The sequence below is a fragment of the Nicotiana attenuata genome, unplaced genomic scaffold, assembly GCF_001879085.1.
Source record: "Nicotiana attenuata strain UT unplaced genomic scaffold, NIATTr2, whole genome shotgun sequence".
Taxonomy (NCBI): domain Eukaryota; kingdom Viridiplantae; phylum Streptophyta; class Magnoliopsida; order Solanales; family Solanaceae; genus Nicotiana; species Nicotiana attenuata.
The window spans coordinates 36,368-108,456 of NW_017673744.1; the positions used below are offsets into that span (position 1 = coordinate 36,368).

At 40.5% G+C, this 72,089-nt stretch overlaps 1 pseudogene; it reads right to left on the reverse strand.

The window, feature by feature from the left end:
* Positions 1 to 166, reverse strand: part of LOC109217152 — a 643-nt pseudogene extending 477 nt beyond the window's left edge.
* Positions 167 to 72,089: the final 71,923 nt, after the last annotated feature.

The following is a 72,089-nucleotide window of genomic DNA, read 5'->3' on the forward strand; positions in this document are numbered from 1 at the left end:
AAGACTTTTGTCTACTTTGAGCTGCAAGTAATCTCTATCTGATCAATTGGACCTTGTCCATAGCTTTTCGTACTAAGTCGCGTCCAAGTAAGTTAGTCTCACTAGCTTCAAAACTTCCGATAGGAGAACGACATCTTCTTCCATGTAATGCTTCGTACGACGCCATCCGAATACTGGACTGGAAGCTATTGTTGTTAGCAAATTCGGCTAAAGGTAGATAAGCGTCCCAACTACCTCCAAACTCAATAATACAATCTCTCAATATATCGTCCAAGATCTGTATAGCATATTCGGACTTTGCGTTTGCGTGCGATAAAACTAGTACTAAGATCTACTCGTGTACCCAACTTTTCATGAAAAGGTTTTCAAATCGTGAGGTGAATGTGATCCTCTATTAGAGCTAATGGAAAATAGAGCTCTATTGAGTCAGATAATTTTCTATTCATGTATCTATGCATATTTTACCTCACTATAAGAGATTTTGACGAGCAAGAAACGTTCCTACTTGGTAAGCCAATTTATAACTTTCCCACATATAATCATACCTCTAATGGTTCGAGTAATTTAGTCATATAATGTATTGTTCTATTGTATTTCCACTTCAGAATCTTGGGTTATTTTAATGGGCCTGTGAGTCGCCGGTTCTTGCCTTAACATACTGACATGTCAAATAATTTTTTTTTATTTTTTTATTTTTATTTTTATTTTTTTCACATTGAATCAAATACGTGTACCCTCTAGTCTATGCATATCTTCGTCCAGCAGTATCTCTACAGGAGCTAAATGCGCCAAACCACCCATATTTTTTTTTGGCATAAGCTATAATATTTATCTTTCCCGAACAATACAAAATAGTATAATTATATCTTCAGTAGTTCCCTCCATCGGCATTGCTAAATATTTATATCTCTGTTGGTTTTAAATGTACTTCAGGCTCTTGTGCTAGGTATAAATCTCATAGGTTTCTTCGTACAAATAGTGTCTCTAAATCTTACCATGGAATACCACTATGACCATCTCCAAATCATGAAATGCATAATATGACTTGAGCTTCTTCAATTTCCTTAGAGCATAGGCTATCACGCGACTATTTGCGTGAGAAAATATCCTAATCCTACCTTAGATGTATCACAGAACATCATGAATCCTCTAGAGCCTATTGGAATAAGGCTAACATTGGTATGATTTTCAAACATGCCTTGGGCTTCTGGAATCTCGTTGTACATTCCTCAATCCATTGAAATTTAGCAATTTTTTTTTTAACTTGGTGAGTGGTAGTGTTCTAGAGAAATCCTACACAATTGCCTATATATAGTAGCATGTCAAGCCAAAAAAAAGTCAATCTCTGTAGGAGAAATGGGTCACGGCCATTTATGAATTGTTTCTATCTTCTCAGAATCTACCGTCTTTTCATTCTTAGATAATATGTGTCCTATGAACACCACCGAATCTAGCTAAAATTCACAATTGAAGAACTTGGTAAAAAGTTATTTTTCCGCGGTGTCTTTAACATATTTTTCAAGTGATTCTCGTGCTCTTCCCGGATATGAGAATATACCAAAATATAGTTAGTAAAAACTGTTTTTTTTGGGAAACAACTTTAAACACCATATCCATTATACATATCAATGTGGATTGAGCATTGGCCAATCTAAAGGACTTTAGAAGTAACTCATAATGTTTGTACCGAGTACTAAAGGAAAACGTCGAAATATCTTCATTTCGTATTCTAAGTTGAAGATAACCAGAGTAAAGATCGATGGCCCCTTGTAACTAATTAAATACGTTATCTGTACAAGACAATGGGTATTTATTGTGTATTGTTATCTTAAATAGTTATCTGTAGTTGATCCACATTCTTAAGGACTTATCCCTTTTTTTTCACAAACAATATTGGTGTACCCTATGGTGCAACACTCGGTATGATAAAACATGTATCCAGTAGGTCTCTCAACTATTCAATTAGCTCTCTCAACTCTGTTGGTGCCATATGATACAGTTTACGTGTCAGGTGTCAGTTCAATCTATTTCTCATATTGGAGGTAGTCCTAGTAAATCGTTAGGAATACATTAGAGAATCTCTCATTATGATACTCCTTTTTTTTTTCTCAAACTAAGTGTTTCTTCTCTTGTGCCCCTTACCGTATCTATGAGACCTAAACAACCTTTCTTCTATAACCGTTAAGTCTTCAAAATATATGATTTGCTCATCTCTAAAACCTATAATCCCCTTTTTGGACAAAACTAGATTTTTGAAGTCCACCAACCTAATAGTCTTTCCGTAATAATCGAGGGTAGCGTGGTAAGAGGATAGTTAATCCACATCCATCTGTACGTTAGAGTCAACCATATCAAGTACAACTTGATTAGCTAGGGTTTCCTTCTCTTAACTTGAATCTTAAAAGTTTTAAAGACATGTCTAACTACTATAGATTTTTCACAGAAGTGGCAACCCGAAAGGATCGCTTAATATCTCAAAATATTTTTGATTTTTAAATCTTCGACTCATAGTAAAATTCATACGAAAAGATATTCTAATCTCGATCTTCTTATGTGAGTTCTTGCACGCCTATCATGTCCATATTTTCAATCTTTCTGGTAAATGCAACTGCTAAAGAAGAGGTTCAGGTCTTCACATATGCAGTTACTATCTTATTTAAACAATTAACCAACCTTTCAACAAGCCTTTAAACATAAGAGGTTGCTTGCATATCTAGCTGAGAAACTTTGGTGTTATATGTAAGTATACCCAACGTCTAAATCAATTTCTTAAATGATCTAGCAGGCAAGTTCACGTCACAAACTGTCAAGAAGGAAGTCATTCATAAAAACTTTAGTGAAATTATTCCCAAATTAGTTGTGTTGCTCTTGTTGGCATTTCTAAGAGTACAGTAGCATTTCATGTATTCGCCATGTTCTCTAGGCTAAAAGTTGCCTGTTCCATAGACCTCTTCATGAAATATCCTATAGCTCATAACGTGGTAAGTATTTTACTAAAACCTTTAAGGATCCTTTGAACTATCAGAAATAGTAAACTTAGTAGTTTCAACTTTAGTAACTTTATTAAGAATATTTTGTTGTTCCTCATAATCTTCTAGGTGCATGAGGACTTTAGAGACCCTATTCTGTTATATCTTTTGTATCCATAAATATCCTTTTTTTTCTTTTTCATGGAGGTATGTACCTTTTTGTGATAGCACTCCTCTATCACTGTAGTGGTGGACTAGTATAAATTTTCTAAATGGACTCTATTACGCATCTTACCGAAAAGCGCCTCATATGGCGCAATGAACCTTTCACTGGTCTTGTATAGTACCTATGTAGCATTTTTATATGGTAATTGGTCCGAGCCATACACGAATAGGATGAGTAATGATATATTCAGTTATTTGACCCTAATCGCCACACACGTACGAAGGAATAAGAAAGAAAGACAAGACACATCCTATCACGCCCTCGCAGAATCACGATTATGAGAATGGACGGCTACATAACATAATTGAGATTCTACTGCCGACATGTGCTCTATTAGTCAGAAGAATAACCTGGCTCTGATACCAACTTTGTCACGACCCAATTTAGGATCATGACCGGCACCTAGGAGCAAGTGCCCCCAAGTAAGCGTCATCGGTATTTTACAGAAAATTGGACAGAGTTTCCTCTATTTTTGGACTATCCCAAAAAATTTTCCTGTCTCAAATCAGTAACCAAACATCCTAATAGCAATTCAAATGACAATGACCTTATGAATTAACCAAAACAAATATCTACCTTTAATAGTCCACCCACCAATAACTAGAAATACTACTTTATCTCCAAATTTGATAAGAATGAGCGATACTCAACATAAATCTATAATAACGAAGAATACTCAAGACACTAAGATTTTTGACTTTGGAGCGACTCTAAGAGTTCAAGGAAAAGACTATAAAAATAAATAAAATCTCCGCCCACGCGAACAAATGCGAGGCTCACCAGAAACTACCAACTTGTGCGTCTGACTAACGAAATCCTCGCCCTTCAACTGTTGTCTCTGTAAAAAAAAATAGCGGGGAATGAGTCGCTAGCTCAATGAGTAATAACTCTTAACCACAATCTTTTTTTTGAAATTGGGGACAAGTCAGAAAACATGCCTGTATAATAATAATTAGGAACTATCATAAAATTAAAATGCCCTTTAAAAAAACAGTAATAATAGTCAGTTTGATCATGTGTTTCCTGTAATAGAAATCAATTTAACAATTCAGTAATAGAGTAGGTATGCACTGTGTCATATCAAATCTTTATGTTTGGGAGGTTTCTAAGGAAGGATCATGTAATCTATATAACTGTATGGACCCCTTCGTAAAAGGAGTCAAATATAACTGTAGGTCCCTACTCGAGGGAAAACTATAACTGTATGCTAGTTCTACCTTCCCACTAGCGAGGGCTATAACTGTAATCGATAATCTGTAAATACAAGGTGCACCAGGTCTACCGAACCCGCCGTTAGCAACGGGATCCTTCAAAGACTCCTCCCATTTATACTCTTTCTTGTAAATAGTAAATACTCGTACAAAAGCATTTTCAAAATAATAAAGGGCATATCATTCCTTATCAAATCTTGTAATTTTATTTCGGTAACAATAATCATGTCTCAAGTAAAAGTAAAACATATCTAGTAACAGTGAGAATACTTCAAATAACTGTAACATCTCAAGTAACGGTAAAACATATCTAGTAACGGTGAAAATATTTAGATTAATCGGTAAACATCTCAAGTAAACTGTTGAGTATCATATCAAGTAAAGAACTTGTCCCACATGCAATTTCAAAGCATCGGTAATACATTTATTTTCAAAATCATATATAAATCATGCATGTTATAAAAAAATATATTGTGGTAAGATTACTACTCACAGTACTCGTGCCGAAATACCAAATGCTTCACCTCGAGCAATTCGTACAAATTTCTCTAATCAATCTATAATTACGTAATATCGATCTCATGTTAATATCCATGTTTAGGCTAATTCATAGCTAAATTAGAATGTCCAACCCTCGAGGTTTGATATTTGACTCCTAATTCACCGAATTATAATAACCCAACTAATCCCTCTTATTCCACTCGAATATCAAGACCCATTTCAGTATCCCAAGTCACTGCTACAGTTAACTTAAACAAATCCAAAATCTATTAAATACGACCAATTCATATAATATACGCAGTTAATTCATGAAAAAGTCTCATGACTTTTTCCCAAATTTTCTAAACTTTATCTTTTAAACTCTTAATCCAATTTCAAAATCATATCTACTTAGTCCTATAAGAATCATGTATACAAATTTCTACTCTTTCGAAAGGAGGAAAATATATGTAATTACCTGGAGCTTATCGCTGTGACTCAAGAATGTAAATTTACTTTCCCAGTAGGGTAGGAGTTCTGCGGAACAAGGACTAAACCAGCGCTCCTTTCTAATTCTTATGCCCTGCTGAATCTGAGATAAAAAAATCTCTTCTTTGATTTCTTTGCCTCTTACCTGGATGAGCCTTCTTTAATTTTTTTTTTGTTCTTAAATCTCAATTCTACTCTAATTGAAGCTTCTGTTTCAGTGCGTCCCTTTTTTTTTCCAAAATCCCTTTAGCCCTTTTATTTCTTTTTCTTTTAATGTTTCTCCTATGCCCTCACGTTGCTGACGGGTAAGGCCCATTTACATACTTCTTTTTGTTTTGTTTGTTTTATTAGTTCTTTTTGTTAGATTTGGTTGAATTTTTTTTCTTTTTGTGCATCTCTTTTTTTTGATTAATTACTAAATAACTAATATATCCTTGGTTAAAAATCATGGGATATTACACGAGGCAAGTCTCTTTTCTGACCTTGTAAGAGGGAACTTGATAAGTTCATATTTTGACTGCTTATTAGCGCCTTTTTACTCCCGTTTTAGTCCATAGTGCTTAATTGTATTCCCGAAAAATGATGAAATGTGCTTAAATGCCGGAGTATTGGAAAATTAGCCACAAAGATGAAATCCAACTCAAAAAGGAGTAAAGTAAACTCAAGAACAAAACGCAGGCAAAAAGCAAAATATGCGGACCGCAGATCCAGCTCCTGCCAAGTCTGAAGAAGAAATGCAAGCCGCACATGGAATTGTGCGGTCGCAAAACCTCCAAAAGGGCAATTTTGTCCGAAATTTTCAGTTGTGTATATATAGACTTCTTTCACGAAATTAGGTCATGTTTCTGAATATCTGAACATCTGCAGCCATTTTCCTCTACTGCTTTAGGCAACTTTAGCTTACTTTAGTGATTAAATATTAGATTTTTATCTTTTAATCTTTGATTATTAGTTTAATTATCTTTTCTTCTCTAGTTTCTCATTACCCATTATGAGTAGCTAGATTCTTAGCTAGGGTTGTGACCCAGCCCTAGTGTGTAAACCTTATGGGTGATTAATTTTATGCTTGTTTATGAATGGTGTTTGTTATTTAGCTAGGTTTATGCTTTATTTGAGAGTAAATGGTTGAAAATATTGATTTATGCCTTTTTGACTTAGTCTCTTCTTGAGAAAGCGAGACCTAGTCTAGGTCAACCTAGCTAACAAGGAATTGGGTCAATTGAGAAATTTATCAACCCAATTAATGGGTTCAACCTAGAGATAGTAAAAACCTGACTTGAGCTCTTATCAACCGTTTCGATACATACCCATTTGGTCATGAGAAAGTCAAATTGGGCAAATCATTCTCTAACCGAGAGGTATTGAGTGGGAAACGCAGTGTTATGAGCTATAATACACCCCGTTCAGCGAAACAACATAAAAGTCTTTATCCCATTGGGCGAACACCTAGGTCATGGTCACAGCTCTAGTCCTCTTACAACATTTGAAAAACAACAACAAATATCATTTCTTAGTTTCAAGTACTTAGTTGCAATCTTAGTTTAATTAGCTAAAAACCAACAAAGTTTGTGGAAGTGCAATTTAGGATAGTTCGAGCTCATATATCGTAATATATACTCCTAAATCACAATCTCATAGCTCCCTGTAGAATTCGACCCCGACTCAATGTTGGGTATTACTATTGCATCGACCGTTTCACTACCTCAAATAGAGGGTGTGACGTGGACGACATCAATTTTTGGCGCCGTTGTCGGGGAGCTAAAATCGAATTTAGCTATATATTTGGTTTTGTGTGTGAATTGTCTTCTTTTCCTTTTGATTTACTAATCCTTTTGTGAAACAATTGTGGGTGAACAATGGCTCTCAACAACAATGATCCTCTTGGAAACATTTCTATGGGAGATGTGGACGTCAAACATGATCAAGTTGAAGAGGTTCCTCTTGAACCTCAAGCAAATAGACGAGGCCGACCGACTCAAGATAATATTCCCATCCCACCCCCTCCTTCACAAAGAGCGGCTCCACACCGGGTGTTGCCGACTGAAGGATACGCAAGTCCCATAGTCCCGCCCCACATTAGGGCGTGCAACTTTCAAATCACAAATAATATGCTCACATTGTTAGAGCAACGGGGATTCTTCACCTGGTCTCCGAATCAAAATGCGTACAAGCACTTGAAAGGGTTTGTTGACACTTGCTGGGGGAGTAAACAGAAAAACATCTCCAAGGATGCTTTACGGTTGAGGCTATTTCCTTTCTCTCTACGGGGGAAGGCCTTGGATTGGTTAGAGAGGTTACCAAATCATTCTATCCAGATATGGGATGATTTGGCCGAGAAATTCATTTCCAAGTTCTTTTCTCCCGGGCATATGGCAACTCTTAGGGATGAGATTCTAGTTTTCAAACAAGAATCCAATGAGCCTTTGCATGAGATATGGGAGAGGTACCGTACTATGGTGAAAGAGTGCCCGAACAATGACATGACGGAGGCTATGATTCAACAAACTTTCTATAGGGGGATCAATACTTCCAATCAATGCGTGGTCAACCAACTTGCAAGGTGGAAATTTCATGACAACACCGTATGCGGAAGCTTGTGAGATTCTTGATGAAATGGTAGATACTTCATCGGCATGGCAAAGTAGAGCAAACGTTCCTCAAGGTGATCCAAATGTGATTCACTTGCATAAAGAATTACATGATCACGGGCAAGCAATTGCCGAGTTGACCAAATGAATCAACTAGCCAAAGTTCAACTTCAACAAGTGCAAGGTCCCAAGCAAGTCAATTCAATGGAGGGAGTTAGTATGATGGTAAACAAGAGAAGGCAAAAGGGTCCTCAAGTGCAAAACCATGTTGAAAATTATGTGCAAGATGATAATGGATTTGATCACGATGAGTTGTACAATGAACAAGAAGAGGAGGTACAATATGTGAACAACTTCCAAGGGCAAAGAAACAACAATCAAGGCCTGAATCAACAACGATGGCGACCACAAAGAAATCAAGGGAATGGGAATTCAAATAACCAAAGTAATTGGAATGGTGGGAACAACCAAGTGAATTGGAACAATCAAAACAATAAAGAAAATTGGGATGGTTAAAATAACCAAGGAAATTAGAGTAGCAATAATCAAGGCTATTGGGAAGGCAACAACCAAGGAGGGTGGAACAACAACAACAATCGGGGTTTGGGGTTTTCAAAGGCCCCTGATGTATCACCAACCAAGCAACCCGCTTCCTTATCCTTCTCAAGGTCCTAGCTCTTCCAACAATGAGATGGGTCGAATTGAGAACATGTTCAAGCAAATGAAGGAGAAGAATGCCGACTCCGATGCTCAACTAGCCTCTCAGAACACTTCAATTCGCAATTTGGAAGTTCAATTGGGGAAAATCTCGCAAGCTTTGAAAACTCGTCCTAAGGGGGCACTACCAAGTGATACGGTGGTGAACCCAAAGGGTGGGAACAACACGGGACATGCCATGGCCGTTACTACATGGAGTGGAAAAGGTGGGGATGCAACCACCTCAAGTCAAAAGAAACTAGTGGATGATGAGCAAATGGTACAACGAGATGAGATCCCAAAAAATGAAGTGCAAGCAAATGATAAGGTGAGAATTGATATTGATGACAACGTGGAGGAGACTTATGAGGAAGTGAACCCGTCTAGGGAACAAATTGTTGACATACCGGAACCGGTAGTCCCAAAGGCTAAGGCACCAATGCCAAGGCATCCTCCTCCATACCCTCAAAGGCTTGCTAAGAAAAATGGCGAGAACCAATTTAAAAAGTTCATTGACATGATGAAGACTCTATCTATTAACGTGCCATTGGTTGAGGCTTTGAAGAAAATGCCGGGTTATGCAAAGTTCATGAAGGACTTGGTGACAAAGAAGAGGTCGATGAATTGTGAAACTATAAACATGACTCATCAAATGAGTGCAATTGTGCACTCAATGGATCCTAAATTGGAAGATCCCAGCGCTTTCACTATCCCTTGTACCATTGGGAGTGACGACTTTGCTAAAGCTTTATGTGATCTTGGGGAAAGTATCAACTTGATGCCCTACTCGGTTTTTAAAACTTTGGGGATTGGGCAACCAAGACCCACATCTATGAGGTTGCAAATGGCGGATCGTACCATGAAGAAACCGTTGGATGTTATTGATGATGTGTTGGTTCGTGTTGATAAATTCATCCTCCCGGCAGATTTTGTGATTCTTGATTGTGAGGTCGATTATGAGGTGCCGATCATTCTTGGGAGACCTTTCCTTGCTACGAGGAAGGCTCTAGTTGATGTTGAAGCCGAATAACTCACTTTCCGGGTTGGTGATGAGAAGGTGGTTTTCCATGTGTGCAAGTCTATGAGGCAACCCAATAGCAATGAGGTGTGCTGGTTCGTGGACTTAGTGACTGATGTGATTATTGATGAAACGAGTGTCGTGATGAGTGTGGAACATACTTTGGAGGCCATCATGCTCAATTGCGATGATGAAGAAATGGAGAGTTATGGGAATGTGTGAATGCTTTGCAAGGAATGGGGTCGTACTCTTATGAGCCCCGCAAATTGTCCTTGGATCTTGAGAATAGAACCACTCCTCCAACATAGCCTTCAATTGAGGAGCCTTCCTTCTTGGAGTTGAAGCCATTGCCTCCACATCTTCGGTATGAATTTCTTGGCCTTTCTTCTACTTTACCAGTTATTCTTTCCTCTTGTTTTACTAACGTGTAGGTAGATTCCACTTTGGCGGTGCTACAAAAGAGAAAGAATGGTATTGGATGGACTTTGGCAGATAATCGGGGGATAAGCCATGCATTTTGCATGAACAAGATTAACTTGGAGGAAGGTGCCAAACAATCTATTGAACATCAAAAGAGACTCAATGAAGCCATGCAAAAGGTCGTCAAGAAGGACGTTATCAAGTGGTTGGATGCCGGGGTTGTGTACTTCCCCGGTTCAATGTGTCCCAAAGAAATGGGGCATGACAGTGGTCACCAATGACAAGAATGAGCTGATTCCTACAAGAACGGTGACCGGGTGGAGAGTGTGTATGGACAATCGCAAGCTCAACACAGTCACTAGGAAGGATCATTTCCCACTTCTCTTCCTTGATCAAATGCTTGATAGATTGGCCAGTCGTGCTTTCTATTGTTTTATTGATGGGTATTCTGGCTATAGTCAAATTCTTATTGCTGCGGAGGATCAACAGAAGACTACTTTCACTTGTCCTTATGGTAGAGAAGACTACATTCACTTGTCCTTATGGTGCTTTCGCATTCTCACGGATGCCATCTGGGTTGTGCAATGCGCCAGCGACTTTTCAATGGTGTATGATGGCTATCTTCACATACATGGTGGAGGATTTTCTTGAAGTCTTCATGGATGATTTTTCTGTGGTCAGGGATTCTTTTGATGATTGTCTAGAAAATTTAGACAAATTGTTGGCAAGATGTGAAGAACAAATTTGGTGCTCAATTGGGAGAAGTGTCGTTTCATGGTTGAGTAGGGAATTGTCCTTGTCCGTAAGATCTCAAAGAATGGCAGTGAATTCAACAAGGCAAAGATCAAGGTGATTTCTAAACTTGCACCTCCAACTTCGGTCAAAGGTGTGCGGAGTTTCTTAGGCCACGCGGGATTTTACCGGCGGTTCATTAAGGACTTCTCTAAAGTGGTAAATCTATTGTGCAAGATTTTGGAGGAAGATTCCAAATTCCATTTCAATGATGATTAAATGAGAGCCTTCGAGTTGCTAAAGCTCAAGTTGACTACTATTCCCATCATTACCGCTCCAAATTGTAGTATTCCTTTTGAGCTTTTGTGCGATGCAAGTGATGTAGCGGTTGGGGCCATTTTGGGGAACACATCAACAGGATCTTTCATCCTATCTATTATGCAAGCAAGACCATGAATAGTGCCCAAGTCAACTACACCGTTACGGAGAAAGAGCTTCTTGCCATTGTGTTTGCTATGGAAAAGTTTCGCCCGTACTTGATGGGTGCATAATTGTTCATACGGATCATGCGGTGCTTCGTTATCTCATGAGTAAGAAAGATTCTAAAGCCCGTTTGATGAGATGGGTACTTCTATTGCAAGAACGACGGCCAAAGTCTTAAGTCGCAGTTTCCTTTTCCCACTCTCTACAAGGACGCTAGTGAGCCTGTCAAGCGTTGTGCTGAATGTCAAAAGGCCGGAGGAATCTCAAGAAAAATGAAATGCCCCTCACCACCATCTTGGAGATTGATATTTTCGATGTATGGGGTATTGACTTCATGGGTCCGTTAGTGAGTTCTTGTGGAAACACCTACATCCTAGTTGTGGTTGCTTATGTGTCTAAATGGGTTGAGGCCGTTGCTTTGCCCAACAATGAAGCGAGGAGTATGGTGGATTTTTTGAACAAGAATATCTTTACAAGATTTTGTACTCCAAGGGCTATCATAAGTGATGGGAGTTCGTATTTTTGCAACAAGGCTTTCGACACTTTACTCACCAAGTATGGTATCACTCACAAAGATACGACCCCCTATCATCCTCAAGAAAGTGGTCAAGTGGAGGTCTCCAACCGGGAAATAAAGAGTATTTTGTCAAATACAGTGAATGCGAACTGGACGGATTGGTCAAAGAAACTTGATGATGCTTTATGGGCTTATAGGATGGCTTACAAAACAACAAATGGGATGTCTCCATGCCGGTTGGTGTTCGGGAAAGCTTGTCATCTTCGGTGGAACTTGAGCATAAGGCCATGTGGGATTTGAAGAAGTTGAACCTTGAATTGGATGTCGCCGCCAACTTAAGGGTGGCACAATTGAATGAGCTAGATGAGTTCCGGTATCATGCATATACAAGTTCATCCTTATACAAGGAGAAAATGAAGTACTTCCATGACAAGTACATTCAGAACAAGGAGTTTAAAGAAGGTGATCTTGTGTTGTTATTCAATTCTCGGTTCCGGATGTTTCCGGGAAAGTTAAAGTCAAAATAGAGTGGCCCATTTGAGAGTGTTGGTGTTACACCCTTTGGTGCATTGGACTTGAAAAATACGAATGATGAAGTGTTTAGAGTCTATGGGCACTGAGTGCAGCATTATTTGGGAAAAGTTGATGATGGCCACGTCGTGGCGGTTCTTCATTTCAAGTGATTGGTAATCTGAGTCATGCCGCGACGTTAAATCAGGCACTTCTTGGGAGGCAACCCATGTGTCCTTTTCTTTTGCTTTTCCTTCTTCTTTAGATATGTCTTGTTTTGTGCTAACTGGTTTTGAAGTGTACACAGGAATGAGTGTGCTTTGCAGGGACTGTGCAATTTTTTGCTAAGGATGGAAAATGTGCGGACCACACAAATTTGAGTGCTACAACAGAGTGGACTCTGCGGCCGCATCTTGTGCGGACTGCACAACTGGAAAGTCAAAAGTGCACACTCTCTAAAGTTTGTTGGTCAGATAAAATGCCAATCGGCGGCCGCACAAGGACCGCCCCAATATTCTACGGCCGCACTCAATAATGTGCGGACCGTAGAATCATCGCAGGGTAAATTAGTTTTAGGTATAGGAGTGCAGCCGCACATGAAATTATGTGGACAATACTCATCTCTGTAACCCTTGACAACTTGTTTTAAGTATAAATAGAAGACTTCATGCTCCTGTTAAAAATTTAAACACTCTGAACATTCAAAAAGGCAAAAAGCATTGTGCACTCATTTGATTAAAGCATCCCTCACTCATTTCATCTTTTTGATTCTTCCTTGCATCACTACATTACTGGTATGTTCTATCCATCCTTAGAGTCTTTCAATTTTCTTAATTTTTGTTCATAGTAGTTCGGTTATTTTGATCCCTAATTGTAAAATTCATCATCATGTTGAGCATTAATGCATTGGGTAACTTCCTACTTGCTAATTTCGGGATGGGTAAACTAGTTACCATGTCTAGTTAGTGTTACCTCATCAAAATCTTGCTTTGAAGTTAGAACCCTAAAGTTACTGCAATTTGTTTTGAATTGTGCGGCTGCACAAGAAATTGTACGGTCCGCAGATCCCACGTTTAAGGAATTTGACGTGAATTGAATGTTGGGACCGCACTATAAATTTTGTGGTCCGCAAAAATTGGACTACGGTTATAGAAAACTGTGTACGGCCGCAGATCGACCAATTCTCTTATATTAAAGAGTTGCATGTTTTATGATGGAATTGTGCGGCCACACTCAAAATTGTGTGGTCGGCACTTCAATTGTGCGGTCGCACAAGAAATTATGCGGAATGCAGAATCAGGGCTGCGGTCGCACTTCAAAATTATGGGGTATGCACTTTCCCATGTGCGATTGCACTCATAATTGTGCGGACCTCACTTCTTCACCCTGCTTCTGTTTTTACTGCAACTGTCTGCAACTGTTTTATACTGTTAAGTTGAACTTAACTGAATCGTGTTTCTATGAACTGCAGACAATGGTGAGATCTCGTGGTAGAGGTAATACATACAAAGGGAGGGGTGAACCCTCCCGAGGCCGAGGTAGGGGTAATATACCACTAGTCGTACAAAGAGAAATAACAAAGAAAGCTACAACTAACAGAGCCCCAGAGCGTGCTGAGTCAAGCTCATATGTCCTGTCTAGGGACGCATAAGAAGACAATTCAGAGCAAGAGTAGCCTGATGCACAGTCGGAGCCTAGGCAGTTTTCGGGTAGACTCCAATTCAGAGATGAGCCTTCCTCCCCAGCTAGCTCTTTTGAGGGTTCGGAAGAAGATAGTCAGGGTTGATAGCCCTCTTCCTCACATTCCCCGCCGCACCGATTCTAGTTGACGATGATGATGCTATACCTGATGCATTACATGATGACGGTCGAGGGGGTCATAGTCGAGTTGCCGGCCTAGAGTGGTCGAAAAAGAAAGATGTCTGGGAAGATAGATTTTTGAGCCTGAATGCTTTCAACAGGTTTCAAGAATGATGGACTCAAAGATCGCTCACTCTTGAGCGTAAATTTGATTTGAAGGATTTGGATAGATACAACCTGAATGTGGCAAGACAATTTCGGGAGAGAAAAGGGTGGACATGGTTCTCTCAAAGCGTGGTGACACCAAGGAGCACTTAGTCCGAGAATTCTACGCCAATGTGGCGCATGTCAAAAAGGGGACTAAGGTGACGAAGGTGAGAAATTTGAAAGTTAGATTTGGTCAAACATCACTGAACACTTACTTGGGGCTCGAGGATGTGGAGCCGGTACAATATCTAGAAAAGTTTCAAATGGGTGATGTGGTTCGCCCTTGGCTAGCCGAGATGTTAGCAGCTCTAGGACCACTACAGCCATGGATCATAGCAAGGGTACCCATTCAGCGGAACACCCTCAACTTTGAAGCCAAGGGTTGGCAAACATTTGTATACAGCCGGATAGACCCGAGCAAAAATGAAAACATTCTTCCAATCCCTCGGGCAGTCTTAGTTGCATCCATCATGGTCGGGTACCCAATCAATATGGGTGCCATCATGTCGGTCAACATGTCTCTGATCGGTATGAAGGGTGAGAGCTCCTACCCGTATCCAAACACCATCACACAATACCTTACGAATACGGGAATTGAGTCAAGGAGTTTTGATACAAAGTTTCGGGCGAAGCAGCCCTTCACATGGTACTCCTTGAAGGACTCGAGGAACCCAAAGATCAAGAACAAGGGTAAGCCAACTACTTCCGTGGGCCAGTGTGATGAGCCTTTGGTGGTAGTTACAGATTCAACTGACGTGTCTACCACTACAGTCGAGCCTTCCACCGATACAATTGCCATACCTCCTCCTCTATTTTCCGGGCCATCATCAGTTCCATCGACTTTCACTCCAAGGACGGGGCCTATACCAGCTCATCCACTCTCTACGCTGCAAGTTTCCCAGACCCTGGCGAGTCTCAACAACTGGATGTCGACAGCTACTACAAAGATGTCTGACCTATCCAGTGCTGTTGTAGCACATTCTTCTACCCCAGCACCCCAGATTTCTCCCACAGTGGAGGATACTTTGAGAAGATTCTGGAAAAGCAAAAGACTATTATCGACACTCTGGTGGCACATGGGGAGCAATTGAGGAGCTAGGGAAACAGGTGAAGAAGATGAGGAAATCCTAGGCCTCGAAGAAAGCACTTGACAGGTTGGCACAAGAGGTGACCAGGATAGCAGCAGCTGGGGGTCTTCCAGTTGATCTGCTGATGGAGTTAGCTCCAGTAGCAACAGCAACACCAGCACCACCATCAGCACTAGAGGCATCAGAGGCACCAGCCGGCCAGTCTGAGGAGTCAGACCTTGCTGCCCACACTGCTGAGGCGGTGTTACAGATGTTCACCGACCCGGCTACTACTCGAGCAGAGGACGATAAGATACGGTAGGAGGAGCTTGAGGGTGGTGATGCTTCTATGGACACTGAGACCACAAAGGGAGTCCTCTTTACTCTTTCCCTTGATTTTATTTTGTTAAGCATTGGGGACAATGCTTACTTTTATTAAGGGGTGGAGTTTATTTTGATTTGATGACATTTGGCCTGTAATAACTTGATAACATTTTCTTTTCCTTTTTATTTATGTACATATTCTTCTCTCTCTCTCTATTGATGTATATATTCGCTTTTCCTTTCTTAGTTTCTATATTCATTTATGCTTTCAGTAGTTTATTCTATAACTTCTTTATTTTGTGTTCTTAGTAGTCAATATTTAGTTAAAGAGCTTCTTATTTTACTCTAATAGATTCTTTTTAATCTAGTAGCATCTTTTCATGTTTTAAGTGATCAATAAGACTTTGGTTTTCTTAATGCCACGGTTCTTTCCAAATGTGGTTTTTTTGTGAACCGGGTGGCTCTTCCCAACGATAGATGGCGTGACAACCTTCTTAAGGGATTGAGTCCGTTTTTGATGTTTTAATAAAAGTAGTAGTAATAATGAATAAGAGGACCTAATTGAGTTGAACTAGAAGAGTCGAGCATGCTTCACTTAGTACCAACATACTTAACTGTGACGACCCGACCCGTCGTCTCAGGAGTTACTGCCCCATTTCCCCCGTTTTATGCTTCTTCATATTTCATTGCAGTATTTGGTGTGTTAGAGTTGATTTGGATTGGTTTTGGTAGGAAATGAGACACTTAGTCTCTTTAAGGAAGGCTTGTTTTGGAAAAGTCAACCGGATGTTGACTATTGAGTTAGAGGGTTCGGATGTGATTTCCGATGATTCGGTTAGCTTCGGGGGATGATTTGAGACTTAGGAGTGTGATCGGAATTTGTTTTGGAGGTCCGGTGTAGAATTAGGCATGGATTGGCGAAGTTAGTATTTTGGCGATTTCTGGTTGATTGGTGAGATTTTGATCCGGGAGTCGGAATGGAATTCCGAGAGTTGCTGTAGCTTCGTTATGTGATTCGTGATGTGTGTGCAAAATTTCAGTTCATTCGGACGTCGTTTGGTCGGGTTTTTGATCGAATGTGTATTTCGAAAGTTTTTAAAGAACTTCGGCTTGAATTCGATGAGAAATGATGGTTTTAGTGTTGTTTGATGTGTTTTAATGATTGGAACAAGTTTGAATGATGTTATAGGGGGTGTTGGTATTCTTGGTTGAGGTCCCGGGGGCCTCGGGGTGATTTCGGATGGCTAACAGGAAGTTTCGGGCTATGAAAGTTGCAGAAAAAGGGCATCAGCTGTTGCAGAGCATTTTGCTTTATGCGATCTTTGAGGGAGTATTGCGATCGCATAGAAGGATTCTTGGGAGCTTGGATTTTGTTCATTGCGATCGCGTGGCCTTGTATGCGATCGTGTAGTGTAAAGTTTTTGGTCATGCGATCGCAGTGGGGTTTGTGCGATCGCATAGTGTTAAAATGGGAGGTGAAAGATTGTTCTATGCGATCGCAGAGGTGTATTGCGATCGCATAGAAGGAAAATATATCACTGGGCAGAATGTTTTAAAAGCTCATTTCCGTGATTTTGGGTCATTTTTCCTCCATGGTTGGTCTTTTTGAGAGCTTTTTGAAGGAAATTGATGAGGGATTCAAGGAGAATCGATTGGAGGTAGGATATTGAACTTAAAACTCGTTCTTATTATGTAATCCATCTAGAAATTCATGGAAATTAAGCCTAAAATTGATGAACTAGGGCTTGGGATTTTGAGATTTTTCAACTGGGATTTGATGGGTCATTTGAGCTCGGATTTGAGAGTTATTGGTATGTATGAACTCGTGAGAAGATGAGGAATCCATTGATATTATATTTTTTGATTTCCGAGAAGTGGGCCCGAGGCTCGGGTTTTGCTAATTTCGAGATTTTTGCTATTTTTCGATTTGTTTTCGATTGGGTATTGTCCCATAGGCATATTGTGATGTATTCGCTCTGATGTTGGATAGGTTCGACACGCGTGGAGGTCGGTTTGAGGGGCAAGGGCGTCGCGAGCTAGAGATTTCACCAAGGTGAGTAATGATTGTAAATGATATCCTGAGGGTTTGAAGCCTCGGATTTGCACACCATAGTGCTATATTGAGGTGACTTACACACCGGATAGCGAGCGTGGGGTAGAGCACCATTGGGGATTGTGACTTGGTCCGTCCCGATTGATGATTTTATCGCGTATTTGACTGAAACATATTTGTTATTATCATGATTTGGGCTGATTGCCATATTTGGGCTTCGTGCCAATTATTTGAACCCTTCGGGGATTTTATCACTGCTTCCTCACTATTTGACATGCTACTTGAACTCAGTCCGGTTGATTATACTGATTTACGAAATCAGCCGTTTTAATTGATCTTTGAGACTTAAATGATACTTTCCACTGTTAATTGGGCTGAGCACTACTATTTTTATTGATGCCCGAGGGGCTTATGATATTTTCTGGACCGAGTGAGGCTTTCAGGCCTCGAGTGTTATGTGAGGAGGCTTTCAGGCCTCGAGTGTATTGTGAGGAGGCTTTCAGGCCTCGAGTGTTATGTGAGGAGGCTTTCAGGCCTCGAGTGTGATGTGAGAAGGCTTTCAGGCCTTGTTTTACATGCCATGAGGTTGCTTGATATTGCGCTTGAGCCGTAAGGGGCCTCTCCGGAGTCTGCACACCCACAGTGAGCGCGGGTACCCATGTGATTTGAGAGTGAGCCCGAGGGGCTGATGCTGTTCTGAGTGATGTGATACTGTGCCCGAGGGGCTGATACTGTTCTGAGCGATTGATATTGAGCCCGAGGGGCTGGTACTGTTTTGAGATATTGCCCGAAGGGCGAACTTTGATGTGCTCATCTTGCATATTTAATTGTCTTTTTTTACCTGTTATACTGTGGTATTTGTGCCCGAGGGGCGGATTTTTCCGTGCTTATCAGCACTAACTGTTTTGAAATTGTTTTCGTAATTATTGAAAAGATCATTTTCGAAAGAGATTTGAATTGAGCCAAGGTATTTCTAAAGATATCACAAATTTCACTGTTTTCTTAGAAACTTGTACCCGGCCTCTATACAGCATGTTGGTTGCTTACGTGATTTCTTCTCAGTTATTATTTACTTTTATTACTCACTGAGTTGGAGTACTCACTTTACTCCCTGCACCTCACGTGCAGATACAGGTAATTGTTCACCCGGTAGCGGGTTTTGAGCTGGTTGAAGATTTTGCTATCGTAGCTGAGCAAGTTGACCGCCAGCGTTCGCGGCACCGGATTTCTTCCTTTGATTCTAAATTCTATTCTGTATATTACTGGCCTTGTAGTTGCATTTAGACTCCTCTAGATTCTCGTGACTTGTGACACCCCGGTTTGGGCTGTGTTTGGTTGTGCTTCCGTCAAGTAATATTATTGAATCAACTTTAAAATTGTTTATTCATGTTATCTATATTTTTTTGAAAAAGGCAAATAGGGTTGGTTGGCTGGCCTTGTCTTCACGAGAGTCGCCATCACGACCAGAGCGGGGTTTGGGTCGTGACAAGTTGGTATCAGAGCCTAGGTTACTAGGTCTCACGAGTCATGAGCAGGTTTAGTAGAGTCTCGTGGATCGGTACGGAGACGTCTGTATTTATCCTCGAGAGGCTGCAGAACCTTTAGGAAAATTTCACATTCTTGAATTCTTATCGTGCGTCCTTGATTCAGCTTGAAAAGAAACTCTTGAAACTCCTTCCACGTGCTTGTATGCGCATACGAGCGCTCAGTATCAGATGTGCCTTGATGGCTTGTGATTCCCCGATCAAGGGGCGAGATGTAATCTCCGTGAGTTTATGTTGGGCCAGTTTGGAGGACTTGGGGCTGGATCCTTGCCTATGGCTTGTGCACCGAGTGCTGATTGTGTGAGCAAGTATTTTGAGCTTATATGTTTAGTATTGTCCCTATTAGCCGGAATGGCGGTTGGATATCAACGTGATGAGTATGTTAGTACTGCGAGATGTATCTATATGACTTGGTAGTGATGAAGAAGTCTGCTGGATAATAGATGAACTGTTAAGTGTTCGATTCCTATGGTGATTTGATGTGTAGCCCCAAGTTATGGGCGCATGGAGAATATTTTTGTGTCTCCAAGTTGGGGAGGGAAGTGCATTACATGTGGCGGTAAGAGTTCAGACCCAGAAAGACTAAATGACTGTGTAATGTGTATGACGGTGGAAGGTGTGCTGAAATACTAAAATTGAGGCAAAGCAGGTGGGTCATCTCCTGCGGAGTGTTATTAGGCGGTAGGATCCTTATGTGTATGTTAGAAGATCTCATGTGTAATTGAAGGGAACATGTTGAAATTTGAAAATTCGGGTCACTTAAGAGAGTGGACTCAACTGATGTGGGGATAAATGCGAGACTTGCAGAAGATTACAGTACTAGATGATCTGTGTTTTCACAAACTTGTAAATGATTTGAGTTTAATCTCACTATGGTATTGTGGCATCATTAGAGTAAAAGTGTTATGGGTTATTGAGTGTGTCCTGATATATGGATTCGGGCCAAGTTGGGGAGGTTGTTGTTAATCAGCCGAGTGCACGGTTATGTGCTATGTTGGTTCCGATTTAAGGCGTGCTGGCGAATCAGTTCTGGTCGCAAAAAAAAAAAAAAATGAGCCGAGGATAGCACGGGTGAAGCAAAATCGTGACAGAGGTCATAATATGCTTTATAGAGTATGAGGATCACGGAATGTCTAGAGTGTTATTGGCAAAGGATGCTTGTTGTATAGAGCGGGAAGTTGCTTGGTTGTATTGGGATGAAGATATCATTTTGCGGTATCGGAGTGCCAATGAGGCACGGGTGGTTCTGTCCGTCAGATCAGGTGATTTGCAGTTTGAATAAGAGAGAATGATTTTCGAAAATGGTTCTAATGTGTTCAAGAGTCTACAGGGAACAATCGGGTATCTTAAAGTTGCATGTGTGGTTAGAAAGTGTGTTTTCATTGGAAGAGGTTCAGATTTGTGGTATTTCTATGTTAATTATGGGATTCTATGCGTCGGTATCAGGAGAGTAAAGGTAACAGATTTAGATTCATAGGAAGTTCTTTAGAGTTAAGTGTTGTGGAATGTGGTGCTTTTGGGAATATTCGAGAGAGAGTGTTCAGCGGCTTACGGGTTTCAGACAGTATGGTTCATGCTTGGTTCTTGTGTGGTAAGCCTAGGTAGAGGCATTGTGGTGCTACAGCAAGGGGAAATATCAAGTTGAGGATGGGACAGAAGGAAATTTAGATGGGTGGAGTATATTGATAGAAGACCGAATCGGTATGGTAAGGATGTGATTAATTCTTTGCGTGTATTCAAGGCAATAAGTTCATACAGGTATTTTGCACCAAAGCTCTTGAGTTCTGACAACTTGTTTAGCTTGGTCTAGTTAGAAGGATTCAGTCCTGACAATTTAGCTTGTGCAAATGGAATTGGGAGAGAATTCTTGTTGGGTTTCATCGTGGTTTGGGGATGTATATTTTCTATGGACATGCGGAGCATGGAGTGTGTAATGATTTTTCTTCTAGATGGGATCAATGAAAGTTCTTGACTAGTTGAGTGAGTAGATGACTGTGGCTCAGAATGGAGATAAAGGTTTTTCTTGCTATCCTGGGATGGTATGGTATACGCAGTATGGTGTGGAGGATTGAGATTTGCGTGTTCGAGGTTTCAGTTCAGTTCTGAAAGGAAGTTCATAAAACTCTTAGGCAACGGGTAGCCTCAGATAATCAAGGAAATGATACTGCTAATGGGAAGTGAGTTGACGAGAGTATAGGTCTCAGGAAAAAGGGTAATGTGATTAAACTGATGATACTTCGGTAGTATTGCGGCATTTTCTTATTGGATCAACTGGTGGTATTCGGGTTTGCTTGGTGGCACAGGAAATTTTAGAATATCTTTGGTGGAATGATTGGGTACTTGAGGTGTGATATGTATTCATACGGCAGAATTCGGGATCAGGTATGGTGATTCGTGTGCTATATGGAGTTGGAGACTGGGAGTTCTCATGTACAGGCCATGTCATGGTTGTGGATCGTGTGTATCGGCACCGTTTAGCGGCTATTGGGATTTGGAGGCCCGAGTGGATCTTTCTTTGCTTGGTATGTTAGATTTTGGATATGATGTTGGGGGTGTAGACTGGCTGTCTCAGTGTTGGGTTATTCTAGACTATTGCGCTATGGGCTATGCCGGAAAATGCCACGGTTTGAGTGGCGAGGTGAATCGGATTATGTTCTAACAGAGTGGTTTATATTTCAAAGACTAAGCGGACGGCTGGGAAGAATTGCTTTTCTTAATTGGGCCTTCGTGATGGATGTCAGTGTAGAGGTTTCTACCATTGATTCAGTTCCGGTGTTGAGGCACTTTTCGAATGAGTTTCTTGTGGCCGGGCATGTCGCCGGGCGAGGTAGTGGATTTCGATATTGATTTGGTGCCGGGCACCGCATCGTACAGCTCCGGCAGGAGTTGTAGTAGTGGAAGGAGCAGCTTCAGGCTCCTTGGTAATGAGTTCGTTGGCAGGCTGATGTGGCTACGTATTCAGCTTGAGTTGCTTTTCGGCGTTGTGAGGCGTTATGATTCGTTGGTTATGGGCACATGTGGTGTGGTTCTATTGGGGATTCATAGTGAATGTCGAGCGGGAAGGGTAATTAGGTGTTGCTCGGTAAATGGAGTGTTGGTTATGACCTATCGGGTTGCGTGTCGTATGTTATCTGTTTCACCGTGGGTGTAATGAATTGCTTGGGTTCCAGACATCAAACTGTGCGTGGTTGTCGATTTTGAGCATAGTGACTTGAGGTGTTTCATGTGTAACAGTGTTTGGATAGGATCGTGCATTGTGGTTGTGAGCACGTGATTTTTGCCCTATATGAATTATTCCCAGAAATTCAAACAAAATTATTTCTTTCATTATTTTACAATTTTGTGGATTTTTGTGACATTTTATGTTAATTGTTTGCATTTATGATTGTGCATTTCTATTAATGAAAAACAAAAAATATGCTTGGCATGTGCATTTAGGGCTTAATTTTACATTATAGGATTAATCAGAAAATTAATTATTTCATAAAATGGAAAAATCACAAAAAAGTAGTTTAAACTACACTTTTAATTCTAACCTTGATTTTCAATAGATTTTGTGTTAATTAAGGTCTAGAAATTAATTTTGGTTTTTATCTGATTTAAAAAATAAAAATAAAAAAAGAGAAAAAGAAGAAAAGAAAAGAAGAAAAGGATTTTGTGTCTTAAATTGGAAAGAAGAGGAATTTTTGGACCGAAGTAGCAGCCCAAACGTTTTCCATTCAGCCAACCCAGCCCAAATACCCAATACCCGGTCCAGCCCCACCCCTTTAAACGACGCCGTTTGGTATGGCCTTGATCTCAGCCGTCTATGTTTCTAGATCCAACGGCTCGCAACTATTGATCACTGGGTATAAAAGTGTCGGATTCCCTACCCCCTACCCCCTCTCCGTCTCTCAGAACCCCACTCACACACAAACCCTACACCTCACCGTGTTCCGCCACAAACCGCCGGCCGGAAATCGTTTCCGCCGGCGGCGATCACCCAAACGACTCCAAAATTACACCACAGTATCTCCTCACCATCCTCTCTTTAAATCCCTAAACATTTTCCCTCGAATCCCCGTCGAAGTCTTCGAATCTTGAATAGAAGATTTTGCTCAAAACCCTAGATCATCGAAACCCGCCCAAATTAACACCATAGTATCCTCTCCATCTCCCCTTTCCAAATCTGACTCTAGTTTCCCTCAAAACACACCCGAACTCGTCGAATCTTAATTTGAAGTTATGAACCCTAGCCGCCGCCTTTGTATTCCGGTGGCGGCGCCACAGTCAATCCTCCCCAAAACCCCACCCTAAGGGCTCTTTACCCTCTTCTTCCTAAAAAAAAACCTAGGCTAGTTCCGTCCAAGTCCAGCCTTAACTGCTCAAATCCCGGACTTAGGGTTTCCGAATTCAGAGTCTGTCAAGTTTCAGTCGCCTGGGACGTTGATAATGAAACACATCAGTTGAAGGACAGATTGGAGTTCATAATTGAAGACAAAATCAGTTAAGCCCGTTTTCGTTTCATTTAGCTCTGTTTGTTTTTTCTTTTTTTTTTTTTGTATATAGTTTCGATTAGGATATCTTCCCTGTAATTAATTGTTCTTCATGATGCATGGCTTAGGGTTCTAGGATTTCAATTCGATTTTGTTCTATTTTACTGAGTTATTTGTTTTTTGTGTTTTTATTTTAATTCTGTTTGATTTGATCGGGTTTGAGCCCAACATTTTATTAAGTTGATGATTGGTATTACAATATTGCGTTGGTTTCAATTCAGCCTTAGGGTTTTTAGTGTTAATTACAGTAATTTTAATTTGGTCATAACTGAAGGCTTATTTCATTTTGTTTAATTAGTGCTAATTATTAGGTGTTCTTTATGATTAGTGATGTTTGGTTAAAGCTGAAAGCTCACAACCCATTTGTTGGTTAACCATGGTCCTTGACCAAGTTTAAGAGGGGTTTGGTTTAGTTTAGTATAGGATAGTAAATTTAGTTTGCATAGAAGGATAATATAGGTATCATACTTAGGAAATCTATTAGAGATCGAAATTAGAAACCCCTAGAGTCTTCTAGATGGGGTTCAAAGTAGAATTTCAAAAAAACCTAGTGCAGTAACTTGAGAAAGAAGTCAGAAAATAAGGGACTATTTGGGTAAAACTGAAAAATAAAAGAGGGACTAGGGGGTAAAGTTGAAAATCGGAAAAGCCTTAGGCTTTGCCTATAAAAAGGCATGCCTAGTGCCTTGATTCACAAGCTTTGAGCATCTGAAAAATTCCCCCTAAAAGCTTTCTGCAAGTTTCCACAATCTGAAATTTGAATTTCAATAACCAATCTGAAAGTTTTAGAGTTAGGGAAATTCATCTTAGATCTTAGCTTCTTCAGAAAAATAAAAAAAAAAGGCAAAAGCAACAGAAAACTTCGAAAAATACTGCTACATTGATGTTTCCTTAGATCAGTTTCAAGTTGAGCTGTTAAATCGAGTTCCTAAATGCTCCTGGTTTGGGTTTCAAATTCCTGTGGGTTTATTCAAGCTGTTCTGATTGTTTCACTGGTTGATTTGGTATCAAAACACTTCCTGGGCTTTGTTTGACACTGTTGCTGGGCTGTACACTCGAATTTGAGCTGCTGCTTTGCTATTTGCTATTGATTCTCCTTCTTCTTATTGTACTTTGACTCCAGGTACACATCCTAAGCTCGATTTGATGTATATCACAAGCTGAAAGTGAAATGAAGTTGTTACTTGAGTTTTGTTGTAGAGTTTGATTGTTCTACTGCGTATCGTAGGTTCTTTCGACTAATCAGGACTGTAATGGGACTATATAGACTGTATTTGACATTTGGATTGTTTATCAGTTGTTTGTGAATGCATTTGTTAGTAGTTGTTGATTTGTGCTAGTGAATATAGCATTAGTTAGTTTCAAGGGTTAAAGTTAGAAGGTGATAAGAACTGAAAGTTGGTTTTAGACTCAAATACGGAAATGCACAGGAAACGTTAAACGCATAGTTAACACATAGAGTTTCAGTTTAATTTTCAGTGTTTCCGGTTCTAAGATAAAAAAATAGCGTTTAATTTGTTAAGTTTGTTTGTTTGAATCTGATATTTCAATTTAGTTAGTAATTACTTTGGTTTAATCATTGCCTTCTGCATATTGTAGTAATACGTGTAGTTAGACATAATCTGGGCATGAAACTGGAATCAAAACAATCAGTATCCCGTTGATTTGAGTAGGTGTACATCACTTTCCCTCATTACAATAGTATTGAACACACTTAGAACAGCTTGAAGTAACTTCAGTGGATTTTTGTTTTAATCAAATTGAGATTCTGTTTGGTTTATAGATCAGGGCTCAACAGCCTATTTTCGAGTAGGTTGGGCCTCAGTTCCTCTGACGCGCGGCCCAGGTCCAGTTCTGATCTCCTTTTCGTTTGGGCCTGGGCCAAGGCCTATGACTGGCTGGTTTGTTTTGTGTAGACCTGGGTTGCAATTCCTCTTCTTTGGGCTTCTCAAATATGCTGATTACTTAGGCCCTTTTAGAGACAAACTCAATGGAATATAATAGTTTGCTTTAGGATATCCTTAAAATAAACGAGGCGTGCCGCGCCAAATAAATTACAAATTGCGTGGTCTTCTTAACTGTTTCATAAAAATATTTTAGACCTCGGGACGTGCCATTTAGCGAATTTCATGGCCTCCCCCAAAGTTAATAATACGTTAGTTGCTTTAGGCCCGGCATTTAATAATATTACTTTCTTAAATTCGGGTGCACATTTATGTGACCCAAATCCAAATCCCAACGAAGTTAAAATGTGTGAAAAACCATGGGTGCATTTATGTGACGTGGTTCGAGACGTGTTTCCACGACGTTGCAATTCTCTTTAAAAAATAATAATAAAGCGGTTTAAAGTTAAAAAGCACATAAGTCAAAACATGTTTTAAAATCAGATATCTAGCTAAATATGACAGTTGAGCGACCGTGCTAGAACCACGGAACCCGGGAATGCCTAACACCTTCTCCCGGGTTAACAGAATTCCTTACTCGGATTTCTGGTTCGCGGACTGTTATACAGAGTCATTCTTTTCCTCGATTCGGGATTCAACCGGTGACTTGGGACACCATAAATTTCCCAAGTGGTGACTCCGAATCTTTAATAAATAAATCCCGTCTCGGTTGTCCTTTAATTGGAAAAACTCCTTTATACCCTTGCGGGGTGTAGGTAAAAAGGAGGTGTGACAGCTCTGGCGACTCTGCTAGGGATACAAACCCAGAACTTCGGTTCAGGGTTCAGAATTCGAGCATAGATATATTCTGGTTTTCATTCATACCCCTCTTTCGGAATCAGTAGCAAAGATCAGAGACACAAGCGTAAACGATAAGTAAAGGAAAAAGAGAAAAGGAAAGTGATAAAAGAGAGAGAAGGAAAAAAGGAAGTAGAAAAAAAAGAGAAGAATAAAAAAAGAGAGAAGAAAAAGAAAAAGAAAAAAAAGAGAAAAAGAAAGAAAAGAAAAGAAGAAAAAAAGAATAGAAAAAGAAAAGAGAAAAGACAACAACAAGTAATTTCTATGACCTGAACTATGTTTGACTTGATCCCGAAAGGGTACGTAGGCAGCCTCTCTCTGAGGTTCAGTCACACCGAAATAAAAGTCCAAAAGTCCCCAAGGAAGAAATTGGGGCAGAAGTTGGGGTTGTGCAAGAGGTTTGATCCCGAAAGGGTACGTAGGAGCCTCCCTCTGAGGTTCAGTCACACCGAAATAAAAGTCCAAAAGTCCCCAAGGAAGAAACTAGGGCAGAAGTTGTGGTTGTGCAAGAGGTTTGATCCCGAAAGGGTACGTAGGCAGCCTCTCTCTGAGGTTCAGTCACACTGAAATAAAAGCCCAAAAGTCCCAAAGGAAGAAACTGGGGCGGAAGTTGTGGTTGTGCAAGAGGTTTGATCCTGAAAGTTGTAGTTTTAAACCCACGTCGAATTGTTTTGAGCCTTTGATACCCTTTCTTTCTAACCCCGTCCAAAAGCCTGCACTACGATCCAAAGAAAGACCTTCTGATCAGTCTTCAGGGAATGCCAAGTCGAGCAAGAAGAGGTGATTTATACTAGAGACAACACTCCGGTCCAAGCAGAAAAAGGGAAAAATGAGAGAGTCTCATCAATGAAAACCCTCACGGCTACCGCAAGGCGATGAAAGCTGAGAGAAATAAAAAATGAGAGAGTCTTATTGGTGAAAACCCTCACGGGCACCATAAGGCGACGGTGAGTTGAGAGATCAAAATGAGAGAGCTTGATGGTGAAAACCTTCAGATTTGTTTAACAGGATAGGCCGCAGGTGCATGTCATGGTCATTAGAGTTGGTATCCACACCCGATAGGTTTCTACTTTGTAGTTTTCTTGTCAGGAATCATCTCTGTCCATTGTCCTCTACTCTGTTCCTTTTGTCTTGTTTACTTCCTCTTCCTGAGTCTGTTTGGTCAGCACAAGTGAGAAATGACTTCAAAATCTGCCACTAAGCTTTCCAATTGAACAAGACAGGATCTGGTGAACACACCAAAGAGTGATTTAAATCAGGAAAGAACAACATGCGCGATGAGTTGGTAACAATCAATATGCTTTAGTGGTTCATAAGAGACACAAAGGTTGGTAAATGTCAGGTCAGGAGCAATGCACCAGATAGAAGGTGTTGGGTTTGATCGAGAAGAGGTATTTTCTGTGTTAAGGTTTACAAAGGAAGTAGCTAGTCAAGGAACAAGCGGGGTCTTCAAATGGAAATCAGTTGTCATGGCAAGTGAAGGAGCAACAGACCTCAAGGCCAAGGCCAGTGGTTTAAGTCAAGAAAGAACAGCATACATACGGAGTGAGGGCAATGGACGTGCTTTAGGATTCATGTGAGACACAAAGGTTGGGTCGATGCCAGTTCATGAGAAATGCAACAAATAGAGGATATTGGGTCTGAACGGATAAAAGGTATTACAGATGACAGAGAAAGTGGTTAGTCAATAAGCAGGCAGGGTCTTCAAGTGGAAATCAGTTATCATGGGAAATGAAGGAGAAATCGCCCTCAAAGTTCAAGGCCACAAACCAACCACCATGTTTTTAAATTGACAAGATTTTTCTTTGATTGAAACTGGGGCAGGAAATTGCGTAGGAACTCTCCGTAGGGGAAGAGCAAGCACCAAACAGCTTTGACCGTAAACTCTCAGGACCCTCCTGGAAAATGGGACCTAGTTTACATTTCAAAACAATCATGAGTAGCATAATTTAGCATAAATGTACCCCGAGGAATATAAGTTGGTTTCAAAGTTTGCATGTTTAAGATAGGATTCAATTAGGAATTGTCAGGACCTTCCTAGATAATTGGATGTAGTGTAAGACCTTCTTAGATAACAGGACATAGCGAAAGTAATACCTTTAGAACATACAGCTTAGATCCATAATTGACGTTTAATTAGAGTTGTCAGGACCTCCCTGGATAATAGGACTTGGCTTTCCAAATTTTTAATAATAGTTGGTAGAATGATTCAGTTTAACACTCACATATGTGCCCAGCCACCAAACTGGGGCAGAAAAATTTCTTTGTTTTGTCTATTTTTGTTGAAGTCAGGAGCCCGCCTGGAGAACAAAGGCACACATTTCATGTTTCAGCAGTCAGGAGCCCGCCTGGAGAACAGAGGCATACATTTAAAGTTTCAGCAGTCAGGAGCCCGCCTGGAGAACGGAGGTATTATAATTCAAGTTTTAGTTTTCAAATTCTTATTAATATTTGGTAATATGATGCCCAGTCACAAAACTGGGGCAAGATATTTTCTTTGTTTTTGTCTATTTTGTTGAAGTCAGGAGCCCGCCTGGAGAACAGAGGCATACATTTCAAGTTTCAGCAGTCAGGAGCCCGCCTGGAGAACAGAGGCATATATTTCAAGTTTCAGCAGTCAGGAGCCCGCCTGGAGAACAGAGGTATTACAATTCAAGTTTTAGTTTTCAAATTCTTATTAAATATGATGCCCAGTCACCAAACTGGGGCAAGAGATTTTCTTTGTTTTTGTCTATTTGGTTGAAGTCAAGAGCCCGTTTGGAGAACAGAGGCATACATTTCAAGTTTCAGCAGTCAGGAGCCCGCCTGGAGAACAGAGGCATACATTTCAAGTTTCAGAAGTCAGGAGCCCGCCTGGAGAACAGAGGTATTACAATTCAGGTTTTAGTTTTCGAATTCTTATTAATATCTGGTAATAAGATGCCCTGTCACCAAACTGGGGCAAGAGATTTTCTTTGTTGAAGTCAGGAGCCCCTTGGAGAACAGAGGCATACATTTCAAGTTTGAGCAGTCAGGAGCCCGCCTGGAGAACAGAGGAGCTCGCCCGTATAACAAAGGCATGTATTTTCAAGTTTTGAAGTCGGAAGCCTGCCCGTATAACAGAGGCATGCAGTTTCATGTTTTGAAGTCGAGATCCCGCCCGTATAACAGAGGAATACATTCAAGTTCAGCAGTCTGAAGGAAAGGAAAAACATATCAGTTTACAATTCAAAACGGCAACAATGGATTTCACCGAGAGAACACAAGACAACAAGGCAACAAGAAATGCAAGGGCGAGTTTGAAGATATAGATAGGATCTTTTGTAATTCATAGATCATAGATTAGTCTAGCTCCTTTTTATTTTGACTCAGTGTAATAAGGGGGTTCAGCAAGCAGCAGCAGCAGCAGCAACAGCAGTGAAATCACAGCACTTGGTAGTCCCAGCTACCAAACCTTCCCGAACTACACTGACCTGATTCCTTTTTAGCCAAGGATATGTAGGTAACCTCAGAAGCAGGGTGCAGTCAAATCTTTCAAAAATGCTTCACATAGAGTATTCAAACGGGCAAAGATCACTCGTATCCGCTCACTTATCTTTGCACGAAAACTCTTCGTGTTTCCGAGCAAAGAGGGGCAGCTGTGAGCACGTGATTTTTGCCCTATATGAATTATTCCCAGAAATTCAAACAAAATGGTTTCTTTCATTATTTTGCAATTTTGTGGATTTTTGTGACATTTTATGTTAATTGTTTGCATTTTTGTTTGTGCATTTCTATTAATGAAAAACAAAAAATATGCTTGGCATGTGCATTTAGGGCTTAATTTTACATTTTAGGATTAATCAGAAAATTAATTGTTTCATAAAATGGAAAAATCACAAAAAAGTACTTTAAACTACACTTTTAATTCTAGCCTTGATTTTGAGTAGATTTTGTGTTAATTAAGGTCTAGAAATTAATTTTGGTTTTTATCTGATTTAAGAAATAAAAAAAAAAGAAGAAAAGAAAAGAAAAGGAGAGAAGGATTTTGTGTCTTAAATTGGAAAGAAGAGGAATTTTTGGACCGTAGCCGCCGCCTTTGTATTCCGGAGGCGGCGCCACAGTCAATCCTCCCCAAAACCCTACCCTAAGGGCTCTTCACCCTCTTCTTCCTAAAAAAAAAAAACTAGGCTAGTTCCGTCCAAGTCCAGCCTTAACCGCTCAAATCCCGGACTTAGGGTTTCCGAATTCAGAGTCTGTCAAGTTTCAGTCGCCTGGGACGTTGATAATGAACCACATCAGTTGAAGGACAGATTGGAGTTCATCTAATTGAAGACAAAATCAGTTAAGCCCGTTTTCTTTTCATTTAGCTCTGTTTTTTTTTGTATATAGTTTCGATTAGGATAGCTTCCCTGTAATTAATTGTTCTTCATTATGCATGGCTTAGGGTTCTAGGATTTCAATTTGATTTTGTTCTATTTTACTGAGTTATTGGTTTTTTGTGTTTGTATTTTGATTCTGTTTGATTTGATCTGGTTTGAGCCCAACATTTTATTAAGTTGATGATTGGTATTACAATATTGCGTTGGTTTCAATTCAGCCTTAGGGTTTTTAGTGTTAATTAGAGTAATTTAAATTTTGTCATAACTGAAGGCTTATTTCATTTTGTTAATTAGTGCTAATTATTAGGTGTTCTTTAAGATTAGTGATGTTTGGTTATAGCTTAAAGCTCCCAACCCATTTGTTGGTTAACCATGGTCCTTGACCAAGTTTAAGAGGGGTTTGGTTTAGTTTAGTATAGGATAGTAAATTTAGTTTGCATAGAAGGATAATATAGGTATCTTACTTAGGAAATCTGTTAGAGATCGAAATTAGAAAACCCTAGAGTCTTCTAGATGGGGTTCAAAGTAGAATTTCAAAAAAACCTAGTGCAGTAACTTGAGAAAGAAGTTAGAAAATAAGGGACTATTTGGGTAAAACTGAAAAATAAAAGAGGGACTAGGGGGTAAAGTTGAAAATCGGAAAAAGCCTTAGGCTTTGCCTATAAAAAGGCATGCCTAGTGCCTTGATTCACAAGTTTTGAGCATCTGAAAAATTCCCCCTAAAAGCTTTCTGCAAGTTTCCACAATCTGAAATTCGAATTTCAAAAACCAATTTGAAAGTATTAGAGTTAGGGAAATTCATCTTAGATCTTAGCTTCTTCAGAAAAATAAAAAAAAAAAAGGCCAAAAGCAATAGAAAACTTCGCAAAATACTACTACATTGAAGTTTCCTTAGATCAGTTTCAAGTTCAGCTGTTAAATCGAGTTCCTAAATGCTCCTGGTTTGGGTTTCAAATTCCTGTGGGTTTATTCAAGCTGTTCTGATTGTTTTACTAGTTGATTTGGTATCAAAACACTTCCTGGGCTTTGTTTGACACTGTTGCTGGTCTGTACACTCGAATTTGAGCTGCTGCTTTGCTATTTGCTACTGATTCTCCTTCTTCTTATTGTACTTTGAATCCAGGTACACATCCTGAGCTCGATTTGATGTATATCACAAGCTGAAAGTGAAATGAAGTTCTTACTTGAGTTTTGTTGTAGAGTTTGATTATTTTACTGCTTATCGTAGGTTCTTTTGACTAATCAGGACTGTAATGGGACTATATAGACTGTATTTGACATTTGGACTGTTTATCAGTGGTTTGTGAATGCATTTGTTAGTAGTTGTTGATTTGTGCTAGTGAATATAGCATTAGCTAGTTTCAAGGGTTAAAGTTAGAAGGTGATAAGAATTGAAAGTTGGTTTTTAGACTCAAATACTGAAATGCACATGAAACGTTAAACGCATAGTTAACACATAGAGTTTCAGTTTAAATTTCAGTGTTTCTGGTTCTGAGATAAAAAAATAGCGTTTAATTTGTTAAGTTTGTTTGTTTGAATCTGATATTTCAATTTAGTTAGTAATTACTTTGGTTTAATCATTGCCTTCTGCATATTGTAGTAATACGTGTAGTTAGACATAACCTGGGCATGAAACTGGAATCAAAATAATCAGTATCCCGTTGATTTGAGTAGGTGTACATCACTTTCCCTCATTACAAAATTATTGAACACACTTAGAACAGCTTGAAGTAACTTCAGTGGATTTTTGTTTTAATCAAATTGAGATTTTGTTTGGTTTAAAGATCAGGGCTCAACAGCCTATTTTCGAGTAGGTTGGGCCTCAGTTCCTCTGACGCGCGGCCCAGGTCCAGTTCTGATCTCCTTTTCGTTTGGGCCTGGGCCAAGGCCTATGACGGGCTGGTTTGTTTTGTGTAGACCTGGGTTGCAATTCCTCTTCTTTGGGCTTCTCAAATATGCTGATTACTTAGGCCCTTTTAGAGACAAACTCAATAGAAAATAATAGTTTGCTTTAGGATATCCTTAAAATAAACGTGGTGCGCCGCGCCAAATAAATTACAAATTGCGTGATCTTCTTAACTGTTTCATAAAAATATTTTAGACCTCGGGACGTGCCATTTAGCGAATTTCATGGCCTCCCGCAAAGTTAATGATACGTTAGTTGCTTTAGGCCCGACATTTAATAATATTACTTTCTTAAATTCGGGTGCACATTTATGTGACCCAAATCCAAATCCCAACGAAGTTGAAATGTGTCAAAAACCATGGGTGTATTTATGTGACGTGGTTCGAGACGTGTTTCCACGACGTTGCAATTCTCTTTAAAAAATAATAATAAAGCGGTTTAAAGTTAAAAAGCACATAAGTCAAAACATGTTTTAAAATCAGATATCTAGAAAAATATGATAGTTGAGCGACCGTGCTAGAACCACGGAACCCAGGAATGGCTAACACCTTCTCCCGGGTTAACAGAATTCCTTACTCGGATTTCTGGTTCGCGCACTATTATACAGAGTCATTCTTTTCCTCGATTCGGGATTCAACCGGTGACTTGGGACACCATAACTCTCCCAAGTGGCGACTCTGAATCTTTAATAAATAAATCCCGTCTCGATTGTCCTTTAATTGGAAAAACTCCTTTATACCCTTGCGGGGTGTAGGTAAAAAGGAGGTGTGACAGTGGCGAGGCCACGTGGAGATATGACCTTTCGGGGTAGATTCAGGTGTTCTATTTCAATGATGTGAGATGGGGTCTCAGCCTTGTGTTGTGATGGTTCTGATGAGCTTGAGGTACAGCTCTTTTGTTTGAGTCATTTTTCATGATTTGAGTATGTTCAGACCGTTTCTTATTGGTGCGCGTATTATGCAAGTTGTTGCTTAGGCCTGTATTGAGGTGTCATATCACCAGAGTTGTGTGTTGGATTCGAGGTGATCATTGGGGTCATTAATGAATACGAACAGATTTGATTTCAGCTTGTTGGAAGAATAATATCGAGGTCCGGCTCGGAAATCTATTATGGTATTAGTCAAAAGGGAAGTGGCTTCATGAATGGTTGATCTGAGAAATGGTTACGGTTTATTGCGTGTTTCATTTATCGTTGGCAGTATATGAAAGTGTTGGAATAAGACCTCAGTTGTTAAGAGGTTTTCCACCGGTATTCGGGTGTTGTGGGCAACTGCTGTGAATAGAAGTTATCGTTTCGAGTGTTTGGGTTATGTAGGATATCATGTGATTGCACCTGAGGTTGCAGGTATGGGTTATTACAGCTGGTTCGGGACTATTCAAAGTATAGGTGTGGGGTTTTGATCGTATTGATGGTTTCAGAAGTGAAAAGGTAGTTCTATGATTTATGGGCTAGACTGGATTGTGTAATTTCGGTTAAAATGTGTTATCAGACCTATATGAGATAGGGTGACGTGGGATCACCCCCGGGTATATGCTTGGTAAGGTCATTCAGCTATTGGTTGGCTTCTAGGACAACTGTGGGTACGCTCGAGGACGAGCGTTTGTTTAAGTTGGGGAGGATGTGATGACCCGACCCGTCGTCTCAGGAGTTACTGTCCCGTTTCCCCCGTTTTATGATTCTTCATGTTTCATTGTCAGTATTTGGTGTGTTAGAGTTGATTTGGATTGGTTTTGGTAGGAAATGAGACACTTAGTCTCTTTAAGGAAGGCTTGTTTTGGAAAAGTCAACCGGATGTTGACAATTGAGTTAGAGGGTTCGGATATGATTTCCGATGATTCGGTTAGCTTTGGGGGATGATTTGTGACTTAGGAGTGTGGTCGGAATTTGTTTTGGAGGTCCGGTGTAGAATTAGGCTTGGATTGGCGAAGTTAGTATTTTGGCGATTTCCGGTTGATAGGTGAGATTTTGATCCGGGAGTCGGAATGGAATTCCGAGAGTTGCTGTAGCTTCGTTATGTTATTCGTGATGTGTGTGCAAAATTTCAGGTCATTCGGACGTCGTTTGGTTGGGTTTTTGATCGAATGCGTATTTCGGCAATTTTTAAAGAACTTCGGCTTGAATTCGATGAGAAATGATGGTTTTAGTGTTGTTTTAGGTGCTTTAAGGATTGGAACAAGTTTGAATGATGTTATAGGGGGCGTTGGTATTTTTGGTTGAGGTCCCGGGGGCCTCGGGGTGATTTCGGATGGCTAACGGGAAGTTTTGGGCTATGAAAGTTGCAGAAAAGGGCATCAGCTGTTGCAGAGCATTTTGCTCTATGCGATCGCAGAGGGAGTATTGCGATCGCATAGAAGGATTCTTGGGAGCTTGGATTTTGTTCATTGCGATCGCGTGGCCTTGTATGCGATCGCGTAGTGTAAAGTTTTTGGTCAATGCGATCGCAGTGGTGTTTGTGCGATCGCATAGTGTTTAAAATGGGAGGTGAAAGATTGTTCTATGCGATCACAGAGGTGTATTGCGATCGCATAGAACGAAAATATATTGCTGGGCAGAATGTTTTAAAAGCTCATTTCCTCGATTTTGGGTCATTTTTCCTCCATGGTTGGTCTTTTTGAGAGCTTTTTGAAGGAAATTGAAGAGGGATTCAAGGAGAATCGATTGGAGGTAAGATTTTGAACTTAAAACTCGTTCTTATTGTGTAATCCATCTAGAAATTCATTGAAATTAAGCCTAAAATTGATGAACTAGGGCTTGGGATTTTGAGATTTTTAAATTGGGATTTGATGGGTCATTTGAGCTCGGATTTGAGAGTTCTTGGTATGTATGAACTCGTGAGAAGATGAGGAATCCATTGATGTTAAATTTTCTGATTTCCGAGAAGTGGGCCCGGGGCTCGGGTTTTGCTAATTTCGAAATTTTTGCTATTTTTCGATTTGTTTTCAGTTGGCTATTGTCCCATAGGCATATTGAGATGTATTCGCTCTGATGTTGGATAGATTCGACGAGCGTGGAGGCCGGTTTGAGGGGAAAGGGCGTCGCGAGCTCGAGATTTCACCGGTTCGAGGTGAGTAATGATTGTAAATGATATCCTGAGGGTTTGAAACCCCGGATTTGCACACCATAGTGCTATATTGAGGTGACTTACACGCCGGATAGCGAGCGTGGGGTAGAGCACCGTTGGGGATTGTGACTTGGTCCGTCCCGATTGATGATTTTATCGCGTATTTGACTGAAACATATTTGTTATTATCATGATTTGGGCTGATTGCCATATTTGGGCTTCGTGCCAATTATTTGAACCCTTCGGGGATTTTATCACTGTTTCCTCACTATTTGATATGCTACTTGAACTCAGTCCTGTTGATTATACTGATTTACGAACTCAACTGTTTTAATTGAACTTTGAGACTTAAATGATACTTTCCACTGTTAATTGGGATGAGCACTACTATTTTTATTGATGCCCGAGGGGCTGATGATATTTTCTGGACCGAGTGAGGCTTTCAGGCCTCGAGTGTTATGTGAGCAGGCTTTCAGGCCTCGAGTGTTATGTGAGGAGGCTTTCAGGCATCGAGTGTGATGTGAGAAGGCTTTCAGGCCTTGTTTTATATGCCACAAGATGGCTTGATATTGCGCTTGGGCCGTAAGGGGCCCCTCCGGAGTCTGCACACCCACAGTGAGCGCGGGTACCCATGTGATTTGAGAGTGAGACCGAGGGGCTGATGCTGTTCTGAGTGATGTGATACTGTGCCCGAGGGGCTGATACTGTTCTGAGCGATTGATATTGAGCCCGAGGGGCTGGTACTGTTTTGAGATATTGCCCGAGGGGCGAACTTTGATGTGCTCATCTTGCATATTTACTTGTCTTTTTTTTACCTGTTATACTGTGGTATTTGTGCCCGAGGGGCAGATTTTTCCTGCTTATCAGAAGTAACTGTTTTGAAATCGTTTTCGTATTTATTGAAAAGATCATTTTCGAAAGAGATTTGAACTGAGCCAAGGTATTTCTAAAGATATCACAGATTTCACCGTTTTCTCAGAAACTTGTACCCGGCTTCTATATAGCATGTTGGTTGCTTACGTGATTTCTTGCTGCTCAGTTATTATTTACTTTTATTACTCACTGAGTTGGAGTACTCACTTTACTCCCTGCACCTCGCGTGCAGATGCAGGTAATTGTTCACCCGGTAGCGGGTTTTGAGCTGGTTGAAGATTTTGCTATCGTAGCTGAGCATGGTGACCGCCAGCGTTCGCGGCACCGGATTTCTTCCTTTGATTCTAAATTCTATTACATATATTACTGGCCTTGTAGTTGTATTTAGACCCCTCTAGATGCTCGTGACTTGTGACACCCCGATTTGGGCTGTGTTTGGTTGTGCTTCCGTCAAGTAATATTATTGAATCAGCTTTAAAATTGTTTATTCATATTATCTATTTTTTTGAAAAAGGCAAATAGGGTTGGTTGGCTGGCCTTGTCTTCACGAGAGGTGCCATCACGACCGAAGCGGGGTTTGGGTCGTGACATTAACTACGTGTTTATGATTAAAAACGAGTTCATGGAAAGAAATAGCTCTAGTTAGTGACCTTTTGACTCTTGTTTTGACTTAAGCAATCATAGAGTGGTTTAGTTGAATCATTAGTGATATTCAATCTTGAATATGGTTGTTGTGGGCCCTCGACTCTATCCTCTTTAACAATCCAACTGTGTGAGAAGTGAGATTATTGTTTCAAGTCCAAGTACCCGTGCGAATGGTCTAGAACATGCCCCGAATGTGTTTCTAGGCAAAATCTAAGTTTAGCTTGGCCAAGCGAGGGAAAATGCGCACCTGCGAGGAATTTTCCTCCGAAGCGGAAGCACAGGTGCAATAAGGGCTTCGCGGGCGCGGGAAACGCTAGACAGTGAGTGTTTAAATCGGGGGTTTGAGCATTTTTGCTCATTTCTTCATTCTTGAGCGATTTTTGGAGCTTCTTGAGAGAGGTATTCACTTAGCAACTTGGAGGTAAGCCAATTCTACCTATTATGAGTTAAATACATAGTTCACGGGATGTTTATAACATGTAAATTAGTAGAAATTGTGAGTTTAGATGAAAAACCTAGGTTTTGAAAAAGATGGAATTTAACCACGAAATTTGTTATGGAATTGAGTAAAAATTATATATTTGAGTTCGTAGAGCTATTGCTAACGATTTCCTTCGGAGATTTTTGGAATCCGGGCACGTGGGCCCGGGGATGGGTTTTAAGAATCTTGCAATTTGGGTTGGGTAATTGTTTAAATGGGTAAGTTATGAACTTTCGAGCATGTATTGATTAATTTGTATTACATTTGACTAGTTTCGGTATTTTCGGCACCAAATTGAGGCCTTAGAGCGGAACCATAGCCGAAAATTGAGCTTTGAGATGAGGTAAGTCTCTTTTCTTACCATCTTAGAGGGAACTTGATAAGTTGGTATTTTAACTACTTATTAGCGCCTTTTTACTTCCGTTTTAGTCCAAAAATGCTTAATTGTATTCCCGAAAACTGATGAAATGTGATTAAATTCAGAAGTATTGGAAAGTGAGCCACAAATATGAAATCCAACTCAAAAAGGAGTAAATTGAACTCAAGAGCAAAAAGCAGGTAAAAAGCATAATGTGTGGACCGTAGAATTCTCTCTGCGGTCGCAGAAGGTGAAGTGAAGTCTGTAAGAGGCCTAAGGTAATGTGCGGACGACACAATTATTTTGCGGCCGCAAAAGCCACGAAAGAGTTCAAGTTCAAAGAAGTCCCAGTTCAAGTCTCAAAGAAATGCAGACCGTACAATTTATTGTGCGGCCGTAGAATTTAGCCATGCGGCCGCACTCAGAATTGTGCGGTCCGCAGAAAAGGCCTATGCGGTCGCACCAGGAAATTTTCAGACCGCAGAACACTCAAAGTGCGGCTGCATCCCAGAATTATGCTACCGCAGATCCAGCTCCTGCCAAGTCTGAAGAAGAAGTTCAGACCGCACATTGAATTGTGCGGTCGCATAACCTCCGAAAGGGAAATTTTGTCTGAAATTTCCAACTGTGTATAAATAGACTTCTTTCATGAAATTAGGTCAACTTTTTGAATATCTGAACATCCGTAGGCGTTTTCCTTTAAGTGCTTTAGGCAACTTTTGCTTACTTTAGTGATTAAACTCTACATTTTTGCCTTGTAATCCTTGAATATGAGTTTAATTATCTTTTCTTCTCTATTTTCTCCATTACCCATTATTAGTAGCTAGATTCTTAGCTAGGGTTGTGACCCAACCCTAGTGTGTAAACTTTATGGGTAATTAATTTTATGCCTGTTTATGAATGAGTGTTTGTTATTTAGCTAGGTTTATGCTTTATTTGAGAGTTAATTGATGCAAATATTGATCTATGCCTTTCTGACTTAGTCTCTTCTTGAGAAAGAGAGACCTAGTTTAGGTTAACCTAGCTAACAAGGAATTGGGTCAATTGAGAAATTGATCAACCCAATTAAAGGGTTCAACCTAGAGATAGTAACAATTCGGCTTGAGCTCTTATCAACCGTTTCGGTAGATACCCATTTGGTCTTCAGAAAGTCAAATTGGGCAAAACCATTCTCTGACCGAGAGGTATTGAGTGGGCAACGCAGTGTTGTGAGCTATAATACACCTCGTTCAACAAAACAACATAAAAGTCTTTAGCCCATTAGGCGAACACCTAGGTCATGGTCACAACTCTAGTCCTCTTACAACATTTGAAAAACAACCAAAAACATCATTTCTTAGTTTCAATTACTTAGTTGCAATCTTAGTTTAATTTAACTATAAAACCAACCAAGTTTGTGGAAGTGTAATTTAGGATAGTTCGAGTCATGTACCCCAATCTCATAGCTTCCTGTGGAATTCGACCCCGAGTTAAAGTTGGGTATTACTATTGCATCGACCGTTTCACTACCTCAAATAGAGGGTGTGACTTGGACGACATCAGAACTCATCCCCCTAGTTATGTTTTGCTAAAAGAATTATTGTGTGTGTGGAGCTACGAACATACTAGGTGACGAGAGTCCGTGCATAGCTATATTTCATGCGAAGTCCGGGTAGTCTTAGGATTCACATCATATTTTGTTGCTATCGTTGCTTGATTATGTTAATTAATTGTCTTGAAAAATATTGAGGTTGAGGATTTTAAGATTTAAAGGTTTTAATTAGCCTCCTTATGTTATGAAAGAATTGAGGAAATATCAATGATTTGAAAATTTATATTTATTCGCGCCGTAATTGTTTCCGCGGGCGAGGTACAAATTCCACTACTCTAATCGGAGCAGGCTATTCGCCTTGGCAGGTTAATAGATGCATCAATGGTTCGTGCCGCTCAACACTCGTTAGTGCACACAGATTATATAAATGTATTTTGGCAAAAGTCGAACGTCCTCGGCCTAATTCGTGCATAACTATATTTGGAAATTCCGATTATATTGATGTTGTTTCATTGGCCGGAAAGGGTAAGTGATTCAAGGATAAAAATAAATTTGAAATTTATTATCAATGAAGAAAATTGTTTATTTATTGCTTATTGTTGGATTTTTATTATCATTTACATATTTCATGCTTATTCAAAGATTTCATTATACTATTGTTAGACCTTAGTAAGTGTTGAAGTTGACCCCTCGTCACTACTTCTTCGAGGTTAGACTGGATACTTACTGGGTACACGTTGTTATTGTACTCACACTACACTCTTCACTACTCGTGCAGGATCCGAGGGAGGAGCATCTGGTTATCACCCCAGTGCGCATAATTGACACTTCGAGACTTTGTGGTGAGCTACCCTTCCGAGCCCGTTTCCGCAGCACCCGGAGTCTCTCTTTGTTATTTATTTTTTGTCTATTTTATTTCAGACAGTATTGTAGTATGTTTTGTGTATTTTACCTAGTAACTCATACACTTGTGACACCAGGTTTGGGAAATCAGTCTAGTGGAACATTTCGTAAGTTTTAAATTATTATTTTGCATTACTTACTCTTAAATTGTTTACTTCTCACTTTCATGGAAATTTTATTACTTGGTTGATAAATAAATTAAAGTCAACTATTTCTAAATTACTAAAAGAAGAAATCACACGGTTAGTTTACGGTTGGCTTGTCTAGCGATAGCGTTGGGCGCCATCACGATCTATTGGTGAAATTGGGTCATGACAATATGATATCAGAGCACTAGGTTCACGTAGGTATCACAAGTTATGAGCAGGCCTAATAGAGTCTTGCGGATCGTTACGGAGACGTCTGTACTTATCTTCATCTCCTATCGTCCAGTAGCTGTTGTACTAAGTTTCTTTCTCCTATTCTCTCACAGATGGCGAGAACGCGCGCAGCTGATGCTCCCGACCAAGGAGGAGCTACTCCCCAGTTGCTAGAGATCGAGGCAAATGCCGAGGGAGGGCTCCAGACTGTGGCAAAGGACGAGGGCGTCCCAGAGTTGTACTAAGTTTCTTTCTCTTATTCTCTCACAGATGGTGAGAACACGTGCAACTGATGCTCCCGACCAAGGATGAGCTACTCCCCCAGTTGCTAGAGGTCGAATGAGGGCTCCAACCCGTGACAGAGGACGAGGGCATCGCAGAGCTATTCCAGTAGCACCGCTAGTGGATCTAGTAGAGGATCCTATTATTAAGGAGCAAGGCGAGGTTTCTGCAGCAGAGCCAACTCTGGCGGACTTCATGTCTGTGCCAGGATTCCAGGAGGTCATGGGTCGCATGCTGTATTTAATGGATTCTATGTCTCAGGCTGGTTTATTTCCAGTAGACCCAGCCACATCTCAGGCAGGAGGGGGTGCACAGTCCCCTACAGCTCAGGCTCCAGGACATGCAGCTACCGTATATCAGACCCCGGGTGCACTACCCATGTCTTCGAAGGTGAGCGACATGAGGATCCCAGGACATCATTGACAGGTGCAGGGATAGACTACACAACATCTATATATTAGAGCCCCACGGGGTGGATTTTACTACTTCCTAATTGGAGGGCAGAGCTCGTAGATGGTGGCAGTCTTATCTTCTTGGCATACCAGCAGGTTCTTCTCCCTTGACTTGGGATCAGTTCATACGTACCTTTGTGGATAGGTATATTCCACCATCTCAGAAAGAAGAGTTGAGATTTCAGTTTGAGTAGCTCCAGTAGGGTCAGATGTCAGCGACCGATTATGAGGCACAATTCTCTGAGTTATCTCGCCATACACTTATGATACTGCCTACTGATGCGGAGAGAATATGGAGGTTTGTTGCAGGATTGTACTTAGGTATGCAAGCTACTATGGCCCGGGAGGTTGAGATGGGGACTTCTTATCAGCTAGTTCTAGAGATAGCCTGGACGATTGAGGGTTATCGTTAGCAGGATCGAAGCAGATGTTGCGGGGCACGAGGTTCCGTTATTCTAAAGAGTTTAGAGGTGCCCCGATTAGGGGAAGAGGTCAATTCTTGAGGGGTCAGCCCAGCAGATCCACATATCGAGCAACGCCACCTCCTCGTGGTGCTCTAGTGCAGCATTATTTCAGTGCCATGCCAGAGAGTTGATACCGCCTACCAGCTATATAGGGTTCTTCTAGTGGGCATTAAGGTCATCAGGGTCAGACTTCAGGCCAACAAGCTATTGTACTGAGAAGTTGTTACGAGTGCGAGGATCCTGGTCACATGAAGAGGTTTTGTCCTAGAATTCGGGGCAAAGCAGTATAGCAAGGTCATCAGCCCATGATTGTAGCACCAGCCATCAGACCGCCCAGAGGCGGAGGGCAGGCGGGTAGGGGTCGTCCTAGAGGTGGAGGCCAAGCAGGTGGGGGTCAGCCAGCTACTATTCAGTTAGGCAGAAGCCAACCAGTCGGTGCTCCAGCCAGGTTTTATGCTTTTCCAGCCAGCGCAGATGCGTGGCCTCTGATGCCATGATCACAAGTATTATATGTGTTTGTGGTAGAGCTGCTTTGGTACTATTTGATCTAGGGTCTCCCTATTCATATGTGTCATCTCTATTTGCTCATTTCCTGGATATTTCTAGTGAATCCTTGGGCACTTCTGTTTATGCGTCTACTCCTGTGGGCAATTCAGTTGTTATGGATCGGATCTACCGGTCGTGTGTAGTTACATTCTGTGGTTATGAGACCCGAGCAGATCTTCTATTGCTTGATATGACCAGCTTTGAAGTTATCCTGGGCATGGACTAGTTATCTCCATATCACGCTATCCTTGATTATCATGCCAAGACGGTTACCTTGGTGATGCTAGAGTTGCCTAGATTAGAGTGGAAGGGTTCGCCTGTCAGTACATCTAGTCACTCTTTTCTAAAGGCTCGACACGTGGTTGAGAAGGGTTGTTTGGCTTATCTAGCTTATTTTCGTGATACTAATGTAGAGACTCCAGCGATTGATTCAGTACCAGTAGTTCGGGAGTTCTCCGATGTGTTTGCTTCTGATCTTCCAGGCATGCCGCCAGACCGTGACATCGACTTCTATATTGATTTGACTCCAGGTACCAAGCCTATATCTATCCCACCGTATCGTACGGCTCCGAAAGAGTTGAAGAAATTGAAGGAACGACTTGAGGAGTTGCTAGTGAAAGGGTTTGTCAAACCGAGTGTATCGCCTTGGGGTGCATCGGTGTTAATTCGTGAAGAAGAAAGATTGGACCATGTGGATATGCATTGATTACCGCCAGTTTAACAAAGTTACTATTACGAACAAGTACCCATTGCCGCGTATCAATGATTTATTTGACCAGTTGTAGGGTGCTAGGGTATTCTCTATGATCGACTTGATATCAGGCTACCATCAGTTGAGGATTCAGGATTTAGACGTTCCGAAGACGGCTTTCCAAACTAGATATGACTATTATGAGTTTCTAGTGATGTCCTTCGGTTTGACTAATGCCCCAACGACGTTTATGGATTTGATGAACAGGGTGTTCAGGCTGTATATTGATTCATTTGTCATTATATTTATTGATGACATTTTGATTTACTCTCGCAGCAGGGAGGAACACGAGCATCATTTGAGAGTGGTACTTCAGACTCTTACACCCCTTGTTCTTGTACGTGAAAGAACGTCGTAAGTCAAATGATGTAAGCTTGAAAATGAGATCCTCTTTGAAAGTATATGAAGTGATTTAATGTTGTTAAACCCCATACTTCAGACGTCACTGTCATTAAAGGATTATCTAATGTAAGCTCAAATAGGACGAATCCTTCTACAAAGATAAGAAAGGTTTACCGAAGTTTTAAGTAAGTTAAGATGAATATGAGACTTGTTGATAATGATTTAAATGAGTTTAATCTCATGATATGAGTATATATGATGTTTGGGTATGAAATATAAAGTTTGGAAAATAACGGATTTAAGTTGCGGAAAAGCCGACTAAGGATTTGCATTGTAATGGAGCTTTTTGTGCAATAGATTTCGTGTGCTATATGAGGTCTTTTTGGGACATATTATATACCAAATTGAATTTCTTGGAATTTATTTTCCAACTCTCTTAACCGTTCATTAATACGATACCCAGATAAAAAGATATAAGCGTCTGAAGAAGGGACAATGCGAGGGTGCCAAGTAGCTACTTTTTTACTTTTTTACATCCCTTATCTCGACTCTTTCTCCATTTTTCCAGAGAGAACAACCAAATAACACCCTTAACCTTACCCTTAATCCCTCTACAAGGGCTTCAAATAAGATTATCATCCTGGACACAAAATCAAGAAGCAATAACACTAGAACGATCCCTACGACGTAAGTATCGCTATATCGCCTCTTTTTTTTCTTTGTAGTTTGAGTTTTGGAAGGTATTTATTAGTTAAAAATTCATAATTTCTGTATTTAATCTTATAAATATAAAGTAAGGTTGATAAATTCATTTCTTGATAGTTTGAATTCACGGGATGATGATCGAAATTCGTGAGTTCAAGTTATTTGACTTGTAGTGGACTATTTCGTGTTGCTTTTGGGTTGTCTATTTTGCTACTATTTAATGGAGTTCTGGAGTATAAATGGTTTGTATAAACACCACATAATGGCAAAATGGTGGATTAATCATTCTTTGTAATATTTTCGGGGTGTTTGACACTATTATAGTTGTTATTTTTGGGTATGAAGTGATTGGGGTGTGTTGGGCTGTTGTAAGATAAATATAATATGGAATTCGACTTGAATACACTATAGGAGGTCATTATATTTTGTTCTTGCATGTTCTTAAGGTTATCTTGATGTTGATTAAGTTAAAAGGATGGACTAGACATGAACTAGTGAATAAAGTTGCTAATTGAGGATAGTTGGTGTTGTGGATTATTTTCTTTGTTATAAATAAATGGTATAAGGCTGGAATCATTTATGAATGACTTCATTATCATGTTAATGATACTATTAAGTTGAAGTAAGAAGTCTATAAGGGGTGATATAGGGTATACAAATTCCAATTGGAGCTTGCCGCTCGTCGTGAAGTAGTAGTGACTTGTTGTTGTTTTATGGTGTCTTGTTATTAAAAATTATGTATTTCTTGATTTCTCTGGTCATTGTAGTTGGTATATGGTATTGGAGGAGGCTCTTGTTACAGGGGAGATTCTGCCCAAATTTACATAAACGAGCTACTAATTTAAGTTGCGGACTTAGCCTTTACTCAGCACAGATTTTGAATCTCCTTATGCTATGGTAGATTGAGTAGAGTTGTTTGAAGAATTGCTTGGAAGGTATTAAGGACTCAATGTAGTTAAGGTATGTTAAGTCTATCCATTCTTTCCTTTTGGCATGATCCATATGATACAAATGAAATGTGCAAACGCGGAACTTTCATAAATGACTCTATTCATAGAAGTATTAGGGGTGCCTATGTTCTTGATTCCCCATGTTTCCTATTATTATATCTTTTGTTCATGAGTATCAGAAAAATGCATAAGTTGCTAAATTTTATTGGAAGGCATATTAATCTTATGACATTCCGAGAAATCTTACTGACTTACTTAATTATGTATTGCATTCATTTATACATGTACATTGACCGATGAATAGATGGCGTTATATACGCGTATATTATATGTATCTGGGATATGGGAAAATGTTATGGCGTGATATTCGCACCACTACATGATCAACTGGTATACGTTTACGATTTCGCCCAAAGAGGTTGAGATGATATGATGCGATGCCCTCAGAGGCTTGATGACGTTAGTACGCATATACCTATGCATGGTATGAAATTTATATGCACATGCATGATATTATAAAGTTTTCATGATTCACAGAGCTATTAAGAATTACAGGTTGAGTTCTTTACTCCATATTTCTTTCATGTCATTTATATAGTCTTTTCATGCCTTAAATACTCGGTACTTTAATTGTACTGACGTCCCTTTTGCCTGGGGACACTGCGTTTCTTGCCCGCAGATCCCGATAGACAGGTTGAGAGTCCTCCTAGTATTATATCATCTCAGCGGAAGGTGTTGGTGCACTCCACTTGCTCCGAAGTTGCCTATTTGGTCAGTATGACTTAGACATGTATTGATTAGTATGGCGGGGTCCTGTCCAAACCTTTATAACATTTATGTACTATTAGAGGCTTGTAGACAGATGTCATGTATATGGATACTTTTATGGCCTTGTCGGCCTATGTTTTGAGTATAAAAATGATCATGTCGGCCTTATAGGCCTGTATGTCACATGTATAAGTTTCTATATCATGTTGGGTCGTCCTATGTCTAGTATTACCTATTGTTTTATTCTGGTAATCTCATGACACCCCTTATGACCCATTTACCTATGATGGTATGATAAGAAAGATATGTTACGTTGGTACTCGGTTGATTAAGGCATCGGGTACCCGTCGTGGCCCTGCGGTTTGGGTCGTGACACAGACCTTGTGGGAACAGAAGCTATATGCTAAGTTCTCCAAGTGTGGGTTTTGGCTAGAATTCATAGCATTGTTGGGGCATGTTATCAGGTGAGCGCATTAAGGTGGATCCCAGGAAGATCGAGACAATTTAGAATTGGCCTCGTCCCACCACAGCAATCAAAAGCATGAGTTTCTTGGTGTTAGTAGGCTATTATCGTCGGTTCGTGGAGGGTTTCTCATATATTGCAGCATTTTTGACTAGATTGACTCAGAAGGGTGCTCCTTTCTAATGGTTCGATGATTGTGAGGCGAGCTTTCAAGGCTCAAGACCACATTAACTTCAGCACCGGTGTTAGTATCGCCTTTCGGTTCGGGAATGTATATTGTGTATTGTGACGCTTTACGCGTTGGCTTGGGTTGTGTATTGATGCAGGAGAAGCATGTTATTGCATATGCTTTACGTCACTTGAAGCCCTATGAGAAGAATTATCCTGTACATGATTTAGAATTGACCGCGATTGTTCATGCTCTTAAGATCTGGAGGCATTATCTATATGGGATGTCTTGTGAGGTTTACTCCGATCATCGTAGCTTGCAGCATTTGTTCAAACATAAGGATCTCAATTTGAGGAAGCGTAGATGGCTTGAGTTACTAAAGGATTATGGTATTACCATTCTTTATCATCCGGTCAAGGCAAATGTAGTGGCGGATGCCTTGAGCAGAAAGGCGGAGAGTATGGGTAGTTTGGCCTTCATTTCAGCGGAGGAGAGGCCATTAGCTTTGGACATTCAATACTTGGCTATCAGACTTGTGAGGTTGGATATTTCATAGCCTAGCCAAGTTCTGGCATACGTTGCTGCACAGTCTTCACTGTTGGAGCAGATCAAGGCTCGAAAGTTTGATCATCCACACTTGTTGATTCTTAGGGAGACGGTACTACAGGGTGGTGCCAAGGAGGTTACTATCGGCGAGGATGATGTTTTGCGACTTCAGGGTTATCTATGTGTTCTGAATGTTGACGGGTTGAGCGAAATGATTTTAGAGGAGGCACACAATTTTCGGTAATCTATACATCCAGGGGCTATGAAGATGTATCACGACTTGAGGCAACATTATTGGTAGTAGCGGATGAAGAAAGACATAGTTGAATATGTGGCTAGGTGCCTAAATTGCCAGCAGGTTAAGTACAAGCACCAAAGGCTAGGTGGCCTACTTCAGCAGATGACTATACCAGAGTGGAAATAGGAGCACAATACTATAGACTTCGTAGTTGGGTTGTCACGAACCTTGCGGAAGATTGATACAGTTTGCGTCATAGCTGACAGATTGACCAAGTTGGCACATTTCATTCCGGTTGTGACCACGTATACTTTGAAGAGGTTAGCCCAGATTTATATTCATGAGATAGTTCGGTTGCATGGGGTTCCTATTTCCATCATATCAGATAGAGGTCCTCAGTTCACTTTGCATTTCTGGAGAGTAGTACAAAGAGAGTTGGGGACCCGTGTAGAGCTCAACACAGGTTTTCATCCGCAGACCGACGGGCAGTTGGAGCGGACAGTTCAAATCTTGGAGGATATGCTCAGAGCATGTGTGATCGACTTTGAAGGGCAGTGGGATCGATTCTTGCCTTTGGCTGAGTTTACTTATTGTTATACCCCATTTTAAACTAGTTAAAGTAAGGTACAACATATAGGCAATTCCATGTTTGATTAAAATTAAAGAGTAGCCACCTAATTATTTCTAAGGTGAATTAGGACACCTAAATTGATTAAAGTAATTTAATAGTATAACTCTATTTATAGTGTACTTAACCTATAGATTCAAGGTGAGGGTTCAATTAATCTAAAGGGAAGGTTTTAAGGCACCCTTTAAGATCCATTTTAAAATGGTTAACGGATCGGACTTAAGATAATTAGGGCTAATGTAGAGTGATTGAGACATAAAATATTTCGAACATTTTTTATGTATATAAGAGTTACTACACAAGGGAGTAGTTCTAAACTTCAAAGTATCAAGGAAACTACCAAGATGCATTCTATGTTTATTAACTAAATTGGTTGTTACAGAATATTTATGTTTGGCAAGCCAGTTTAAGGTATAAAATCAGTCCCAAAGTGAAAAAGCTCTTGAAGACGTGACTAACCCAGTTTTGAAGGTTTAAAAACTACCTCTATGCTGCCCAAGAAACTTAAATATCTAAAGCATGCATCTCTTAAATCCAAATCGTCACACATAAAAATAATAAAACAAGTAGCACTAAAAGTAATAGATTGGTGAGTTAGGACAAACAAAGCATGATTAAAAATAAAGCACAACTAATTGTCACGTCGAGTAAGGGAATATCCACTGCTTCCACTCGCTTCTCTTTCAAAATTTCTGTTCGGATGGCAATTCAAGACTCTAGAGAACAACAGAATGAGATGGGCCAACTCCGTAAGAGTTGAGAGAGTCTTGCATTAATCAAGTATTTGCTCCAGGCACAGTGTACATGCAAGTAAAGGATGGAAATAGAGTTAGAGTAACAAATTGTAATCTTGAAAACTATTTGAAAAGAAGAATAATATTTCTACAACAAACCAGGGAGGCTATTTTGAATTCCCAATTGATTTGCCAAAAGTACTTTCCCTTCATTTTGTCTTTTCTTTTCAAAACGAGAAATCTTAAAATAACAGATGCAAAAGACATGTTTTCTAAATGACGGTGAAGGAAAAGTAAGCGTAGTTCGATATTCAGGGTAAAGATCGGATCTTCTTTTTCCACAGTACAGACAGGGATTATAGAGTTATGCATAACAGGTCTTCAATAGAGCTCAATTCTTCAGCAAGACATTATCCTAAAGTGTGGTTAAGACATAATAAATCCACGATTTTCTCTTGTGATTTCTAATAGTACATGAAAAAAAGGTCCTTAGCCTAATACCCCATAAACGTCGCATTGAACAAATAAACAAAATTCCAACCTGTAACATTAAGACTCCTATTACATCAACAGTTTTTCATAAAATATTTTAAGAGTCTACTTTCAACTCAAAATTTAGACTGGTTTATTTAAGAAAACAAACATGATATTTATAATTTTGAAAAAATAAACCGAATGTTACCTTCTTGTGGGCAGCAAACTGAGGCGAGCTTTAGATCTACTCTCTCGTTATGATCAAAAGATTCAAAAACCCGAGCTGAATGAGTTCGAAAGCTTCTGTCACGGCTAAAGTCTACCGAGAAAGAAGAAGAAGTTTTGTAGGAGGCTCTAAAAGTTTTAAGAGGCAATAACAATAGTGAGAGGGAAAGAGTAGGAGTGTTCAAGAGATGGCTGGTTCCTCGCTTGAACTCTCAGAAATAGCGGTTACTAAAAGTCTTTCCCAAATGAATTTCCACAAGATGTATTTATACGGAGAGATTTAAACATAGAGCTAGAGATTCGAATTTGAATTTCAAATTATTCAAAGGGGTGTCACGGGTAAAGCTTCTGAATATGTCCGTTTGTGAATTCAAAGTATGAAAATGGCAACAAATTACAAAGAAATCGAGATAGCCAGAGGTAAATCCTACCCATAGAGTGAAACTTCCCTACTGTTGGGAGAAAAGTTTTGGATTCTTTTGAAGAAAATTTGACCAAATCGTTTGCTTGCTTCAGAGTGGCAGAGATTCGTCCTTGCTATCTTACAAATGAGATAAGATTTGGCTTGACTATTTTCTGTTGGCTTGTCTTACTTGCTCGAAAAAGGAGACGACATGTGAGAGAGATGAGATTTGTATCAAAATGGACTGACAAGCTCTGGATTTCAAGAGATGATGGACAAATTTATTTTGGGCTCCTCAATTAGACTTAATTAGTTCTTTCAAATAAATTATTAAGTTGATAATAATAATAGTAGTAGTAGTAGTAGTAGTAGTAGGAATAATATAATGACATTGTAATACTAATAATAATAACAACAAGAATATTAATAGTAATAATAACAATAATAGCTGTAGTAAATTGAAAATAGTATTGAAAAAATAAAGTATTTGATGTAATAATAAATTAGAAGCTCAAGAGAATTAATTGGAAAAGAGAGGGACAAAATTGGATGTCAACACTTACAACAACAGTTATCAGTCCAACATCGAGATGTCTCCGTTTGAAGCTCTATATGGCCGGTGAAGTCGTTCTCCCATCGGATGGTTTGAGCCCGGTGAGGCTAAGTTGTATGGTACTGATTTGGTGAGGGATGTCTTAGAAAAGGTAAAGTTGATTCAGGAGCGACTTCGCACAACACAGTCCATGCAGAAGAGTTACGCGGATCAGAAAGCGCGTGATTTATCATTTATGGTGGGTGAGAAAGTTCTCTTGAAGGTTTTGCCGATGAAAGGAATTATAAGGTTTGGAAAGAAAGGCATGTTGAGCCCAAGGTTTATATGTCACGACCCAAACCGAAGGGGCCGCAACGGGTACCCGGTGCCTTACTCAACCGAGTGCCAACGTAACATATTTTTCTTATTATGCTATTATGGGTAAATGAGCCAGAAAATCCGTCATGAGATAACAAAAATAAAACATAAGGAATACTCAACATATGACGACCCAACATGATATACAAACTTATACATGTGACATACGGGCCTATAAGGTCGACATGACCATTTGTAAACTCAAAACATAGGCCGACAAGGCCATACAAGTATCCATACACCTGACATCTGTCTACAAGCCTCTAAGAGTACATAAAATCATAAAGGTTAGGACAGGGCCCCGCCATACCAATCAATACATATCCAAAGCATACTGACCAAATAGGCAACTCCAGAGCAAGTGGAGTGCACCAACACCTTCCGCTAAGCTGATAGCCTACTTGGAGGACTGTCAACCTATCAATCCGGACCTGCGGGCATGAAACGCAGCGTCCCCATGCAAAAGGAACGTCAGTACGAATAAAGTACCGAATATGTAAGACAGAAAAACATAAACAAGAACAGTAACGTAAATAGAGATAGAAGAGATACAACCTGTAACATCTGAGTGCCTCTGGGGGCTACTGACATGAAATGCATAATACATATATACATAAACTTTTAAAAACATACGCCTCTGTGGGTATCATCATCATCATATCGTATCGGGCCTCAAAGAGGATTCGGTAAAAACATACCCAGCCATCATAAGGCTCGGTAGAATCGTACCCGGCCACATGGAGCTCAGTAAACCCAACTGATCACTAGTTGCACAATAGGTGTCGTACCCGGCCGACTATAGCGCGGCTCGGTAGAGTAAAATAGATACTATATATAATGCATGCTAGACTCATGGAATCACGTTCTAAACCTTTCGGAATGACTTAAGGTCGTTGCACCTTCGATTAATATTATGGACATCCATACCCTCAATATGAACCTCGGTAGGATTCAAGGATCATACACACTTTCTTAGAATAACTTTATAAGGAAAGAACAACATGGAAAACCTTAGTTGCTAGGAGTAGATCCGTTATGAAATAGCTTATTCATTTCACTTTAGATCATGCCATAAGAAAGAAGGAAATGCCTTAACATACCTTATCACAATCTTTCCAATCACCAAGTTGAACTCGCCTCTTCGCACCTTAATCTAAAACAATCATAATAATACTATCATCATGTTATGAAAGGTACAACTATCGCACAACGGATGACAAGCTTATTTTGTTTAAAAACGGGCAGCATCTCCCCGATAATCCTTACTTCCTCCGAATTCAAGATAACTCCAACAACACAATAACACAACAACAACAACAACATATATACATTATTTTCCAGCCTTATATTACACCATCAAATACTACAAAACAGCCCCACACACTCCAATCTTTTCATACACAAAACGACCACCGTACTAGTGTCCGACCCGAAAATATTACGACAAACGACCAGACCACCACCCTACATCTATATGTTGTTTCTGCACACCCTTCCTCCTCCAAAAATCTACAAAATAGTAGTAAAACACGCAGCCCAACAGCAACACAAAACAGTCCACAAAACAGTCCGCTACAAGTGAATAACTCGAACTCACGGCTTCCGATCACCGTTCCGTGAGTTCTTACAAGTATATAATGACTTACCATGAATTTACAGCAGAAAAAATGGATGAAAGAGAGCAGTAAACTTACCTTATTTTTTGGATAACTCATCCCTTATCTTGGTTCTTCAAACTCTAGGTTTTACTCCCAATTAGAACTTGAAAGGGAGAGAAAATCAATTAGGGTTTGTGGGTAATTTTTGGGAGGAAGTTTGCAGGGGTTTATGTCTTGTTATTTGTGATATATAATTAGTTTTATATTGCAGGAGATAAGCCCTTAAATGGGCTCTTTGGCTGACCCGAAATTGCCTCTTTTTGGGCTCTCATTTAACCAAGTAGGTGACACACCTACTTGTCACCTAGCAGCCTGCGCAGTCTCACAAAACTGTATATATCTCTCTACTGTGATGTCATATTGATAAAAAGTTTAATGCCTTAGAAAATAGACTTATAGAGCTTCAATTTGATGGGTGGAACACCCCATAACTCTAAGTATATTGGGAGAAAATCGCAGTTACATTTGACCTAAGTTTCAACACATTTATGAATGTAATCTGTGATGACCTTTTCCAACTTTTGTTCCACAACTCGATTGACTTCAAATCATAACACACGCCTATCATACGACTAAAATAAGTCATAACATAATCTCCTTATAATTTTAAACACCCTATTCTCGCCCCAAAAGTACATGTTACAACATTCCCAACTTGTCGACTTTCGACGAAACTTATTTTCTTCAAATCATTTAGCTTCTAAGCCTTTAGACCCTCTTGTTACTTGGTATTCATGATCTTAAATATTTGTAACCTCCATTATAACATGATTAACTTACTTTATGTACTTTCAAAGTTGATCTCATTTCTGAGCTTACATCAATTGACTTACGAATACTTTCATGTATGAAAACATAGGGTGTAACATTATAGGCCCATTTGAGGTGTTGAAACGAGTTGGGGAGGTTGCTTTTCCTCCCAGTGTATCAGGAGTTCACCCAGTTTCTCACGTGTTTATGCTCCGGAGGTATCATGCTGAGATGTCACATGTGTTGGACTTCAACACAGTTCAGCTAGATGATAGTCTGGGTTATGAGGAGGAGCAGTTGCTATTGTTGACAGACAGGTTTGCCAGTTGAGGTCCAAGAAGATTTCTGCGCTAAAGGTTCAGTGGAGGGGCCAACCAGTTGAGGAGGCGACGGAGGCCGAGGAGGACGTGCAGAGTAGATATCCACACCTATTCAGTACTCCGGGTAAGATTCTAGACCCGTTCGAGGACGAACATTTATTTAAGAGGTGGAGAATGTAACGACCCAACCGGTCGTTTCACTTTCTAGAACCCCGTTCCCCTAAATAAGACTCCCCATACGTGCTTTTACTGTTTTATGACATGCGGGAATGGTTAGTTCGGGATTTAGAAGGATTCAGATTGAATTCGGAACTTTTAGTTGCTTAAGTTTGGTAAAAAGGGCTAAGTTTGACTTTGGTCGACATTTTGAGTAAACGACCTTGAAATTGGGATTTAACGGTTCAATAGGTTCGTATGATAATTTTGGACTTGGGGGTATGTTCGGATCTGGGTTTGGATGATGCGGGAACGATTCGGCGCTTAATATTGAAAATTAGCATTTTGGGGTAGATTCCTTAAGTTTGAGCCGAAGTGGATTTTTGTGTTATTAACGTTCCTTTGGGATTGCGAGCCTAGGAATAGCTCTGTATGGTGATTCTGGTCTTAGGGGCGCTTCTGGATGTGAATTTGGAGGTCCATAGATCATTTCAGAGTCGTCCGCAGCGCAGGAGCGGCGTGTTGTCCGCAGGTGAAGGCTGGCCAAGCAAGGGAAATGCGCAGCTGCGAGGAATTTTCCGCCGAAGCAGAAGCGCAGGTGAGGTAGGGGTTTCGCGGGTGTGGGAAACGCTGGGCAGTGATGTTTAAATCGGGGGTTTGAGAGTTTTTGCTCATTTCTTCATTCTTGGATGATTTTTGGAGCTTCTTGAGAGAGGTATTCACCTAGCAACTTGGAGGTAAGTTAATGCTACCTATTGTGAGTTAAATATATAGTTCATGGGAAGATTATAATGTGTAAATTGGTAGAAACTGTGGATTTAGATGAAAAACCTAGGTTTTGACAAAAATAAAATTTAACCACGAAATTTATTATGGAATTAAGTAGAAATTATATATCTGAGTTCGTGGAGCTATGGGTAACGATTTTCTTTTAAAATTTTCGAAATCCGAACACGTGGGCTCGGGGACAAGTTTTAAGAATCTCGCAATTTTGGTTGAGTAATTGTTTAAATGGGTAAATTATTAACTTTCGAGCATGTATTGATTAATTTGTATCACATTTGACTAGTTTCGGGATTTTCGGCACAAAATTGAGGCTTTAGAGCGGAACCTTAGCCGGAAAATGAGCTTTGAGACGAGGTAAGTCTCTTTCCTAACCTTGCAAGAGGGAACTCATCCCCCTAGGTGTGTTTTGCCAAAAGAATTATTGTGTGTGGGGAGCTACGCACGTACTAGTTGATGAGAGTCCGTATCTAGCACAGATCGTCTCCAGCCCACTTGAACAATTTAAAATAATCCCATTGATTCCTATGAAAATAGGAAATTATATTTCATGTGAAGTCCGGGTAGTCTTAGGATTCACATCATGTTTTATTGCTATTGTTGCTAGATTATGTTAATTAATTGTCTTGAAAAATATTGAGGTTGAGGATTTTAAGATTTAAAGCTTTTAGTTAGCCTCCTTATGTTATGAAAGAATTGAGGAAATATTAATGATTTGAAAATTTATATTTATTCGCGCCGTAGTTGTTTCCGCGGGCGAGGTACAAATTTCACTACTCTAATCGGAGCGGGCTGTTCGCCTTGGCAGGTTAATAGATGCATCTAGGGTTCGTGCCGTTCAACACTCGTCAATGCACACAAATAATATAAATGTATTTGGGCATAAGTCGAACGTCCTCGGACTAATTCGTGCATAACTATATTTGGAATCCCGGTTATATTCATGTTGTTTCATTGGCTGGAAAGGGTAAGTGATTCAAGGATAAAATAAATTTGGAATTTATTTTCAATGAAGGAAATTGTTTATTTATTGCTTATTGCTGGATTTTTATCATCATTTACATATTTCATGCTTATTAAAAGATTTCATCATACTATTGTTAGACCATAGTAAGTGTCGAAGTCGACCCCTCGTCACTACTTCTTCGAGGTTAGACTGGATATTTATTATACTCATACTACACTCTGCATTACCCATGCAAGATCTGAGGCATGAGCATTTGGCTATCATCCCGGTGCGCATACATGACACTTCGAGACTTTGTGGTGAGTTGCCCTTCCGATCCCGTTTCCGCAACACCCGGAGTTTCTCTTTGTTATTTATTTTCTGTCTACTTTATTTCGGACAGTATTGTAGTATGTTTTGTGTATTCCTCTAGTAGCTCATACACTTGTGATACCAAATTTTGGAAAATCAGTCTAGTGGAACATTTCTTCTGTTTTAAATTATTATTTTGCACTATTTACTCCTAAATTGTTTACTTCTCACTTTCATGGAAATTTAATTAATTGGTTAATAAACACATTATTAGCGATGAATGAATGAAATATAGAATTAATACTAAACATATTTGACATGTATATATGGGTCACAAATTAAAGAAGCGAAAGAAGTTATTAGCCTTAAGTAATCGAGTTAATATAACAATCGACTAAACATATTAAAAATAGAGTAAAATTGGTTTACCAATTCATCAATTGATAAAGTTTTCGTATACAGTAATGTATGTGATTGATCATCAATTACAATATAATGTGTGTGTGTGTGTGTATTTGTCAAATTACTCATATACTTATTATAACTTAGAAAATTAACTTAGATAGATGAATATATACAAAAGGTAAAATATCTTAATTGACCGATATTTATTAATATATTGATTTGTAATTAGTTATAAAACAAATGAATATATAAGACGAAATGTGTAATTCGAATAAAATAAATGTCCCATATATATACCTTTATTTTTTATTATGATTGATTAATTATATATATGTGTGAATAAAATATATGCTTATAATTTATTAAAATTAATTAGTTAATATAATTATTTATAAATATTATGCTTATATTTTGTAATTATTTATATAAATATATATATATATATATATACATATATATATATATATATATATATATATATATATGTATGTATGTGTGTGTGTGTGTGTGTGTGTGTGAATAAAATAAATGCTTATATTTTATAATTATTTTTTTATAGTTTATAATATTTTATGAAATAAAAAAACAAAATAATTTAGTTTTTTTTTTTAAAATAACCTACCAAAGTTGGTCACTTAATGGTCATACAGTCAATGCGTGGTCACTTAATGTACTGACCGATTTTACCGACCAATGTCGGTTGGTAATTCTAATTCCAGATCCCAAATACGGGATTTCACCCTCATTTCTCTTGCTCTCTTCTCAAAATTTTCTAACACTCCCACTCTCTTCTCCCTGACACACACAACACCCTTTCCTTACTCCTTCTCTATTTCCCCTCATACAAATCCCATTCCCACCCCACGTCGCCACTGCCCCCCGCCGCCGCTGCCCGTTTCTACAGCATCCACTGCCGCCACTGCCCCTCCCCCTCCACCTCTTAAAAGTTTCAGGTTTCGATTTGAACTTACATTGTTTGTATAATTTTAATATTTTGTTATTTCCTTATGACTAAGTTAATTATTGTTTCAATTAGAATTTTATTGAAATCTAGGGTTTAGGTCATGTTAAATTTGAATAGAATTGATTATCTAGGGTGTAAATTCAATGTTTAAGTTTGTATTGACTTGAGCAGTTTAGTTAGGAATTGAATGTTTAACTTTGAACTGAATTGTGTTTTTAGGATTTGTTCTTGTGAATTGAACTTTTAGGGTATGAATTGAATTTTTAGGGGTAAGTGTTGAACTTTTCGGATAGAGCTTATGTTGTGTGAGGTTAATTGAATTACTTAGGGAATTAATTGAATTGTTTACAGTATGTGTTGAACTTTCAGGGGTAATGGTTGAACTTTTTGGATGTGAATTGAACTTTTATGGATAAGTGTTGAACCTTTTGGGTGTAATTAGTAAAAATTAATTATCTTAATTAACTAAAAATGATTTAATTAATTTATAATTGTAGAATAAATTAAGTAGTTCTAATACTTATAGAAATATCTCAATTTTTATTCTTTTATTTGTATAGATGGAACATCGTACTTGGATGTACAATAGGAATTATCCTAATCGTCGGGGATTGCGGGAGGATTTTGCAGAAGGGGTTGATGACTTTATTAGACGTGCTATGTCACTTTCATCATACCAAATTGAAGGATTAATTAGGTGCCCTTGTGTCAAGTGCAATTCTGTGAAGTTTAAAGAACTGGTGGAAGGTAAGCTTCATCTTTATAGAAAGGGATTTACAGAGAATTACTTTGTATGGACTAATTATGGAGAGATTGATGGTAGCCGTGGAATATTTCATAACATGGTTGTTGGTAAAAGTGGTAGGTCGGTGGAGAATAGAAATCATGATCCTGGAATTCAGGATATGGTTGCGGATACTTTTGGTATGCCCTCCGGGGTGAGATTAATGAAAATGTTGAACAAACTTTTAAAGATGATGCAAAACGTTTTTATGAACAGTTAGAGGAAGTTAGTCGTCCCCTATGTGAACGAAGTGTCACGACCCCAACCCCGGTCGTGATGGCGCCCAACACACTGCTAGGTAAGCCCGACCAATTTAATACCTTAACCATTTTTATCCAGTTCATGAATTAATTAACACAGATAAATTACTAAGTCATAATACTGAAATTCTGAAATGGAGTTAAAACATGCGGAAATCCCAAATATCAATACTACTACATAGCCCGAAGAATCCAGTGTCACGAGTCTGAGCCTCTAATAGATGAGTATCAACCTACTACATATCGTTCTAAAGAAATGCGAAAATAAAGCAATAAGATAGAAGGGAAGATCTGGACTGCGGACGTCATGCAGCTACCTTGATACTCCCGGATATGCTACTCGGCAGAGAAGTCCTCACTCAGCCTCAGATGTACCTGGATCTGCACGCAAGGTGCAGGGAGTAATGTGAGTACTCTGACCCAGTGAGTAATAAACGTAAATAAAGGCTGAGAATAAGAAATCCTGAATGGGCACAAAGTAATTCTATAAATACAGCAATTTAAATCAAGTAGTAATAAGTTAGTAAACCAATAAAACAATTATGAAAATACTACAACAGATAAGTAGTAAATGACAGTCAAATATGAATGCAACACAAAGCCCGGTACTCTCTAGTACCCGTTGCGGCGTGCAGCCCGCTCCATTTATTTATCGTCGACGGCGCTCACTGGGGGTGTGCAGACTCCGGAAGGGGCCCCTTACGGCCCAAGCACAATAATAAGCCATCTCGTGGCATCAACTAGGCCCTCGGCCTCATATCGATATCAATACAATACCGCTGCGGCGCGCAGCCCGATCCCATCCTCAGTCCAGAATCACATAAGCCCCTCGGGCACGGTGATACAGCCCAAACTTCATTAAAAATATTAATTAAGTTTCAAGTTTGAGAAAAGGTGGCTGAGCTTGCAAAATAGTATTAATTACTAGAACTGAGTTCAATAGTATGTAAAAATGGTAAGAAACCAGTAATAGCAATCCCTGAAGGATTCAATCAGTTGGCACGAAGCCCAAATATAGCAATTAGCTCAACTTATAATGATAATAAGTAAATTTCAGTCGCTATCCGGCGTGCAAGTCACCTCAATACGCAGTATATTCATCTATCGGGACGGACCAAGTCACAATCCCCAACGGTGCTCTACCCCACGCTCGCTATCCGGCGTGCAAGTCACCTCAATATAGCACTACGATGTGCAAACCCGAGGTTTCAAACCCTCAGGACATCATTTACATCTATTACTCACCTCAAGCCGGCCAAAATCCTAGCTCGCTTTGCTCTTGCCTCTCAAATCGACCTCCTCGGCGCGTCGAATCTGACCAAAACCACAGCGAATACGTCACAATATGCCAATGGAACAATACCCAATCGAAAACAATCGAAAAATAGCAAAAATCTCGAAATTAGCAAAATCCGAGCCCCGAGCCCACTTCTCAAAAATCAGAAAATTTTACATCAACGGGTTCCTTATCTCGCCACGAGTCCATACATACCAAAAACTCCCAAATCCGAGCTCAAATGGGCCATCAAAACCCAATTTGGAATATCAAACTTCAAGCCCTAGTTCTTCCCCCCTTTTTGCTAAGTTTTCATGAATTTCAAGGTTGATTCTACAATTAACTCATGTTTTTAGTTCATAGAACTCACCTCCAAGCAATCCCAGTCGAAACCCTCTTCAATTCCCGTCCAAAAGCTCTCAAGGATGCTCAACAATGGTGAAAATAAGACTTAGCTCGCGGATGAAATGTTAATAAAAACCCTTCTGTCCAGCTGACACTTTACTCTATGCGAACACGAGGGCCCACTCGCGTTCGCGATGAGCAACTTTTCCACTGGGCAATTAACCCTTCACGAACGTGGTGTCCAACACGCGAACGCGAAGCCCTGGATCCCTAAACATACGCGAACGCGATGCTCATCATGCGAACGCGATGCATAACTTCCTAACCTTCTGCGATCGGGAGGTCACAAACGCAAACGCGAAGGCCTAAATCCTGGCCCTCAAATTTCCTTCAACGCGTTCGCGACTCACCCTACGCGTACGCGATGGGTTAATTTCTGCAACACAGAACTCCGAAAATCTGCAACTCCAAAACATCAAAAATGGTCCGATTGACCATCCGAAACTTACCCGAGGCCCCCGGGACCTCAACCAAAAGCACCAAAACATCCTAAAACATCACCCAAACTTGTTCCAATCATAAAAACACCTCAAACAACACTAAAACCATCATTTCTCATCGAATTCAGGCCTAAGTTCTTCAAAAACTTCCGAAATACGCATTCGATCAAAAACCCAACCAAATCACCTCCGAATGACCTGAAATTTCGCACACACATCCCAAATCACATAACGAAGCTACAACAACTCTCGGAATTTCATTCCGACCCTCGGATCAAAATCTCACCTATCAACCGGGATTCGCCAAAATACTAACTTCGCCAATTCAAGCCTAATTCTACTCCGAACCTCCAAAAACACTTCCGATCACACTCCTAAGTCACAAATCATCCCCCGAAGCTAATCGAACCATCAGAAATCATATACGAGCCCTCTAACGCATAACTCAACATCCGATTGACTTTTCCAAAACAAACCTTCCTTAAAGAGACTAAGTGTCTCATTTCCTTCTAAAATCAATCCAAATCAACTCGTTCACACAAGACTCTTATAATGAAGCATAAAGAAGCAGAAAAACTCACGTGATGACGGGTCGGGTCGTCACATCCTCCCCAACTTAAACAAACGCTCGTCCTCGAGCGAGTCAAGAAACATACCTGAAGCCTCAAATAGGTGAGGGTATCTGCTCCGCATCTCCCGCTCGGTCTCCCAGGTAGCCTCCTCCATGGGCCGACCTCTCCATTGCACCTTCACCGAAGCGACATCCTTCGACCTCAACTTTCGAACCTGACGATCAAAAATGGCTGCTGGCTCTAAATCATAAGTCAAATCACCCTCCAACTGAACTGTACTGAAATCAGAACATGGGACGGGTCTCCAATATACTTTCGGAGCATAGAAACATGAAAAACTGGGTGCACGCCCGACAAGCTGGGTGGCAAGGCAAGCTCATAAGCCACCTCCACTATCCTCCTAAGTACCTCGAAAGGCCCAATGAACCGCGGACTCAGCTTCCCTTTCTTTTCGAATCTCATAACACCCTTTGTGGGTGAAACCTTCAGCAGGACCTTGTCACCAATCATATAGGATACATCTCGAACCTTCCTGTCCGCATAACTCATCTTCCTCGATTGCGCTGTACGGAGTCTCTCCTGAATCACTTTGACCTTCTCCAATGCATCCTGAACCAAATCTGTCCCCAAAAATCTAGCCTCACCAGGCTCGAACCAACCAACTGGGGATCTACACCGTCTCCCATACAAGGCCTCATACGGTGCGATCTGAATGCTGGATTGATAGCTGTTGTTGTAGGCAAACTCTGCAAGCGGTAGAAACCGATCCCATGACCCTCCAAAATCAATAACACATGCGCGTAGCATATCCTCTAATATCTGAATGGTGCGCTCTAACTGCCCGTCCGTCTGAGGGTGAAAGGTTGTGGTCAACTGCACCTGAGTACCCAACTCTCGCTGAACCGTCTGCCAAAACTGAGAGGTAAACTGAGTGCCCCGATCTGATATGATGGAAACTGGAACACCATGCAACCGAACAATCTCCCGAATGTAAATCTCTGCCAGCCGCTCTGAATAATAGGTAGTACAAACCGGAATGAAGTACGCGGACTTGGTCAGCCTGTCTACAATCACCAAAATAGCATAAAATTTCCTCAAAAGTCCGGTAACAAAATCCATAGTGATCCTCTCCCACTTCCACTCAGGAATAACTATCTGCTGATGCAAGCCACCCGGTCTCTGATGCTCATATTTCACCTGCTGACAATTAGGCCAACTCTACACCGCCTCTATCTTCTTCGGGTCAACCAAAATACCCTCGTTGGACACCACGTGTCCCAAGAAAGCCACTGAACCGAGCCAGAACTCACACGTGGAGAACTTTGCATAAAGCCTCTTCTCCCTCAATCTCTACAATACAACTCGCAAATGTTGCGCCTGCTCCTCCTGACTACGCGAGTATACCAGAATATCATCAATGAACACGATGACAAATGAATCCAGATAAGGCCGAAATACACTGTTCATCAGATGCATGAACGCTGCTAGGGCATTGGTCAGCCTGAAAGACATGACAAGAAACTCATAGTGACCATATCTAGTCCTGAAAGCAGTCTTATGAATATCTGAATCCCTGATAACCCGGTGATAACTCGAACGGAGATCAATCTTGGAAAACACCCTCGCTCCCTGAAGCTGGTCAAACAAATCATCTATGTGAGGCAGGGGATACTTGTTCTTCACTGTTACTTTGTTCAATTGCCTATAATCGATACACATTCTCATTGTGCCATCCTTCTTCTTCACAAATAGGACTGGCACACCCCAAGGTGACATACTAGGCCGAATGAACCCCTTATCTAGGAGCTCCTAAAGCTGCTCCATCAATTCCTTCAACTCCGCCGGTGCCATACGGTATGGCGGAATAGAGATGGGCTGAGTGCCCGGCACCAGGTCAATACCAAAATCAATATCCCTGTCCTGCGGCATGCTCGGCAGGTCTGCAGGAAATACACCGGGAAAATCCCTCACAACTGGAACAGAATCAATGCTAAGAGTCTCAGCTCCAACATCCCTTACAAACGCCAAATACAAAAGACAACCCTTCCCAACCATACGCTGGCCCTTCACGAAGGAAATAACTCTACTAGGAACATAATCAGTCACACCACACCACTCGATCCGCGGTACACCCGGCATAGCCAAAGTGACTATCTTAGCATGACAGTCCAGAATAGCATGACACGGAGATAACCAATCCATGCCCAAAATAACGTCGAAGTCCACCATGCTCAATAGAAATAGATCAACTCGGGTCTCCAGACCCCCAATAATCACAACACATGACCGGTACACACAGTCCAAAACAACAGTATCGCCCACCGGGGTAGACACATGAACACGTAAAGATAGAGACTCCTGGGGCATACCCAAATATCGAGTAAAATATGAAGACACATATGAATAGGTGGAACCTGGATCAAATAATATTGAGGCGTCTCTATGGCAGACTGAAACAATACCTGTAATGACAGCATCTGAAGCAATGACATCTGTCCTGCCCGGCATAGCATAGAAACGAGCCTGGCCACCGCCTGATCGACCTCCACCTCTGGGACGACCCCTGGCTGCCTGATCTCCACCTAGCTGGCTGGGCGGGTGATGATGTAACTGGAGAAGAACTCGACGGCTGACCCCTCTGCTGATGCTGACTGCCATGAAGTCGAGGGCACTGCCTCCTCAAGTGACCAAACTCTCCGCACTCATAACAACTGCCCGATGATGGAGATGGGGACTGAAGGGAACCCCTCGCACCGGAGTGACTAGCAGATGCACTCGGTGCAGAAGAACCCTGAGCTGATGGGGCATGAGATGAACTCTGAGCTGGGAGGGCGCTGAGTGAAGACTGACCCTGCTGGGGCCCATGATGACCACGGCTTAAAGATCCCCCACGATACTCTAGACGGGCCGACTGAGCAAGCCTGAAAGAGCGACCTCTACCATGCTGGAACTGGCCCCTCGAAGGAGCACCATTGTAACTGCCCGATCCACGAGGCCTCTTGTCCTCCCTCTCCTCTCGCTCTCTACGGCGAACTTACTCGATCTCACGAGCAATATCCACCACCTCCTCGAACGTAGCACCCAATACCCTCTCTCTAGTCATCAAAATACGGAGATGGTAATTAAGGCCATCCACAAATCTCCTGATCCTCTCACGGTCTGACGGAACCATCCAAATAGCATGACGGCCCAACTGTGAAAACCTTATCTCGTACTGAGTCACTACCTACGCAGCTCCTCGCTGCGGGACTGAGGTACATATTTCTCCAGAAAAGAGTGGAGAACTGCTGCCAAGTCAGGGGTGCTGAACAGACAAGCCTACGCCTCTCAAAGTCCTCCCACCAAGTAAGAGCAGCCCCCGTGAACTGAAAAGTAGTAAATGCCACACCACTCGACTCAATGATCCCTGCCGTACGGAGCATACGCTGACACCTGTCAAGAAAACCCCGGGCATCCTCGCCCTCAGCACCACTGAATATCGGAGGCTAGAGCCTACCAAACCTCTCGAGACGACGCTGCTCATCGTCTGGCATAGCTGGAACCACGAAGCCCTGAGCTGGTGCAACCTGCTGAGCTAGAGGTGCCTCTGGCGTCTGTAGTCCCTGCACTCCCTGCTCAGGTGTGCGAGCAACGGGGGTCTGATCGCCTCCCCCAGCCTGTGAAGTAGCTGCTGCTGCTGTTGTGGTGGCTGAATATGCCTGAGCCAGGCCCGTGCAAACTGATAATATATGTGCTAAGGCCTCCTGAAGACCCGGAATCACGATAGGCACAACTGGTGCCTGAACAGGTGCTGCTGGTGTGTCCACAGCTGGAGCCTGATCCTGAGCTGGGGCAACTGGTGGAGCAGCAGGTGCTGCCCCGGCTGCTTTGCCTCTGCCACGACCACGACGGCGTCCACGGCTGTCGACGCCCCCTTTTTCCTCGCGGAATCGGATTCACGACATTTAGGAAGACAACTCTTTTCCCACTTTGGGAATTGGGTTTTTTGAGAGTTTGGAGAGTTGCCACCTAATGATTATAGAATTAAAGATGCAGACTAGAGTTTTGGGTAAGGGCTTGAAATTATCTCGAGGGGAAGGTGTTAGGCACCCCTCAAGATCCACTAGTATGGTTCCCGGCCATGCTACCGTTGTGACTTTAAATGTAAAAAATAAACAAGTACAAGAAACACAAAAGGTTAAAAGAAGTGCTGAATTTTAAAGGAACAATTTTGTAAAAAAAACGTGCAAGTGGAGAAAAAGGTTAAGTACTTAGTGCAAATAATCCGAAAAGATCATGCGAGAAGCAGGAATTGAAAATGCAATAGCTTTAAAGATTCAGAAAATTTTATTAAACTAATAAAGAAGGAGAAAGGGGTCCTAGGTTAATACATTACATGGATCATTCGCACAATACTGGTACTCAATTGTACGCGGAGTGTTAGCGTATAATCATCATCTCCATGTCTACCCTTCCCACCCTGTTAAGGTATTAAAGCGCGGAACGGTATCGTTTACTTATCGCATGCTACTACCCGTCCCAATCCTATTAGTCCCGGGGTATTAGGACTTCTAATCCTAAAGGGGAAGAAAGGGATGGGGGCCTTTGTGGAGTTTAAAGGATAAAATTCTAGCTCGACATTCAAAACAAGTATCAAGTAAAAGGGGAGGACAAGCAAGCATACAAGGCTCAAATTAACCCCAGAAGTCAAACAATCATTTAGTTTAGCATGCCTTGACAAATACTGATTTGGTCTTAGATTAAATTAAGCAGCGAGCGGACTAGTTCAACACATGTATTTAAACAGAGAGTCCGCATTAGGCAACTCGGATACAGTTGTTAGGGACTGACCCAATTCATTAATTAGCCAACCCTTGTTTATGAGTTGAAATAAAAAAACCTAGGCGTAGGATCTATTAATTTCAGGAAAAAGATGCAAAGAGGTACCAGTAGTTTCAGAAAAGATGCAAGTTGATTTTAGAAAATAGAATTATCAGTTTAAACAAAGAGAAAAGATGCAAACCGATTTTTAGAAAAGAGTTACCAGTTATTTCAGAAAAGATGTAGACTGATTAAAAGGTTTACGAGTTTCGAGGGAGTGCAGATTGGCTATAGGAAAAAGGTTTACCAATTTTAGCGGGCTTCAGAAGTAGAAAATTACCAGTTTTAATAAAGACACTAGTTCCAGCAATCGATACTGTTTAAGAACGAATGATGCTATTAAAGACGAGGTTTCCTATAGGCATGCTTTCTATATGTTTACTGATTTTAACACCCTTTCCTGATATCAATAAGAGTCTTATACACATGATGTCTATATGCAACTTTGTTATTAAGCCTATAAACGGTTTGCCTAATGACATTTATATATGCAGAAATGCAAGAGCCTATAGACATGATCTCTATATGTGTCATTACAGAACATGAATGTTAAATCCTATAGACATGCTTTCTAGGTGATTTTTGCGGTAAAGTTAAGCGTTAAATCCTATAGGCATGGTCTCTATGTGATTGAATCAGTATTAAAGACCCTATAGGCAGGATTTCTAGTTTGAATAAAATCCTAATTCATGATTTCTACCCCTTGGATACAAGAAAAGTAAAGACCCCTCCCACACCCTTTTACTATACTCCCCGAGTTTCATACAAAATTATTACAACCCAATGAATCAAACTGGAAATTAAAGGATACATCAAAAGCTAACAGCTAGATCCGAGTAGCCTAATTCAACCTTAATGTCTAATAACATGCGATTGAGCCACTTCCGGGATCCAAATTTCCAAAGCCTTCTCTTTATCCAAGGTGCTTCAAAGTTCCAAGGAATCTGAGGGATTCTAGGCATTGCTTACACCCAGGATACTACCAGAATTAGAATAGTGCAGCGTGGAAGAGCCGGCTCTCATGCATCCAAGTTCAGAGGAAGCTCGAGGGTCCCAAAGCATGGCTTGCAAGAGAGGGGCAGAACTTATAGCTACGAGTAAGTGCAAAGTGAAAGGGAATTGGGGGGCCATGGCAGGTGGTGGTCATACCTAGCTACAAAGTAGGCTGGCACACCCCTGACCACCTGCTTGGTCAAACACATTAAGAGCAGACCCTTGAAGGTCAGACCAGAGTCTGGACAGTGATTAGGACACTACCAGACCCAAGTCTAAAGCTCAACAACACATAAAGGGGGAAAGGGAATGGGAACTGATTGAGTTTGGGATTCAAAGAATCCGATCCAGAATCATGGACAACAATATTAGAGTGTTGTCATGCCCCGAACCATAACTCACCTATAAAGGGGTATGAGGGTTTTGGATTCATAAAGTATCAAATTCATGACAAACAACTGACAGGATGCATACATAATTTAAATACTGAATTACAAAGGAAAGGGGGGGGGGGACATGTTACAATATGCTAGAAACAAATGTCAACTAAAAGAGTTGGACAGAAGTGGGCAGAAGTAAACACATTGTGGTGGAGACATGTAAAGTAACTGAGACATACCAGTAGAGAAGCAAAAGAGCGCAGGAGAAAGTAGAGTAAACAAAGTCCACAGCAGCACAAGTAAAAGAGAAAGAGTTTTTTAAGTGAGAGTGACTTGTGGACTCCGATTGCGTTCTGTGTTCGTATGTTCGTGTGTTCGTGTGTTCAAAGAAAAGGGAGGAGATATTTATAGCTTTGAAAACATGTAGAGAAATAAGGTAACAAGTACAAATCTAACACAAATATGGCATGGTCACAAATCAGAATCAATTAGTATAAGACTCCCCTTTAATCAGGGAATTCTTATTCAAACGGATACTAACCGTATCCAAATAAGGAAAGGAGAACCAGCCTTGCAAGCAGAATGGTTGTTGCCATAGAAGAAACAGTAAAGTCATACAATAGGCAATTAAGTCTAAGTATAGGATTTGAAATTATTTTTGGAAAGATTCAGTGGGGCCAATCAAAGGAAAAGGAATCAATTAGACTTTGACAGGCTAGTAAAATCAGGATCGCAAGGAAGGAAAAGTTTTTTGAAATCAATTTCGAGTTAAATAAATCACAGGAGGTACTCAATATATAATGCATGCACAAATAACATCATGCAGCAATAGCATAGAGCAGACATTCAAAGCATGTTAGTTAGGCTTCAAGGTGTAATAGAGAGAGAAGGAGTCGAAAACATGAAGAGAGTCGAGTGAGAATCACAAGCGTAGAACATATAGAGAAAAGAAATGTTGAAACAAGGCATCAAGTTGAATAATTTCAAACATACAAGAATGTACAAACAACCTCACAGGACTTTGAATAGCCTCCCAAAGAGACTAGGGTTTTCAAATCAGTTGAGTTTAGAGACGACAAACAGGTGAAACAACAAGCAATTTCAGAGTCCCAAGTGAAACCCTTAAAAATTAGGGGTTTCAGTAAACCAAACAGATAGGCTCATGAACTCGAATAAATTCCCGAAATTAGGGTTTTTAACATCAAACAAACCTAGAGATGATCAGCGTATGAATCGAATGAAATCTTAACAAACAGACTCAAACAATCATAAAATTAGGGTTTTCAACATGCTTACTTAGATAAGAAAAATGAACAAACAAAGTCACAAACATGCCAAGAATAAGAGAGGAACTTCGAAATAACTTAACCTAAAACCATAGTTAAAAGAACATAGAGTTTTGAAAGCAAAAAATTGGGGAAACATTGAGAAACATGCTCATAACGTTCAAAAACATATAGATCTTGGAGCAGATCTAAGAAATAAATAGAAGGAACCTTAGAGGTAGGGTTTCATAAGAAACCCAGGCGACGAGAAAGGCTTTGGAAACTCCAGATCTAGGCAGGATAGTCGAAGATCAAGCTCGAATGGCCATGGCTGGCCGGACAGAGGTTGAAGGCGACCGGAGAACAACCATCGAGCAACGGCTTGGTCGAGACCCCTTCATTATCTGGTCATATGACCTCAGAGATGAGCGCATAGAAGCCATGGGAGGCCGGTATAGGCCTCCGATGAGTCTGGGAAGCCATGGATTAGGGTTTCGGTGAGAGGCGGCGGCTAGGGTATGAGGTGAGTTGAGAGAGAGTTGAGAAAAGAGGAGGATTCAGAGGCGGCGTATTGTGAGGAATGGTGTAGGGTTTGGGGTCTTTTGAAATTAAAAAAGGAAAGGGGAGGTCTGGGCCGTTGATAAAAAATGATCAACGGCTCAGATTAAAAGAAAGTGGGCGGGTTCGATTTAATGGGTACTGGGTCGGGTTGATTGGGTAATTGGGCTGGGGTGATTTGGGCTCAAATTGGGGCTGAATTGGGTTTTCAATTTGGCTATAATTGAAATGCATTGGGGCTAAATCGTAAATAGCCAATTTTCCCTTTTTAATTTTTTATAAAACAGTAACACAATATTAAAAGTAAATTAAGAGTACTGGGTAAATAAATATTGTTTAAATATTAATTTAAAAATGCTGGGATTAATTTTATAATTATAAAATGCTAAAAATTACAAGATAGGCTATGATTGCAATTATATGCAATTTAGCTTTAAAAATGCCAAATGAATTTGTAAAAAATATGCAAAAATTTCCTTATTTATATTTTGGTGTAAACATGAGAATGAAATAAGTTACTCACCAAAAAAAATAATTTGGGAATAATTTTGGATTTTTGTGGTATTAAAACAGGCGATAAATTGGTTTAAAAATCATGAAAAATACCAAAACTCATGGGTGTGCTTATGATGCACACATATGCTATTTTGGAAGTATTTTGGGTAAAAAAATACATAGGGAAAAATTGGGTATCAACAGCTGCCCCTCTTTACCTGGGAAGGATGAAAGAGTTGTCGGGTAAAGATATGATGGCCAATTTTGACCGGAAGCGGCGATTTGAAAAGAATTTGACCGAGCTCTGGTTTCTGAGCTGCCTACATATCCCTGGTTTTACAGGAATCGGGCCGTATGTAGTTCAGGAACCATTGACGGAACATGCCGATGGCGATTCGAAAGAGACGGGCACGATGTTTTAGGGGGCAAGAGGTATTTGAAACTTGATCGGCGGTGGGGACTGGAGCGGGATCGCTCCTGCTAAGACGGTCATGCTAGGCGATGTACCTGAAAGTAAGCAATACGGGCGTATATTGTGCATAAACTTAAGCATGATACAAGTTCCTGTTGGACCATGAATGCTGTCCTCGGATGGTTAGGATGACGTCCTCGGACCATGATGTCCTGGGCCATGAAGCGCAAAATTAAAGGATTCGCAGGCTATGAAATGATGTTCTCGGGCTATGATGATGGTGTCTTCGAACCATGATGCCTTTGAATAATGATGTGCGGGATATAAAGTGGGGTCCTCGGGCCATGGCATGGTATTCTCGGGCTATGAGGAAGATGCCTCCGAATGATGACGCCTTTGGACAGTTTGGCAATATTTCAGCCCATAAGATGCAAGATTTGGCGGTATTTCAGCCGATGCAAAAGCGTAAATGGCAATATTTCAGCCGACAAAAATTTAAATAAACAGGCGATGTTCCAGCCGATGGAGAATTTAAATAATAGTTTGGCGATATTTCAGCCGATGCAAAAGTGTAAATGGTGATATTTCAACCGATAGAAAAAATGTAAATGGCAATATTTCAGACGATACAAAAAATGTAAATGGCGATATTTCAGCCGATACAAAAATGCAAATGGCGATATTTCAGCCATGCAAGTGGAGGTAGAGCTCGTAAGGCAGAAAGATAGCCATATGCAGATAATGCAGGATGGAGACAACGCTTGGTCTCGGAAGGCAGGAAGGTAGCCTTATGCAATGCAGGAAATGCAGATGGAGACAACGCTTAGTCTCGGAAGGCAGAAAGGTAGCCTTATGCAATGCAGGAGATGCATATGAAGACAACGCTTAGTCTCAGAAGGCAGAAAGGTAGCCTTATGCAATGCAGTAGATGCAGATGGAGACAACGCTTAGTCTCGGAAGGCAGAAAGGTAGCCTTATGAAATGTAGGAAATGCAAATGGAGACAACACTTAGTCTCGGAAGGCAGAAAGGTAGCCTTATGCAATGCAGGAAATGTAGATGGAGACAGCGCTTAGTCTCGGAAGGCAGAAAGGTAGCCTTATGCAATGCAGGAAATGCAGATGGAGACAACGCTTAGTCTCGGAAGGCAGAAAGGTAGCCTTATGCAATGCAGGAAATGCAGATGGAGACAACGCTTAGTCTCGGAAGGCAGAAAGGTAGCCTTATGCAATACAGGAGATGCATATGGAGACAACGCTTAGTCTCAGAAGGCAGAAAGGTAGCCTTATGCAATGCAGGAGATGCAGATGGAGACAACGCTTAGTCTCGGAAGGCAGAAAAGTAGCCTTATGCAATGCAAGAATTAAAAGGGCGAATAGTAATGAAATCTCTTAGCTGGTAGATGATAGCTGATAGCTGATTGCATCATTGTGGCTGCTGGGGATGTTGTGTACGGATAGCAATTGTAAATAGGTGATGATTCTGAGAAGTTGCATTCTTGAGAAAGTATGAGTGCGTAAATATATCTAATGACATTGCGAATTGAGTGCCTGCATTCAAAGAAAAATCGTGAGTTTTGTAAAAGGGGGAAGGTTAGTTCGTCTTCCCGTGGCCTTTGCTCGTCCTGCTTGACGTTGGGGTAGCGTCGCTAAACAGCAGTTGTCATAGTTATGCATGATTTAACAAATATGACGTAAGTAGAAAATGGGTTTGTTTAAATGAACCAACGACTGCGACGTGGTTCAAAGCATTGCAACCTTTCTTGTTCCGGAATTTTGAGGGTCCTCCTCAAAATTCGGCCCCAGTTTACTTGGCTGGCACTTCTGACGGCTGCGCTGAACGGATGATAAATCAACTTCGGAATTTTGAGGGTCCTCCTCAAAATTCTGCCCCAGTTAGGGGGACATGAAATTTTTATTAAATTGTGACCGAACCCATAGGGCTGCCTACGTATCCCCTCTTAAACGGGAATCAGGTC